The sequence below is a fragment of the Macaca nemestrina genome, chromosome 2, assembly GCF_043159975.1.
Source record: "Macaca nemestrina isolate mMacNem1 chromosome 2, mMacNem.hap1, whole genome shotgun sequence".
Classification (NCBI taxonomy): domain Eukaryota; kingdom Metazoa; phylum Chordata; class Mammalia; order Primates; family Cercopithecidae; genus Macaca; species Macaca nemestrina.
In genome coordinates, this window is record NC_092126.1 from 145,005,231 (window position 1) to 145,077,319 (window position 72,089).

Below are 72,089 nucleotides of genomic sequence, written 5' to 3' on the forward strand. Positions count from 1 at the left end.
TGAGTGAGTGAACTAACCTACTTCTAAATTTATGGTTTTTTATTATTAATAAGTGTGAATTTCAATTCTAGAGGAAAAACGTATGCCTAAAGGAAAGAAATGGCTACTGATCCTCAGTCAAGGTGGGAAACAGAGAGTACAGTTTTTTGGAATTCCAGTCTCAACTCCTGCATTCAGTCACTTCTGAGCACCACTATATCCCCACTTTCTCATCGATATTGAGTGAAGTAAAAAATAGTTGATGAATTGGTGGGTGTTGAGTGCAGGCCTTGGAGAGTTTTCAGCCCCTAGGGATGTCATATGGGAGATGGTTCATATAATCTTACAGCCTTGAATCTTACAGTTCAATCTTAGAGCCTTGAACTCCACCAGTTGTTCCCAGGGAAGACCATGGAAGCTGCTAATAAAGCTTCCCTTGTTGGGCTGAAATAACAAAGGGTGATAACAACTGCTGTGTGAGAGTCACTGAACTCCCTTGTGCTCCTCTTCCCATTCCCTGGATGGAAAGAAAAGCCTTAATCTGAGGGGAATGGCAACATAAACCATCTTCCTTAAGGTAATGGGGAAAAGGGACTAAGAAACAGAAACAAACCCTTGTATTACCAGGGAAAGGTAGGGATATGTGCAGGAGTAACCACCATGGTAGAAAAAGCTGGAAAACTGAATAGGCTACACCATGATACCAGGAACACAGTGCTTTCCTAAGACAGAAGATTAATCACAATCACTACTGTACACTCCCCACTGATCCCCGTCACCAGGCTGAGGGGCATTAAATAGCAAGTAACAATGAAATATTGCCAGAAGAGTTGGAAGAGACAGACTCCCACTGAGGCACAGCATGAATGGAGGACCTAAAACTGAAATTCAGGGTGATCTTGATGAAAGCCCTCTGGAAAAACTGCTATTACCCTAAACGTAAGATGTCTCTAAAGGAGTTTGAAGCCTGTGGTATACTCAGGATGACTAAAGCAACAATGAACCAGGAGTTAAGAAAAACAACCCACACCAAATGCCTCGCAGAAGAACAGGAATGCTTTTTTCCAAGCATAAAAGCTGCTTCCCCCAGTCTCTGTGGCCTTACCTGCAATAACAGCAACAACAACAAAAACTACCCAGCATAAAAAGACCAAACGGAAGTTTTAAAAAACTGAGAAAGCATTCCCCCAAAGGACAAATCAATTAGCAGAACCAAACTCAAATTTGACACAGGTTTGGGGACTGAAGGCAATTTAAACTATTTGTAATAAATATCTTAAGGTTACTAATGGAAAAGGTTGACAACATCCAAGAACAAATGTTGTTTTAGAAGAAAGATGGAAACTATTAGAAAAAAAATTACTTGAGAATGTTACAAAGGAAAAACACACTAGCAGTAACAAAGATCACCTCCAAAGGGCTAATCAATAGAGATGTCACAAGTAAAGAAAGATTCACTGAACGTGAAGATAGATCAGTAGAAATTACCACAACTGAATCACAAAGCGAATAAAGAGTGAAAAATAACAGAACATCCAAAAGCTGTGGGATAATATCAGACAATCCACTACATATGTAATCAAAATAATAGACAAAAAGAGAAGGAGCAGAATTATTAGAGATTTAACAGAATTTTCCAAAGTTAATGACTAGCAAAAATCACAGACACAATAATCTCAGAGAATACCAAGCAGGGTTAAAAATAACATTCACATCTATGCATATAATCTTCAAACTGTTGAAAATAAAAGGCAACAGGAATGTCTTTAACATATCCAGGTAGAAATGATAAAAATGAAAAAAAAAAAAAAAGATGAGCAAAGCTTAAGGATTATAGCAGACTTCTTATCAGAAACTATTCAATCCATAAGGTAATGGAGTGGCAGCTTTAAAATGTTGAAAGAAATAAAAGTGAACACAGAACTCTATATCCAGTGAAAATATCTTTTAAGAACACAGGAAAAATACTTCGTGAGTAACAAAGATGGAGAGAATTTATTGCCAGCAGACCTACACTACAATGAACATTAAAGAAAGTTCTTTAGGGAGAAGGAATAGGATACTAGATGAAACAGGAATCTAAAATGCTCTAAATCAAATACACGAGGGTAAAATAATATATTTCTTTTTCTTATTTTTAATTGCTCTAAAAGATAACTGATACTCTAAGAAATAGTAGCAATATTGGGAATTTATAACATAGTATAAGTAAAATACATGGCAACAATAGTGCCAAGTGTGGAGGAAGAAACAGACTATACTGTTGTAAGGTCCTTAAACTATACATTTGAAGAAAGATTCTGATTCATTTCAGAGGTGTATTGTTAATCCCAGACAACCACTAAAAAAAAAAGATAATAATGGATATAGAATAATAAAAAATGTGCATCCAACTTGAGGCAGAAAAAGAGGGAAAAAGATGAAATAAACTGAAAATAGCTTGAAGATTTATTTTATTTAATTTTTATTTTTGAGACGGAGTTTTGCTCTTGTTGCCCAGGCTGGAGTGCGGCTCACGGCAACGTCCGCCTCCCAAGTTGAAGCAATTCTCCTGCCTCAGCCTCCCGAGTAGCTGTGATTACAGGCATGTGCCACCACACCGGGCTAATTTTGTATTTTTAGTAGAGATGGGGTTTCTCCATGTTTGTCAGGCTGGTCTGGAACTCCCAACCTCAGGTGATCCACCCCCCTCGGTCTCCCAAAGTGCTGGGATTACAGGCATGAGCCACCACGCCCAGTGAAGATTTATTTTAATTCAACTGTATCAATAATCTTATTAATTATGTGAGGCCTAAATACTGTAATTACAAAATCAGATGCTGTCAAATTGATAAAAAAGCTAAACCCAACTATATTCTATCTGTAGGAAAATTGCTTTGAATATAAGACATTGATAAGTTAAATGTAAAAGGATGAAACAAGATGTATTAAGCAAACACTAATAAAAAAAAAAAAACAAGCTGAAGTAGCAATGTCATATCAGACAAAGTACACCTCAGAACAAGAAATAGTATCAAATATTTAGAGACATGTTAGGCAGTGATAAAGTCAATTCTCCAAGAAAACATGCAATCCTGTTTAAGTTATTAGGTACATGCATCTAATGCTAATAACAGCTTCAAGTTACATGACACAAAAACTGATAGAACTGAAAAGAGAAATAGATGAGCCCACAACTGTAGTTAGAGCTATTAATATTCTCATCTAAGTATATAATAAGAAGGCAGAAAACCAAAAAGAGTAGAAATGACCTGGACAATGCTATAAATGAACTTGGTATAAACAATTTAGCATTTACAGAGCATTCCATGCAATGATAAACATTTTTCTCAAGTTAAAATGGATCATTCACCAAGATAGATATATCCAGTGGTACAAAACAACCATAGTATATTTTAAAGAAAAAATGATACAAAATATGTCTTCAGGCCATAATAAAATTAAACTAGAAATCAATAAAATAAGAAGAACTGGAAATTCCTCAAACTTAGAAAATTAAACAACACACATCTAAATAACCCTTTGATCAAATGAGTCTCAAGGCAAATAAAAAAATATTTTGAACTTCTTAAAAATGAAACTACTACATTTGGAATTTAGGGGATGCAGACAAAGCCATGTCCTTACAAGAAAAGTCTAGCATTAAATATATTTATTAGGATAAAAGGAAAGTCTCAAATCAGCAACCTAAATCTTTATCGTAAAAAACAAAAACAAAAAAATGAGTTAAAGAAGAGCAAGTTAAACCCCAAGTAAACAAAATGAAAAAAAAAAGATAAAAGTTAGGGCCGGGTGTGGTGGCTTATGCCTGTAATCCCAGCACTTTGGGAGGCCAAGGCGGGTGGATCACCTGAGGTCAGGAGTTCCACACCAGCCTGGCCAACATGGTGAAACCCTGTGTCTACTAAAAACATGAAAATTAGCCAGGCGTGGTGGCACACACCTATAATCCTAGCTACTTGGGTGGCTGAGACAGAAGAATTGCTTCAGCCCAGGAGGCGAGATCATGACACTGCACTCCAGCCTGGCTGACAGAGCAAGACTCTGTCTCAAAAAAAAAAAGTTAACATTAAAAAATTAAAAATAGAAAAGCAGGAAAGAAAACCTATAAAAGCAAAACTGCCTCTTTCAAAAAATCCTTAATGGTTATCATTTTTTAATCTTTTAGGAGATGAGCAAATAATATTTTCATGATTAAGTGTGTATTAAAATATACGATGTGCAGTTGTTTTACATAGGGTGGTTAGAGCCAGCTTCTCTAGGAACCTAATATTTGAGATGAGCTCTGGATAGTAAAAAGAACCGTCCATTCAAATGTCTAGAGGAAAAGTGTCCCTGGTAGGGTGACATCTTTACAATGTAAAAAAAGTCATAAGCTTACTTCTAATATCTGTCTAAAACAAATAACCTTGCTAGCATAATTTGCATATTAGTGATCTCTGTTTTGTTTTGGTTTATTTTATTAATAAACTATATTTCTTAGAGCAGTTTTGGATTCACAGTAAAATTCAGTGAAAGGTACAGAATTCCCACATATCTCCTTCCTCTACACATGCACTACTTCCCTGCTCTTGACATCCCACACGAGTGATCCCACACGATTGTTCCAGTGGAAGAACCTACGTTGACACATTATTATCACCTGAAATTCATAGTTTACAGTAGGGTTTACTCTTGGTGTTGCACATGTTGCGGGTTTGGAAAAACGTATAATGATATGTATCTGCCATTATAGTATCTTACAGGGTATTTTCACTGCCCTAAAAGTCGTCTGTACTCCACCTGTTCATCCCTCTCTCCCCCAACCGGTGACAACCTAATCTTTTTACTGATTCCATCGTTTTACCTTTTCCAGAAAGTCGGAAATCCTTTTCAAATTGGCGTCTCTCATTTAGTAATATCTAAGTGTCTTTTCAGGGTTTAATAGCTCATTTCTTTTTGGCACAAAATCATATTCCACTGTTTGGCTGTACAACAGTTTATCCACTCACACACTGAAGGACATCTTCGTTGTTTCCAAGTTTTGGTGATTATGAATCAAGTTGCTATATACATCTGTGTCCAAGTTATTATGTGGACATAAGCTTTCAACTCCCCTGGGTAAATACTAAGGAGTATGATTGCTATGTCATAGGAAAAAAGTATGCTTAGTTTTCTAGGAAATTGCTGAACTGTTTTGCAAAGTATCTGTATCATTTTGCATTTCCACCAGCAATGAATGAGAGTTACTGCTATTTCACATCCTTGCCACATTTGGTGTTGTCAGTGTTTTGGATACTGGCCATTCTAATGAGTGTTGTTCTATCTCATTGTTGTTTTAATTTGCAATACTCTAAATATATATGGTGTTGAACATCTTTTCATGTGCTTAATTGCCATCTGTGTATCTTCTTCTGTCAGATGTCTCTGCAGATCATTGGATTTTTAATACAATAATTATGTATCTTTAATATAGATGATGTTTATATTTCTTAAAGTAAGTGAAATATATATATTTTTTAATGCAGATCCAAAAGTTTTGGAACCTATAAAAAATTCACAGAAATCCATAGAAAGAGTTTTAAAAACACAGAGCTAGAAAATCTCTGTTATTTCCAATTTTCATCTTCTAGGATTCAAAGACATGGATAGATAGAGGGAAGCAGGTTTTCTTGACATGTTTATATTATGGCCAAATTTGATAAAAATAAATCCATCCCAGAAAGCAAAAGGAATGCAAAGCAATCTAATTGCAAAGTATACATTTAGCCCTCCAAATATTCTGACTTTGAATTTGGTAAGAATTTCTTCTTATTAGTAAGAAAAGTATTCACAGCTCTATTCTCAATCAAATTTTGCTGCAGTCACTCTTCAAAGTTTTTATTCTTGTCTTTGTCTGTGGAGCCTGAAAGAATTACCCCTATAAATAAGGTAGAAAGTTCTGCTGGTTAGAAGTAGATAAAGAGATTACATGCTTATCTCTGTGGTATGTCATCACCCTACAAATTGGGGAATTGGATATATCCATGTTCAAACAAGAAGTTTGCTCTACATTTCTACCCTATTCTGTTCTCAGAAATTAAATTGGAATAGACATTTAAAAAGTAATGGTTGTACAGATCAGTATTTTACTGATTCTTACAGAGTAGATTTTAATCAAATATGCCCTTTTTTGATTTTAAAAAGGAGAGACCAAAAGCCCATTGAAAAAAATAATTCCATCTTCTACTATTACTATAGTTATAAAGTTGGATAATAATTAATAAAGAGCCCTTGGGGAAATTTTTTGCATTGCATTAATATAATTTTTCTCAAACTATGCATGCAGTGACTCACAATGAGAGTCACATGTCTCTGGTGAATTATGATACCTCAAACATGTTGATTGGGGAAAACTTCCCTAGTGATTCCAACATATATTTAATTATATATGTCTATGGCCTTTTTAAAAAAATGTTGTCTTTTGGAATCACATGATAGTTTTTCAGTAAAAAAATCCTCCTGATTACTTGACCATCTAGTTTTTCCTATTTGTATTAGAAGTACAAACAGTAGGGATTATATAACTGTGCTTTGGGATAAGACTTTAGCAAGGACATTGTACCTGATCTTTTCAACGTTATTTTTGACTGCATAACAAATTGCTTCAAAACTTAATGGATTGAAATAACTATTCTATTTCTCTCATACTTTAAGGGCTCAGGAATCTGGAGAGTTCCTGAGCCTATCATCATCTACGCAAGATTTGCCTGGGCTACAACATTCAAGCTGTCTCACTCCCATAGCTGGTAATGAATTGCTGGCTGTTGGCTGGGACACCTTCGTGGGGCCTCTCCATGGGTAATGGGAGTCTCACAGCATGACAACTTTGTTCCAAGACAGTTGTCCCAAGAGGGAGCTGCTAAAAGGCAAATATTCAAGGAAATCAAAGAAGCTATCAGGTGTCTTCTAACTTCACCTCAGATGTCTCACTGTGTGGTTATAAGTGAGTCACATTCAAAAGAAGAAGAAATCGTCCCTCTCTACTAATGGGAAAAATGCCAAAGAGTTTAAAGTCATCTTTATTGCATTACATACACTGTTTCTTAAATGGCAACTTGGGCATTCAGTATTGACCGATTTCGCTGGGGGAATTATCAATGTTCCATCCACATCTTGTTATAGCAGTGTCAAAAATATTTCCTATGTCAACCTCCCCTCTAGTTTCCCAGCTCACTTTATATACCTTAAAATACCTAAAAATGTAACCAATAAAGCTTATTGTAGAAAGTACGAACACAGAAAAACAGATTAAAAATATACGTTGCTTCTAATCTCATTATTTAGTGATATCCTTATTTTGCAATTTTAGCATAAACATTCACATTTATATAATTTTGTTAAATTGCTTTTTCATCTAAGAGTTAAACAGTGTTTCATGCTATTAAATTTTTTATATTATTTACATATTTTAAATACTTTCATTATTTTAGACAAATTTTATATTGTCCTACTAATTTTTTTTTTTTTTTTTTTTTTTTTTTGAGACAGAGTCTCGCTCTGTCATCCAGGCTGGAGTGCAGTGGTGAAATCTCAGCTCACTGCAAGCTCCACCTCCAGATTCCTGCCATTTTCCTGCCTCAGCCTCCCAAGTAGCTGGGACTACAGGTGCCCGCCACCACGCCCGGCTAATTTTTTTTTGTATCTTTTTTAATAGAGATGGGGTTTCACCGTGTTAGCCAGGATGGTCTCAATCTCCTGAACTTGTGATCTGCCTGCCTCGAATTTTTTTAAGGTGTTTACAAAATAAAATTTATTTTCATTTTCCTTTCAGTTCATATCCATTATTGATATGGTAGTGATATTGGTGTGGTAGAGATTCACAAGAAGATGGTTGAAAACATTCAATTGAATCATATCATGTCACAAAAATAATACCATGGCTTAAGTCCAGGTTCAATATTCTTAATCTGTAATTATAAAATTGAAAAATAATCTGAAAAACAATTTTTGGTTTTGTTTTATAGCTCATCTGGCAATAAGAACTGATCTCATCTAATGAGAGACTATTTATAATACTTATTTTAAACAATATTGTGTATATTCATAACTTCTGCTGCAGAAATATTAATATTCAACTATGGATTGCTGCCTGAGACCCCCCCGGTGGTTTATGTACTATATTAATTTTCTAAACTAAAAAATCTAAATTCTGAATGAATGAGGTCACAGCATCTTCTAAAAAAAGTAATAATAGGATCTAACATCTATTGAGCTAGTGTTAGATACTGTTCTACATTAATATGCATATTTGTTCATTTTATCCTCTAAACAAACAAATATGAATGATTATCCATTTCTGATGAGAACACAAACTCTCAAAGCGAGTGAATAACAACTAGCAAGTGGAAGATGTATAATTCAATTTGACCCCCAAGTCTGTTGATATTTTTTAGATTATTTTGCTTGACTTACTCATTGGCAGATAACTTTCTAAATATGCTGAACTGTCTTCAGTTCAGCATAATAAAATAAAGGTTTCAGTATTTTCTTCTTTTATTTTCAACCAAAATAAAGGTTTCAGTATTTTCTTCTTTTTCTCCCACTCTATTTTCTAATTTCCTATAAATTCAAAGAATTGTGTGATTGTTTACAGGGGCTACCTGCTCTGTCCTCATAAGATGGTGAAATCTCATTTTCTTTGCATTTTTTTCTTTTCCTCTGTTGTCAATTTGTTAACTTCTAACCTCCCCTACTTTTATTCTCTGCTATGGGCATTGCCTACTTCTATCTTCTTCACTGAGTTTTCAGTTTGATGTAAATATGACAAGCCACCTTAAGGTAAAATGTTGCATTGGAAAATAAATTCAAATGGTAATTTATGAGGCCTTGGTAAGTAATGTGGATCTGTACAAAAGAGTTCTGCAAGAGATAACAATTGAGAAATTTCACCATGCAATACACAGAAAATCTTCCTAAAAATATTCTTCTGTAATTACATTTCTCATAGTAATTGTTATCTTCTTTTCTTTACATCTCTTTGTTTATAGTCATCTACCTCCATCTTTTTGATAGCTTCCTAAATCCCTTTATAATTTATTCTCTCTTTTTCTAGACCTATCGTTTTCTTCTCTGGGAGCTTCTTGTTACTTTTTATATAAAGCCACTCACCCCTTCTTTCAAACAAAAATTTTCTTAGAAGATTGAAGTTGGTATTAAGGCCACTTTGCTTACCTGTTTTTGTTTCAGGCATGCATGCTTCTCCTGTGATATTGTCTATGCATTTTTGTATGAAACAGCCAGAATTAATATACATTATTAAGCAATTGAAGCATTCAAGCTCCAGTCTAACTCCTGTTGGTTTACTTTTTCTCCAAAATACTCTATCTTTGTATTTGATAGAGCTCTATTGTGCAGCAAAAGTATTTTTCCTTGTTTTATATATAATTATTCTAGTTGTACTTTGATTAGAATCTCATTGAAGATAAAGTGGAGAAATTAGTTATCAACTGGGGTACAAATAAAGGTGACTTATATAGAGAGATGTGATCATTCCCAAATCTTTCCTGACACATTGAACTATTGTCATCATTCTTGGAATTTCCATCATACATTTTCCAGGGCAAATGCTCAGCAAATATTTGAATGAATATCCTAGAATATTAGTACTCTAATAAAAGGACGTGGGCCCATGAGATTTGCTTGTCACTCAGCTTCTAATCCTTTCCTATTATTCATTCACAATTTTACTACTGCTCCAAAAAAAAAAATTTTTTTTAAGCTTAGAAGGCAAGCTCTGGTGCAGGGCCTACCATGGGCATCCCCAAAACTATGGTTTATATGGGACAACGATTGACATATGCTTTTTTCTGAATATGATATTTATATCTACGGAAATCTGCCAAAATCTACATTCCCAACCATCTGACATAATGCTGATCATAAGCTAATCTACCAAGATGATCCACTCCACCTTTCCTGGAACATTTTGTTTCCTGACAAAGGGAAGAGACAATAAAATGTCTATCAGGAGCTGAGTTTGGCCGTCATTTAAAACTCTTAAGTCATCCCCCTAAAAACAAACCAATGCAGCATTTTTCTTGACCTTGATTAAATAATATTGAAAGCTAGTTTTAGTAACATATAGAGATCTTAGAATAAGACGAGGACAGAATAAGGCCAATTTATGTACTGTGCAGAGCACAGTTTTGAAGGAGGAGCAAGATTATATAAGTTCCTTTTTTTTTTCCCTAAATCATCTACTTTATAGTTAATATATTCCTCTTGGATCCACAAAACACAACTCTTTCTGGGAATAGTATTTTGTTCTAATAGCTAAAATGATTCCCCTTCATTCAGGACCATCTGGGTAGTGTATCATTTCTTGTGCAAAATGAAAGTTCAGATCCTCACCTTAAAAAACAAAAAACAGGTAAAGGTGCCATTAAAGCTACTAAAATCTACAGCTTTTTCTTTAGTTTGCAGACTATTACTCGCATTTGTCATTATTATTCATTAGTTAAAGCCTTTTTAAGTAAAAAATTTAAATTTTAACATTATTAGCATGGCTTTTATTCATCTTTACATTGTACAATGCCAGTTTTAAATGCAAATATAGAATAAATTAACTTATAGATGGAATAATGAAAATTACACAATTACTATTTTCCAGCTTATATGCATATGTATTTCATTCTTAGCTGAAGAGTTGAATAGACTGTTCGTAAACTAACTCAACTGTTTTTATTTAATTTGATAGGCACACCTTCTATCAATGCTATCTTTGGCTTAGAAATGAGGAAGAAGGAACTGAAAAAAAGGAAACTATGTGTTTCCCTGTATTTCCCTTTTCTTATGTGTCAGGAGTTTCCCATAAGTGGCTATTAATAAAGGAAAACAAAGTAAGGAAATATGTGACGGATTTCTTCGCCGCTCATGTCTCCTAGAATGCTGTTGCCTTCTTTCTGTGTTCAAAGCAAGTTCTAGTTTGAACAGAAGGTGTGGTTTCTCAGAAATGAGAACACCCCACTTACTCAATCATAAAATATTATGCTTTACCTTGCATTTACTTTTAGTCTTGTTGCACTGTCGCATATTGTGGATTCATTGGAATTCTGTACTTATGGGCCATTAATGGCACTCTATGCAAATAGGGTGGCATGGAACAGCGGCAGAGATGCACATTGCATGTACATCCTTTGCTCATGCACATGCTCTCTTGCCTCATCAGACTTCACAGGCAAAGCACAAGTTTAACGATAAAATGAATAACAATTTTAAGAGGGCAGTTTCCCAGCTTGTCCACCTATGAAGTTGTGCCTGCCTACATTTCACTCTTGTTTTCTTGAAAAATTCTAACCCAGGAGTGAACAGTGGGAGAAAGAAGGGAAACAACCCAACCACAGGCTTAAGTTCATGTCAGGATTGTTTAATGATCTGGACACACGAATCCACTATTAGAGATAATTTCATAATCAACCAAACCCTATTTTAGTGAAAATCTGTCTTATTCTGGAACAGATTAGATAAATAGAAAGAGGTACTTGGAAAATATGTGCTGTGTAAACAGACATTGCCCAAGTGGGAAGCTTAAAGAAATTACAGAACATGCAGCTGTTTCTAAATTGTAAACTCAAATTCAGATGATATTTAAGTAGTTTTATTTTCTCTCTGTATATTAGATTTCTAGTTTCTCAAAAATTACAATCATGCACCATATATCCTAAATCACAAAGCCCCTCCTACTCCTAGATGTGAAATATGTTTTCTTTAAAAGGATTTACCCACTGTAAAAGAAAAGATGGCAGGGAAGATGTTAGAGCCATGTGTGTTTTGCCAGATTGTGCCTTCTCATTTTGGGTGTCTCTGAGCCATCATTCTGAAGACACATAGTAATCTAGAAATGGATTTGTACCTTTTACACATCATTAGCTTACAGTTTCCCTGCCTGTCAAGCAGGCCAAAGATTAATGATTCAGGAATTCTCTACCTCACTGATTCTCTTTCCTATCTGAGGATTGTATATTTATTTTCACCTTCCACCTTTGACCATTGAATAGGACTCAGGAAAGTATGTACGGCAATGTGTCTCAACACTACCCTTGTGTAACATTCTATCTATGTATGATCCTTAAGAGAGCAAGGTGGCAATACTGAAATCAAATGGCATATGACATAACTAGTCCAATAAATTTGAGAATATTTTGTTCTGTGGAGATATATGGATATGTTTTGGAGAATTTATCTTGCCTATGAAATCAAAGATAGTGAAATACAGGGACCTACATGGTAAGGTCTTACATTTCAAACATTCAGGCAAATTTTGCATATTTCATTTCAGGAAAAGCCAGTTTTCTTAGCTTACTGAACATGATAATCTATTCAGAATAACTTTACTTCTTCAATTTTTAAGTAAAACTTGAGGTAGGAGAATTTCTATCAAACTTGTGATGTTATGGACTTATTAAATGCAGTAAAACTCCTTCTTTTTGGCACTGGTAGAATAGTAAAAAAGCCTTAACCCTGTTTATTTAGCTATTATGTAATTGCGTGGGAACAGAGAAGGAAGTGAAGAGATAATGTTTTAGACCCAGAAAGCCTTTAATACTATTCTAGCCTTTCAAAGCTATAATGACTTTTTCTGTGAAAGTTCTATATTCAGACCTTGCCTGTTGACACTGAAGAAAGGTTATTGGATGTTGAACATTGAAAGAGATAATCTGAGGCTCTGACACATACCTGGTGTGTCAAGGTGTGGATAGAGGTCACATAAAAGGGCTAGTTGTTGTAGAATGTGAATGTGGATGCATCAATAGGTGTTTATTAAGTACCTACTAACTGTGAGCACTTTGAATGTGTGGGAGATGTAAAGAATACATCTCTGCTGTCAATGAATAAAGATAAAACAATAGTAAGCAAGAGGATATCGCCATATTTCATGTGCCCAGCACTCAGTTGTCCTCATACTGAGTGTGGTCCATGTACAAACACATTTGGCACTCACAACCATCCTATGACCTAGGTTCAGTGTAGATCATCTCTGCTTTAAAAGGAGATTAAATCACCAGGAAGTTTAGTTAGTTTTTCAAGCTCCCATAAATAGGAAATGGTGAGATTGGGTCTGAAAAGCAGAAGTTTGAATCCAAAGTCTGCAATCATACTTTCTTTATTATAAAAAATTAAATCATAAATTTTGTCATTAAATCTTCAGCAGTAATTTTGTGCTCATTTTAGGGAAAGAGTAATTCTGTGTTTTGTGTGTATTTGCTAGCCACTTCCCCTAATAAAGCATTACATAAAATAATTTATTTGTCGGAAAAACACAGGCAGGAGATCAGAAAAAATGCAAGAAATTAGAATTTCAAATATAATAGCATATTAATTACAAATAAATATCTGGTTATTTATGCACACTTAATGATTCAGTATAATTTTAAGAATATGATTTGTATTTGTTCAAATATGTGGTGACATTTTACATTGGCTCTCTCACTTAGTAAAGACAGCGCTGAAAATAGCCAAATACAATATTGATTTCCAATTACGTTTCTGAAACTGAAGCCACTTATTTACATAGGTACAAACTCCTCTGAAGACTACAAAAGTAAATTGTGGCTATTTTTTAAGAGCTGGTGTTAAACGCTTAGAAAAGACCCATTTAATGGAAATGCATTTTAAATTTCTGCAAACAGGGGTAATATGTCACTTAAACTAATGTCAAATATAATGATATGAGATATGACTTGCATAACTAAAATTTAAAAATCTCCAGGAGAATTTCTGAGAAGTTTTTTTATGAAAGTAAAAGTGTTAACTCATGTTTTGGCATATTTATTCTAGGGTATAATAGAGTATAATAGAGACTTTAAAAACAGAAGGGTCACTTGATTTCTCCTGCTTTTTTCTACCACTGTGAATTAAAGATCATTCATTTAGCAAGTTGATAAGTATTTATTGAGCCAAGGATGTGCCAGACACCACACTAGACAGTGGACAAATAAAAATAAACCAAGCAGATATGGTGCCAGTCAGTGATGTTCTAAAACAGAGGATGTGGTGGGCAGTGGAAACAGCTTATCCTAAGTACAAGCAACAAGCTGTTGCATTGTATGTAGAGAGTTTAAGAACAAGAATAAAAATGAATAAAATCAGCCTGCTTTTTATCGCTGTGCTCTGTCAATTCTAAACAATGTTAGTGTTAAAATAGCTCTCCTGTGTTGGAGAAGACTTTTCTATGTGCACTGTAAAATAATTTTGATAGCTTTATTCAAAAACCTGGAACACCCTAGGTATAAAAATTACAGTCAAATGTATAACAAACTGTGATATGTTCATACAATGGAATATTACAGAGTAGTTGAAAAAAATTACTGTCACATTCAACACCATGGATGAACCTGAAAAATATGAGGTTAACTAGGAGATGCTTTACATAAGAATATGCTGTGTGTGATTCCACTTATACAAAAATTCAAGAAAAGAAAACTCATACTGTGGTGCCAAATAATCAGAACAATGGTCATCTCCAAAGGAGCATGAAAAGATTTGATTGAGCATGGGTAGGAATACTTTCTTGGATGCTGGTCATGTTCAATATCTTGATAAGGTTTGTGATGCAGAGATGTACACACTTGTCAAAATGTAGACAATATATATTTAAGGTTTGTGTATTTTATTGTATGTAAATTTAAATTTTTATTTCTTTTACATTTTATTCCACAGGAAAATGTCTGCAAATATATAGTATGTAAATTGTATATCTGAAGATGGAAACATTTATAATCAAATACTTAATTCAATTAAATGTGTATTATTTATGGTGAAGGTCATTGACTTCAAACATTTATGTTGAAATGCATAAAAAATAAGGGATAGAATTTTTCAGCTGTGTGGGATGTTTGATAATTTTCATAATACAACGATTGAATAGAAATATGTGGTGGATTGACAGATATCGATCGATCGATAGATAGATAAAAATATCTGGCATTCTGGCTAGGCAAGTGCCATGTCCTGATTGTTTAAGGACCTGAACAAATTACTATTTGTAACAGGATGGCTTACACTGATTGACCTAGGCCAACTATCACCCACTCCAGGAACTGAAGACTATGTTCCACCAGTGCCCACTATAGTTCATTTTATTTCTTTATTTCTTTTTTCTTTCTTTCTTTCTTTTTTTTTTTTTTTTTTTTTTTTTTTTTGAGACAGAGTCTCGCTCTGTCACGAGGCTGGAGTACAATGACGTGATCTCAGCTCCCTGCAACCTCTGCCTCCCAGGTTCAAGCAATTCTCCTGCCTCAGCCTTCTGGGACTATAGGCACACGCTGCCACACCCAGCTAATTTTTGTATTTTTAGCAGAGAAGGAGTTTTACCATGTTGGCCAGGATGGATGGTCTCCATCTCTTGACCTTGTAATCTGCCCACCTCGGCCTCCCAAAGCGCTGGGATTACAGGCGTGAGCCACCGCGCCCAGCCTAGTTCATTTTATTTCGAAAAATATTTTTCATCCACTGCTTGTAATAGGTTTTTGTCTGCCTTTAGAGGTAACTCCCATTCACCTCCTAACCCAGGAGACAAAAGAATGGTTAGCTTGGTTACATCCATTTTCAAGCTGAGGGAACCTCTGGTCTTCAGACCCAGATCTTGTGATAAGCCAAATCAGTCCTCCAGAGCTGCTGGTTTTCTCACTTGCCTTTCAACTCACTGAGTCAGGGAGCCTCTGGAGGACGAAGAAGGAAGACTTCGATATTTTTTCCCTGAGTTATGAGAACGTCTTCACAAAGGTACCAATCAATGATTCTTGATCTTTGCATCTTTTCCCTTTCACCATTTATTGTATGCAGCTCAAGGTCTGGAATGGAAATTCAGCAATCTCTGGCTCCCTAATGACCCCTTTCTGGCTTTTGTTAGTTCATAGAAATAAGTTCTGTCATTCAGCAAATCACGTCTTGCAGGCTGAAGCAGGCAGGCCTCAGGATAAATAGATCTCTTTGTTTCTTCGGGATGTTCTTTTGGTAGCACAGACTCTGTAATATATGCTTCAGTACATTTCTAGTACCTGAAACCCAGAACTGCCTTTTGCTGATTCACAGTAATATTTTAGAGTCTTCATGACATATTTGTTCCTTATTTGAAAGCCTTAACTTTAAATGCAAACTATTTACTGAGTAATATAGTTTTCAGCAAGTGAATAAGTATACTAAAAAAAAAAAAAAAAAGCTGGTAAGACGAAAAAGAAAAGAAGAAAGAAATGTCAAAATCCAGCTTCTCCATCCCTTTCTTTTTTCTTTTCTTTTTTTTTTTTTTTTTTTTTTTTTTTGTGTGTGTGTGAGACAGAGTCTTGCTCTGTTGCCCAGGTTGGAGTGCAATGGCATGATCTTGGCTCACTGCAACCTCCGCCTCCTGGGTTCAAGCAATTCTCCTGCCTAAGCTGCCCAAGTAGCTGGGATTACAGGCACCCACCACCAACACGGCTAATTTTTGTATTTTTTAGTAGAGATGGGGTTTCACCGTGTTGGTCAGGCTGGTCTCGAACTCCTGACCTCATGTGATCCACCCACCTCAACCTTCCAAACTGCTGGAACTACAGGCATGAGCCACCAATCAAGTGTAGTATCTGTTCTTATCAGTCTGCATCTCTTTCTTAGGAAGAAAGTTTTCTCTTATAATTGAAGCATAGTTTTCTAATATAATGAAAAGGGCGAAATAATTAAGCCGGCATATTTCTGTTGGGCCATATATGTATGTATGCAAACTAGAATCCTAACACTCTGCCAAGTTCTGCAGTGGGTAGAAACGTGGAAATAAGGACCAATGGAAAATCCAGTCTGCTGTTCTGCTTGTGGCACCAAAAGAGTTTTAGGGCTGCAAACTTTTATTTTTTTCAATTATTTTTTAATTGAGTAAAACCTGTGGGCATTTGTCACTTCACTAGAGACTAACTGGCCAATCCTGCACTAGGGTTCATGGAACAAGAGCTAGGCAGAGAGTGCCCTGGGGTGAGACCCAGTGGATCCACTAGGTCCACAAGGCAGACCCTAAGCTTTAATAGAGTTTTTCTTGTAAAACTTTAATCTTGGGAACCATCACCACTTTTTTTCTTCTCCCTTTTGAAATTTACATACCCATCCTATCCCTGTCCCACCATTGTATTTTGCAAGCACATGACTTATCTGGTCTCACAAGTAGGAGGAATTTTACCTTGCCTCTTACGCGTATCTGAATTAAATAACATTTTGATTGCACTTTGGACTTCAGACTAGAGAGCTGAGGCTGGAACTAGGTGAGACTTTTGGAGCTGTTGTGCTAGGTGAGACTTTTGGGGCTGTTGCAATGGAATAATGTGTTTTTCATGTGGGAAGCACATAAATTTGGAGAAGCCAGGAGCAGAATGCTATGGACTGAATATTTGTGTTTTCTCAAAATGTGTATGTTGAGATGGCATGGTGTTTGAAGATACATTTGGATATATGTTGAGATGGGATGGTATTTGGAGATATGGGATGGTATTTGGAGACAAAGTCTTTGGGAGGTAACTGTGTTTGGATAACATCCTGGGAGTGGAGCCCCCATGTTGAAATTGGTGTTTTCGTAAGTGGCTGGAGGACACAGAGCACTAGCTCTCTCATTCACTCTCTTTCTCTCTCTCTCTCTTGCTCCCTCTCTCTCTGTCTTTTCCCCAACCCATGGGAAGATACAATGAGAAGATGGCAAGCCAAAATGAGGGCCCTCACCAGTGAAGGAATTTCCTGGAATCCTTCTAGAAGTTCTCAGTCTCCAAAACTGTGTGTAATAAATGTTTGTTCTTTAAGCCACCCAGTCTATGGTATTTTTATTATAGCAGCCCAAGATAACTAAGACAGACATCAGCAATAGACTACAATAAAGACTTTGACAATTTATTTAGCAGAAGAAACATCTGGACAACTTACTAAAAGTGCAAAATTTGAGGTCCCAAAGCCGCATAGATTTTGCTTTAGTAGGGTTGGAGACAGTCCCTGAATCTGAATTTTTGATAAGTATCACAATTGATTTTGATGCAGGTGATTTCAAGGGCTCTACTTTAAAGAATACTGCTTGGAGCCCAATTCTTATGTTACTACTCAGTAACATAACTTAATATACAATTAAGGAAGGAGTTTGAGGCAGAGAAAGCTAAGTTTGCATTCTAACTTTTTCACTTATTTGCTGGGAGACAGAAGGCAAATGATTAACCCTTATGAGCTTCAGCTTTTATACCTTTATAAAAGAAATAATGTTGATATCTGCCTCACAAGGCTTCTGAGAGTATTGAATGGGATTAAACATGTAAAATGTAATACCAAGAAGTATATACTCTTACTATTATTTTTGGACACAGGCCATTGTTTTAATCAGAAACATTGTTTTTCAATTTGTAAAGATCTACCTCTCCAGAATCTAGCCTGATTAAATTTCTGGGAGTGTTGTGTTATGAACCAGCATGGAAAAGAAAGAGAAAGAAAACTATTGGTTATTTGGCACATCATTACATCCTAGACATTGTGCTGGACTCTCTGGAATGCTTACTTCATTTCATCATCAGAACAATATTATCCCAAGTAAGGAATAAAAGACACAAGCTAAGAAATTTGCTCAAGTTCTCATGTCTAGTAAACAGCAGGATCTCTTTTATTCCACATTCATTTGATTCTCAAGTTACGTGAAATAATGGGAAGCATTAATTTTTTCAGGCAAGTTAGTGATTTTGGAGATATTCTCCTGAGATAGCCCCATAAACTTGAGACAGCAATACAGTGTAGTAGAATAGAGGAGCCCCAAAATAGAGTAAGAAATGCTGAAAGAATTATAATGAAGCTCTGTAGAGTATTATAACATTGTCTTTATAACAATGGTTTGTCCCATTATTTCTTCCCTGGGCAATGCCATTTCATCTAGCCACAGTCTGGGAGAGCTGGTGTACCAGTAGACTCCATTCTCCAACATGGAACAATGACAGTGCTTCAAAGGGGCACTTGTCATCTCCTGCAAAGCCATTACAAATCATAAGACTATATTTGTCAGAACTTACATGGACCAGAGTGCTGTATTAAGTATGTTTTCTTTAAGGCTATTTCCAATCCATGTTCCTATGATTTATTTGGGAGTAAAGGGCTGAACAGGTATAAGGGGAGAGGTATTATGATTCACTTCAGAAATAAAATGTAAAATCATCATGATTTTGAGCTCTTTTGTGGAGTCAATACATTTTGTATTTTAGTATTATTTCCAGCAGCAAGCCCAGGTTTTCTATGGTAATTCTTTCTTGGTTGAACTAGATTCCATTAGGTAAAATACCTGATTGATTTTAGTTATGTGATTCAAGCCATTAAATGGATTCATATGTGAAATAAGGTCATCTTACTGTCAGAAGGAAACTGATTTGCCAAATTCTCCTTCCATTTTAACTTTTGTGTTCTAACTTTCAATACTGAGGGCACAAACCAAAATGTTTGGGTTCTTGGCTGCAAGGTGTTTACTTAACCTGTGCTTGATACTTCTATTCTCATAATTATAAAAATCTATAGGACAGTCACAGCTTCTTTTTCTGAAATGTCCATTTGGCTTGATGATTTGGAATAAATATACCTTTAGAATTCAACAGATAGAGACATATTATGAAGGCAAATATAACATCAACCTGTATTGTGATAGTACTATAGGCTAACTTAGGGCTGTGTACCTGGATGCTTAGGTCTAGGTGAGTTTATTTTGATAGCAAAGGCCTATTGAGGACTAACCTGTGCCAGGCATTGTGACAAATGCTCTGCCTGCTCTATCTCATTTTGCCTTCACAACATTATGAGGTGGCTATTATTATCCCTGTTTTATGGATGAAACTGAGACTTTCAGATTCAAAGAACATTTCAACATTTGTGTAGCAGATATCAAATCTTGACCATATGTTCAGATCTGAGATTGGTAAAGTCTGTGCTATTAACTACTGAGTTGTAGTGAATATTGTTCTTATCAGCTACCCTCTAGCTGTTAATAGGACACACTTAACACTTAGTAACTTAAGTAAGAACGAAGGAGTAGCTAGCTACACATGATGTTTCATTTCTGGAAAGTCTGTGTGAAACTGATTTTTTAATTTCCAGAGACTCAACTGCTACACATACTTGTTTAGTCATTAGTAGATCTTTTTTGGTGAGAATTAAAGAGCCACCAGGCACATTTATTTCTGTCTTAATTAACCACCTATTCTTTAAAAGAAAGACAAATAGCGGTTGTCCCACACAGTAGTTTTCTTTTTCAGAAACTGGAAGTCACAGTGGTTTCTGGTCTATAATCAATGCATTATTTGTGCAAAGAGAATATCCTGAAATTTCCCATAGTGGGGGATTTCAGAATTAAAATGAGTTTGCTTTTCACAGCTGTGGACTGGGATTTTTTGCATGTTTCACAAGGTAATTCTTTGTCTTTTTGGTTTCAAATTTCATCCCAAATCCTTGAAAGTCAAAGACAAGTAATTACCTCCTGTTTCATAACTGACCATGCACTATAATTTTCCAAATTATACATACGAGATCAAAGTGTGAAAACTTTCGATTGTCTCTCAAAAGTGACTTTAGTCTCAGTTATCTCCGGGCAACAAAAACACCTCATTGGGTCTGCCCAGTGCTTGAACATTCATCAGCAGGCTTCAGGTATATTATTTGATTCTGTACTTACCACAGCCCTAGGAGGTCCGTTACGATTATGCACATTTTATAGGTTCAGGTAAGCTAACAGACAGTAGGGAGGTGGTGGAGGTATTCCCAAACCCAATTCTTCTGTTTCCAAGCCTGATCCTCCTCCTATATCATTCCTGACATCCATTGCTCCTTTTCACCTAATGAAATCGACAGGATGCATTGTGTGATGAGCATGTCGCTTCCAAGCCCAAAGTTCATAAGCTGGCACATAGGAGGAAGAGTTATCAGTAATTTTTTCCTCTAGCCTCTCAACTCTCCTACCCAGTTTTTGACATTCATCCTTGTGGCTGGAATCTTATGGTGGCCTTAGTTGTACAAAAGTTCTTGGACTGTAGCCTCCTGGTCATACCTGCCCTCTGTCATGCTCTAGTTTCTATTATTGACAGCTTTACTTACTGGTATCCATCTTACTGAGGAAGTTATCACTACTATAAAATCAGGTAAATAATTCCCTATCAATGTCTTTGCAACTAATGATATAATCACTATTACTTCTCAGAATTTATTTTTATTTTGATCAGAAGTTATCTAGAGACTAAAATGACATGAACCAAAGGCATAAATCATTTTGGCTCTCTCCCTCCCTCCCTCCTTCTCTTCTTCCCTCTCCTTCTCTCTATTCTGTCTTCCCTCTTATCCATAAATGAACACATTTTTGCTAAGAATGGCTAAACATCTTAAAGTGCCAGGCAGTGTGCCAAGGACTGTGGATAAAATGGTGAAATGGCACAGGCCGGCCTAGGAATCTCTTCGGCAGGCCAACATGGTGACAAACATAACACAAATAAATGTTCTGTGGGAAGAGCCCTTTGTAAACTTTCATTGAGAGAAAATAATGCAAGGATTGAAAATGTGAAATAATTCAGGTTATAAAATGTGCAAAATTAAGTGAGATACTGTACTAGTCTGTTATCACACTGCTATAAAGAAATACCCAAGACTCAGTAATTTATAAAGAAAAGGGGTTTAATTGATTCAGTTGCACATGGCTGGGGAGGCCTCAGGAAACATTCAATCAAGGCAGAAGGGGAAGCAGGCACATCTTACAAGGCAGCAGGAGAGAGAGAGGGAGACTGAGTGTGAAGGAGGAACTGTCAAATACATAAAACCATTAGATCTCGTGAGAACTCACTCACCATCATGAGAACAGCACAGGGAGACTGCTTCCATGATCCAATTACCTCTCTCCCTGGACACGTGAGGATTACAGGTTCTGCTTTTGACACATGGGGATTGCAATTCGATATGAAATTTGGGTAGGGACACAGAGCCAAACCATATCAGATATAAATAAATATATAAATAGCCTCAATTAATAAAGCACCATTAAGTCACAGGAGGTTTATGAGAGATATTTTAAATGCAGGGAGATTTTATTTCACTGAAATAATACTGGGTGCATGGTAGAAAATTACCTTCATTGGTATTAAATTTGTTGTTTTTTTTTTCTTTGTCTTTTTTCTAAGTAAGAGTAGTAACAGAAAAATTACCTTGGAATCACTTGAAAGAAGTTTTTCTTAGACTAGATCACGTATAAATTACTCAAAGGCAGTCTTTTTTGAGAAAGTGGATTTACCATCCAGGGAAATGAATGTGACCAGCCCTATTAATTTTTAACTATGGAGAAAAAACATCTGCTTGACTTTTGGGTTTTTGTTGTTGTTGTTGTTTGAGGTTTTTCTTGTTTGTTTGATTGTTTTTGAGACAGTGTCTTGCTCTGTCACCCAGGCTGGAATATAGCAGTGCAATCTCAGCTCACTGCAACATCCGTCTCCTGGGTTCAACCGATTCTCCTGCCTCAGTCTCCCAGGTAGCTGGGACTACAGGTGTGCACTACCACACCTGGCTAATTTTTGTGTTTTTAGTAGAGATGGGGTTTTATCATGTTGGTCAGGCTGATCTCAAGCTCCTGGCCTCAAGAGATCCACCCACCATGGCCTCCCAATGTGCTGAGATTACAGGCGTGAGCCACTGCACCAGGCCTGATTGACTTTTATAGCCAAATCTCTGCAGAGAGAAGAGTTAGGAATTCTAGGTCCATGAGGTGCAGAGCACAAACACTAGTTCTGTCCTTTTTGCTCCTGTGCTTTAAGGATGCAAATGTGAATTGGAAGGATGAAATGACTTTGGATGAAACTCCAGGAACCCTACGGCAGGGTATTTAGGTTTGAGTTTGGCATTGAGGTGCAGAGATTGTCTCCTCTTGAAAAATCAAGGATTATCTATGTGGGTTTCAGTTCTCTGAACTGTTATCTCAGTAGTGTACCCTCCTTCTCTTTGGGGCTGGATAGAGCCCACAGATGACACACAACCTGGGTAGCAACACAAAGGAAGACAATAGAGTACTGATGAAATATCAAGATGCCAATTTTTTTTTCCTGTGGCAGGAAAAAAAATTTTTTTCCAACTGGCCAGGCGCCGTGGCTCACGCCTTTAATCCCAATACTTTGGGAGGCTGAGGCGGGTGGATCACAAGGTTAGGAGGTCAAGACCAGCCTGGCCAAGATGGCGAAACCCCGTCTCTACTAAAAATACAAAAATTAGCCGGGTGTAGTGGTAGTTGCCTGTAATCCCAGCTACTTGGGAGGCTGAGGCAGGGAATTACTTGAACCCGGGAGGCAGAGGTTGCAGTGAGCCAAAATCGTGCCACTGCACTCCAGCCTGGGCAACAGAGCAGGACTCTCTCCCCTCCACAAAAAAAAAAAAAAAAGAAGAAGAAGCCCAACTGCCCCCACCCCTAATACAAAGCCTATTGGAGCTTATGTAATTTGAGAAGGTGAAACCCTTAGAGGGATATAATGAACTCCCTACTGATATGGAGACTTGTGATTCCTAAGATTAATAAAATAATGTTACTGGATTTTTGTTAAAGTAACTTATGCAATCGCCCAATCACATTAGACGGATTTGGAACCAAGTCTATAATTTGTATCTCCACATCAATTACACCCATCCTGGTAACCAATGACTGCTACCATGCAAGGCAATGACTACCCTTGGGAGGATATGGAGTAGGTGATAACATTTTCTAACTTGATATTTTATAAGGGACAAATTACACTTCTTTTTACACAAATTGGTCCTCTGAAAGCCTGGCATGTATCATATAGTTAAGGCTTGAAAAGGGCCTAAAGAGTTGAAAACACCTAATCAACCAATTATGTTCTATAGCAATTACTTTTAAATGTAAATTCCTATATAAGTGGCTGTGACTAGAGATATTCATCTCTGTCATTAGCCTCATAATATGCAGTAATGAGAAGAAATATGCTGTGCATATTTTGTTTTCTGACGGGCATTATTCGATTGCCTCATTTCTCTCTTTCATCGATTTAGGGCATTCTTTTTTAAGATGGATGAAAATGTGCAGTGCCAAAGGGTTTAAAGTGAGGGTTGGACTTGTAATATGCAAGAAGGAATTTAGGGTGTCATCATTCATAATAAACACAAAATGCCCGCCATGGCTAAATTTGTTGGATTCACAGAGAGCAGATTTTATACAAAAACAAATACAAAACAGACCAAAAAAACTTCCTTACCCTCTTGTAACAAAATTAAATGTGGAATTAGTTATCCTCCAATCCAAGTGTGTCATAAGAATTTTCCTGATGCATTTAGTGTATAGCACAGAACTGTTAAAACAGTAATCTATGAATGGGTTACCTGTCCGAGAGGCATCCTTAAATAGGGGGCTATGATCCACTTAAACCAGTTATGATTTTAAGAGGCATCACAACAATTACTTGCTATGGTTTGAGTGTATGTGTCCCCCCAGAATTTATGTATTGAAATTCTAATGCCCAAGTTGATGGTATTAAGAAGTAGGGTCTTTTGGGAGGGCTCTTTTCTCATGAACGGAGTTGGTGCACTTGTAAAAGAGGCCAGGGAGCTTGTTTGCTCCTTCTGCCATGTAAGAACACTGCAAGAAGCTTACAGTCTGCAATTTGAAAGAGGACCCTTACAAGAACCCAACCCTGCTGGTATCTGATCTTGGACTTCCAGACTTCAGAAGTGTGAGGAAAAGAAATGCTGTTGTTTATAAGCCACCCAGACTATGATATTTTATTATAGCAACTTGAACAGACTGATATGGTTAATGCACGGATTTTTGCCAATTTTTACCTTACCCTTCACCATTAAGGAGACTTGTTACTTTGATATTTTATTTTCTTCCCCTCACCCATTCTTTAAAGATGGGTCTTTCTGGACAGATTCATTCTTTTGGGCTAATGAAAAATTGATGGTTATGGGTGGAGAACAGGACCAGATGGGTAACAGAGAAAGGGGGTGACTTAGCAAAATAATTTGCCAATCTGTTTATTAAGACTGGGGAGAAAGACATAGAAAGAGTTAAAACCATGAGAGCAGGAGATTAAAGAAGGAATTTTTCAAGAATTTAGAATTGGAGAAGTGAAAAAGCACCTACAATGTGCAAGAAAAATGTAAAGAAGAGAAATGGAGAATTTGCTGTAGTATATAAATGTTCTTTTGTAGTGTTATAAATTCAAGTGAAGCATTCATTCTTCATATTTATCTTCTGGCTGCTGAACTGTCTCTTTGAATGCAACATGACTAGAATTGGACCAGGTATATGATATTTTTTAAAGGTTACATATAATCCTCTTTCTAGGAGTTGTTTAATTGAGGACCGTCATCTACAAACTATAGGCCGTGGAGCAAATCTTATTGCTACCTGTCTAGGTGAAAAATGTTTTATTGAAACACAGCATGTTTATCCACTTACTCTTATCAATCACTCCTTTCACACTGCACGAATAGAGATGAGTAGTTGCAACAGAAACTGTATGGCCTGCGAAACTGAAAATACTTAAAGCCCTTTTTTTCTTTAAATTTTTAAAGTAGACATCATTTTAGATTCATATGTAGTTGTAAGAAATGATACAAAGATATCTCATGTAGTCTATATCTAATTTTCCCTGGTAACATTTTTTAATACTATAATATAGTAGCACAACCAGAATATTGACATTGATACAGTTAAGATAAAGAACAGTTCCATTACCCAGCTCCTATACCCTCCTTCATCCCTGGCAACCACTAATCTTCTCCATTTCTGTAATTTTGTCATTTTCAGGATATTTTGCAAATGGAATCATACAGTATGTTACTGATATGGTTTGGCTGTATCCCACTCAAATCTTATTTCGAAATGTAGCTCCCATAATTCCCACATGTCATGGGAGGGACCCAGTGGGAGGTAATTGAGTCACGGGAATGGGTTTTCACATGCTGTTCTCATGATAGTGAATAAGTCTCACAAGATTGGATGGTTTTATAAGGGGGAATTTCCTTCTACATGCTCCTTTGTCTGCCTCCATGTAAGACATGCCTTTCTTTTGCCATGATTGTGAGGCCTCCCCAGCCATGTGAAACTGTGAGTCCATCAAACCTCTTTTTTTATATAAATTACCCAGTCTTGATTATGTCTTTATTAACGTGAGAATGAACTAATAGAGTCACCTTTTAGAACTGGCTTTCTTCTCTTAGCATAATTCTCTAGAGATTCATCCAATTTGTTGTGTGTGTCAAAATTTCATTCTGTTTTTCCTGGAAATATACTATTCCATTATATGTAAATATCACAGTTTAACTCTGTACCCACTGAAGTAAATTGGGTTGTTTCCAATATTTTGCTATTATAAATAAAGCCTCTTTGAAAACTTGTGTGGAAGTTTTTGTGTAAACATAAGTTTTCATTTATCTGGTATAAAAGCCTAGGAATACAATTGCTGGGTAATGTGATAGCGATATGTTTAGTTTTTAAACAAACTGCCAAATCATTTTTCAGAGTTGAGTTGCATTTGCAGGAACATATGAGTGATCCAGTTTCTCTGTATCCTTGACAGGCTTTGGTGTTGTCACTATTTTTTATTTTAGCCCTTCTGACACATGCACTATCTGTCATTGTTATCTCAGTGTGGTTTTAGTTTGCATTTCTATAATGGTTAAATATGTTTAATTTATTTTCATGTACTCATTTCAAATCAGTGTATTTGCTTCGAGGAAATGGCTGGTCATGTCTTATGCATATTTTTATTTCAATAATTTTACCATCTTCACTTTTTTGGCATCTTGTTGCTGTCTTTTTCTGGCACTCCGATATGTTGTTTCTATCTTATTGTAGCAACGGTAGAAAAAACCTTGAAATAATTACAACTGGATAAAATATAATTTGTCCATTAAAGTCTCCCTATGAATAAAGTTGATGACATTAGAAGAGTTTAATGTTATTGCTGTGGTTTGAATGTGTCCTCTAAGATTGTGTGTTGGAAACTTAATTTCCAATGCAATAGTACTGCAAGGTGGGACCTTTAGGAGGTTATTAGGTCATGAGGTCTCTTCCCTCATGAATGTATTAATGTTGTTATTGTGGGAGCGGGTTTGTTATAAAAGTGAGTTTAACACTCTCTTCCTCTCTTGCTTTCATCCTCTCTTACCCTTCTCCCTTTCATCATGAAACACTATAGCACAAAGGCCTTCTCCAGAGTCTGGTGCGATGCTCTTGGACTTCCCAGCCTCCAGAACTATGAGCCAAATAAATTCTTGTACTTTATGAATTACTCAGTCTTTGGTCTTCTTTCATAGTATCATAAAACAGACTAAGAAAGAAAACTAGTAATAAGCAGGACCATTACTATAACAAATACTTTAAAGTGTGAATGTGGCTTTGGATTGGGTAATGGTTGGAGGCTGAATTAATTTGGAGGGGCAGACTAAGAAAAGCCTAGATTGCTGTGAATGGAGTATTAAGTGAAATTGTAGTGAAGGCTCAGAAGAACACAAGAGCTGCAGAAAGCCTAAATTTTTGTAGTGATTACTTCAGTGGTTGTTACCTGCATGTTGTTAGAAATATGCACAGTAAAGGCCATTATGGTGAGGTCTCGGATAGAAGTGAGGAATATCTTATTAATAACTGGAGTAAAGGCCTTCCTTGTTATAAATTGCCAAAGAAGTTAGCTGAATCATGTTCATGCCCTATCACTTTATGGAAGGTGGACTTTAATTGCAATAAACGAGTACATCTGGTGAAATAAATTTCTAAACAAAATATTGAAGGAGCTGCATGGCTACTTTTAACTACATATAGTAAGATACCATAGGAAATGAATAATTTAAAACAAAATGTGTAATTAAATAAGAAGCAGAGTGAAAAGATTTGGAAAATTTGCAGCCTGGTCATGTAAATAATGAAAAGGAGTCTTTAGGAGAGCAAACCAAAGGTGTGAACAAGTGATCATTTGCTAAAGAGATTAATATAGGTAAAAGGAAGCCAAGTTCTGTTCATCAAGACAATAGAAGAATAACCATGAAAACATTTCAGTGATCTTCAAGGCAAACTAGGACCTTCAGGGCAAGGTTTCCAGAGAAGTGCCTGTGGGATCTTAGCATCTGCTGCCTTGTGCTGTTGCAGGACAATGCTTTTCACATTCCAGTACAGCCTCCTTGGCCGCACCAGCCATGGCTCAAGTAAATCCAGGTGCGGCTCAACCCACCACTCCAGAAAGCACAAACTGTAAACCTTGGCAACATCCAAGTGGTTCTAATTATGCAGGTATGTGGGATGCAAGAGCTGTGGGTTCATTGTGGCCTCCACCTAGATTTCAAAGGATGCTGCAAACAGTTGTTGCATGACAAAGCCACTGCCAAAAGCCCCCACTAAAGCAATGTCCAGCATAGCTGTGGGAATGGGACCTCTGCAGAGAGTCTCCACTAGGATAATGCCCTAGTGAGAGTGGACACTGTGGCCACTCAATGAAAGAGAGGTCACCCCTGAGACCCCAAAACTGCAGCACTGCCAGCTTGCAATGCCAACAAATAAGAGCAGCTGGGTGGGCTGAGCCCAGCAAAGCTATAGGGGTGGGACTGCCTGAGGCCTGAGAGGCACAACTCCTACCATAGTATGCCCAGAAGGCAGGACACGGAGTCAAAAAAAGTGTATACTGAAGTCTTAAAATATAATTTTGTAAACTTTGTTGAATTTTAGACTTATTTGTAATCAGTACCCCATTTTCCTGCCTATTTTTCTGTTTCCTATGCCTGTCCCATCATTGCATAGCTAGAGATAATTTGTTTCAGGATAAATTGTGCCCTTTCACCCATATCTGATTTAAATGAAACTTTGAGCTGTGTATTTTTAAATTGATGTTGGGAAGAGTTAAGACTTTGGGGACTATTGGGATGGTATGGATGTATTTTGCATTGTGGGAAGGACATGGATTTTGCTGGTCAGGAGCATAATGCCATGGTTTGAATGCATCCCCCAAAGTTCATGGGTTGAACACTTAATCTCCATTGCAACAATTTTGATAAGTGAGGCTTTTAAGAAGTGATTAGGTCATGAGGGCTCTGCCTTTATGAGTACATTAATGTCATTATCCCAGAAGTAGGTGTGTTATTACCAGATTGGGTTTGTTATGAAAGTGAGTTTAGCCTCCTCTTGCTCCCTTGCTCTTACGCTTTCTGCCATGGGATGATGCATCATGAAGCCAGTGCCATGCTTTTGGACTTTCCAGCCTTCAGAATCATGAATCAAACAAATTCATGTTCATTATGAATTACCCAGTGTGTGGCATTCTCATACCATATAAAATGGACTAAGACAGTCATCCTTCAGAACCCACCAAGTAGAAAAAAAATAAAAACTTACATTCTGTAAAACATGATGGCTGTATAAAAAATAGATAGAATGCCTACTCTCAAGGAAATTCTAATTTAGTAAGAAAGATAACTATGACATGCCACTAATTTTCCTTCTTTATTCCTATCATTGTGTTTCACTCTCCTCTTGAGGCTTGTCCCTTGTATTATGAGTTAGTGCATATAGAACTCAAGGATAGATGCACAAGTTTCTTCACAAGCCAAAAGAAGCTCATGCCGCTTGCTTTTACTGAGATAGATAAGAATCTTAAAAAAAAAAAAAAAAAAAAAAGCCAAAATAGGGTTACCAGAGCTGATATAATTTAAAAGTTTTCTTTAAAAATAATTTTAACACAAAGTATAATGCAGTTTGACTATACAATTTACATAATGGTTATATAATTCTTAAAAATAGTTGTTAATACATTACAGTGGAATGGAATGCATGTTTAAAGATGTATGATAAGTATATTACGCTCCAGTCCTGCAAATGTATCAGTCCTGCAAGTGTGTCTCCACTCTTTGCAGATAATGTCAGAATTGTACATTTGAAATCTTCTGTGAATATGAAATTCAAATGAAACGGCTCTCCCTTGACCTGTTGAATAAGATTACCTGGGGTCAGTTAAGCCTCTATAGAGCTGAGGGTCCAAGATGCAGTATAAAGTCCACAAGCAATGAAACCCACCAGGTTCCCAGGAGCTCAGGAATAATCCAGCCCAGTTATAGGCAGAATACAAGCACAGTTATAACATACTTAGGATAATAGCCTTGAACCTTTTGGATATACAAGTTAAGCAAAACAGCAAGATGACACCCAAGCAGTTGGGGAGATTGGACGCCTCAGATACAATTCTCCCTGATGCTGTGTATGGCTATGGGGGCATGTAGACACTCCCTCCAGGCTGAGTTAGGCTTTCTAGGATTTTAACTCAAATAAGTGACTCCTGAGGGATAATTCCTAACAGGTACCTCCATACCAGTTTACTCAGTAAGTACAAATTCAAATTGAGATAGTATGACTGATACCTGCAGACTACAACATAGTGGTTTGGAGGATAAGTTTTATTTTCAGATAGACATGGGTTCATATCTAGTTGTGAACCAACTCAATGTTTTTGACATTTGTGAACAAATGAATGTTTTCTTGTCTATAAAAGGGGAACATTTATTTTGCATCCTATACCATAGGAGTTTTGTGCAAATTAAATGTGATTTGTCCCATAAAGCACTTAACACTGTGCCTGGCAAAAAATAAACTTTTAACATGTAAATTATTTATGACTATTACTAACATTTCATTTTAGGTCTTGACCTTTTAATAAGATAGATCTTCACTAAACCATGGATAGGTGTCACAGTGACTAGTTGTAATTTGACAGAAATTTAAAAATCATTGATTAATGGTTAGAGTTATTGACAGATACACATTTAACATTTGTTATAGTCAAAAACTTTACTTAGGAGTGTTTATTAAGGACAACTTGAATCTTCTACCAGGTGACCATCCTCAGGCATTGGGCTCATATAAACTCATACTTAGTCATTTAAAAAAGGAACTTTTCTCATGTAAAATACTAAGTTAAAGTCTTTAAAAGTATTTCTCAGTTTTAAACTTTCTGTGATTTTTTCTATGATTTTTATTTTTATATAAATCTTCACCTTTGCATTTGTATTGGTTTACAAAAAGTTCAAGAATTTAAAATAGTTTAATTTTCCTCAAAGATAAAGAAGATCTCATAAAGATTATTTTTTCTCGTGTTCTATAGATGGATCTATTGAAGGTAGTAAGCCACTTTTCCATATTGTAAATGCTTCAATTATGATAATAGAATCATGATACAGGTGCTAAAATCAGTTTGTGCCTACCCACATCTTAGGCATACAGCCAAGCCATAGCTTTGTGTCAAAGGCAGGTTTCTGCCTGTCAGGGAAGCCTTGTTGATGCCTTCAAATCTCTCTCATTTTCCTCTGCCAGCCACATGCAGCTTGGAGCTGGAGTCTCAGTGGAGGAGGTGGAAATTCAAGGGGAAATGTCTTTCCCTAATGAAGCCTATGGGGCCCTTTCATGGAAAATGCAGGGCTGCCTTCTGCTCCTGCTTCTAAAATAGCAGAACCACAATGGTGGGCAATTTCCAAGATGCAATGCAGCAGGAAAAAAACAGAATGCCTGGAGTTTTCCAGTGACTTGTAACATGCATTTACATGGGGAATTACTTTTCTCAGAACAGTGGTGCAAATAGAGCAAGCAATCCCTAAAAGGAACTGAAGTCCAGGTTTATCTACTGAGTAGAAAATACCAAGACATTTGAGAAACTGAATGAGACAGTATATTACATGGAAAGCATTCCATATAGCCTGATATATAAATTTCTCTCTTTTTCTCTGTTCATATGTGTGTGTGTGTGTGTGTGTGTGTGTATTTGTATGAGTATATAAGTATACACCCTTGTGTTTCAGTCCATTTCTCTGTATTGGAATTCTAGTATTTAAGAAAGCCATTTGTTTGATTCAAAATCTGCCACCCTTTAAGTTCACCCACTGATTCATGTTTTGACTTTTTAAGCAGCCTAGAGTGTCTATTCACCCTTAACTATGATAGTTTGTAAAATTCCAGAAGATAATTCTTATATGATTGCTGAATTTGCTTTTATTGCAAGTTTCTCAAAACTTTCAACTGCTAAAAAATTATATCTTATATAAATTTGAGTAAATGCAGTTACATTATTCTTTTTTCTGAGTATGACCCATATTCTCCTGAGGGATGGCTACAAACATGGCTCCTAATACAGTACTGATAATAGTAGTAGTAGTAGTAGAAATAGTAATGACTGACCCTTTCAGTCACTGAGAAGAGCACTTTTGTTTATCAGCTGCTGCTTTCTTCACAGTGACCTTCTGAGAGAGGTGTACATTATCCTCATTTTTCTATTTATGTGTTAGGAAACTGAAGCTCAGGATGGTTATAAAATTCTTCCAAAAATTACCTAAAGTAGCCTAGGCAAGTTATGAAACTAGTTTGATCGGGCGCCAAAGCTTAGACTTGCAAGCATTCTGTTATCTTTTCCTGTCTGGTAATCCTCCCTGAAGAAGAGGGTGCTAGCAATGCCAGAAGTTGAAGATCTGAAGAAAGTGCTTTCTTGGTGAAAGTCACAGGAACAGGACGTAGTGTGAAAGAAAAAAAAAAAATCGCATAACTGGACAACACTAGCTTTCCAAACAGGCTGGATTTTAGTCTCCTAAGCAGGTATAGGCGGCTCTGCATTTTCGTTGCTTTGAGGATGGTTCAGTTCTCTCTTAATCCTTAGCAAAGGTGGTTTGTAAATTAAATGTAAAGGTCCTTTCTCTTAAGGAATGGATTAATGGTATTTTAGTTCATTTGGTTGCTTAGGTTTTCCATGACTAACTTAGATCTAAGAATGAATAAAAGTACTCCAGGGAGCACTGAGAAACAACAGCCCCTCCTTAAAGTCAAATTTACATGTGTGTGAGTGCACACACACACACACACACATCCCCTAAGGGAACAATTCTTTCTGTTTTTCTGATTTTTAGAGTAGTGCTTATCAATCTGTTCAAAAACCCTTCATTATTATTATTAATTTTCAACCTGTTGCAGACAGATGCCTCTGTAAAATGTAATAAACATAACAGAACAATGAAATTAAAAGATGATATGTAAAACACAAGCCTACACTTTGTATTGTTATGACAAGGGACATAAAATTACTCTGTCAAATTGCTATGGAAGTTTCTAAACATGCCCAGTTTCTGTCCTTTACTGGCCACGAAGCAACACTGCTTCACGGCACACACTTGCTGTGGGGCTTCCTCAGAGGATTTTGTTTCAGACAATAACATGTGAACACATGTGTGTATACGATAAGGTTGTAAAAATTGCTTGGTTTTAAGTATGTTGCATATTTTTAAGTCCTATGAAAAAGGACCTGGGGAAAATGGAAAAAGGATGTAAGAAAGGGGGGAAATTGAGACCCAACCAAGAGATAGTGCTTGAGACTTCCTGCTACAGTATCTTTTTGTTCTCGTTCTCTTCTATTTCTTTTTCTTTCCCACCCCTCCCACCCCCACACTCCAGCCCTTCTGTTGTTGTTGTTGAGACAGGGTCTCACTCTGTCACTCAGGCTGGAGTGCAGTGGCACAGTCTCAGCTCACTGCAGCCTTGGCTTCCTGGGCTCAAGGGATCCTCCCACCTCAGCCTCCCAAGTAGCTGGGACTACAAACTTGCACCACCACACCTGGCTACTTTTTGTATTTTTGTAGAGATGGGGTCTCACTGTGTTGCCCAGTTTGGTCTCAAACTCCTGAGCTCAAAGGACCCGCCCACCTCAGCCTCCCAAAGTACTAGAATTGCAGATGTGAGCCGCCGTGCCCTGCCTTTCTTGTTTGTTTGTTTGTTGTTGTTTTAATCTCTATTCCTTCTTTCCTAGTCATTATCTTTCTCTTGACTATTTACTTTGTCTCACACTATAACCCTCTTTTTTTTCTTTCATTTTTCTTTACTCTTCCCTTCTAATTATGAATAATTTCAAATACTTCATTTGGAAAGTATCAGGATAAATACAAGGAAACACAAACCTATCTTGGTTTTAAAAATAATGGTTTGGTATAAACTTTTCATATTTTTGGAGGAAATAAAATATTTTGAATACAGGGAAAAATAGTTATGTCCTATTCATACTCCTCCTGGTAATTACTATGCTGAAGTTGCATTGCTTCCTTCTTGCCTAGGTTCTTGGCTTTATTCCACAAGAGCCTCTGAAAGACCAATATGTACTACTGTTTTACTATGTTTGAAAATTGTTCAAAATAGTGCATGGTTTATATATCATCATTAGGTTTTTTAAGTTTAATAATGTGTTTGTGAATCATCCCAGTTAATGCAGGTAGCCTGAGTTCTTTATGGTAGCCGCTATATCGTCTTCTATTGGGTGATATGCCACAATTTGGTTATTTGGATAGTCTTTCTTCTTTTCAAATGTTTACTGCCATAAATATTGTTTCAACAATATATTTGTATATGTCTTTATATGTACTTTTAGAAGAGTGCTTCTGACATAGCAAAGAATGAAAGTGAATTTTGCCAAGATAGTCTCTAAAGTATTTGTTTTTTATACAAACTGCATGCTAGCGATTCCCTTATCTTATGCAACACTTAATGTCAGTTTCCTTAAAATTTCTCTAATCTAGTGGGAGATAAATATTACCTTTTTAAAATTTGTGTGTACCAAATAACTACTGGTATTAATGTTCTGCATGTATTTATTGTCTAAACAGGATTCCTCCTCTGGGAATTGTTCATTCATTGTTTGCTCATGTCTCTATCAGATTACTAGCCTTTTAAAATTAATTTGGAGGAGTTCTCTAACCATAACAGACATTAATCAGTTTCCTTTGATATGGGTTGCAAATCCACTCTCTAAGGCGTTTGCTTTTTTGAGGACTCGGTAAGGGTTGTCCTTTGTTCCACAGAGAAATATTTAATTTCTGTAGTTAAATTTACTTATCTTTTCCTTTATAGTCATGCTTTCTATGGCTGCTTTAGAGAACTTTTCCTTGTGGTAATATGATAAGCATATTTTTCAATATTTTGTCTTAAAGGGTGTAGAAGATTTTAAAAACATTTCAATGTCTCATCCACTTGGAATTACTTTTTGCTATCTTGCCTTCTCCATCTTTTGTCTTGTCATCTGTTACTGTTCTGCAACACTCCATTCTATTTCTTCTCTCTGTATTTGTTAGTGAATATCCTTCAAAACCTTCTATGAACATATTCAGACATTTGTTAAAGAATCAGGTTGTGACATGTTTGCATACATTTTTAAAAACTTCCTAAAATGATGGGTTTTTTTTTTGTTTCTGCTTCAAATATGTTAGTGTTCATTCTTATATTTATAGTGCTGGCTTCTTGGCATTGCCAGGCCTGGCCTTCCCTGCACAGAGTAGAAATATGAAATATGATAAATTTAATGCAAAGTTCTTATTGAAGCAATTTCTCCTTGCTTTTCTGATATAAGAATACATAGATGATATTTCTCTATGGGCAGATGAAGAAATGAATGCCTAATTGTATACTTATTGTTCTCTAATTACTATGAACTTTAAGATAACTTGCCTGGCTTGATTCTCCAACAATCCCTTAAAATAATTATGACTATTCTTACTGTTTCACACAAATACCTCAAGTCTCAATTCCCATGCATTAGTTGTTAACTCTTCCTTTTTCTCCCACTCAAGAAAGCAAAATTATTAAACGAGAAAAGTAAAAAACACAGTGGATTTAATTGAAAATGAATTAGAAAAGAGATACCTGCCCTACTTACCATTGATAAAATCTTTGACACATGGAACAATGCACAGCACTTAAAATCTAAATTCAAAAGAAGCTCATTCCCCTCAAATTGTACAAAGAATATTCCAAAGACTGATTTTAGAACATATTAGCAACACAAATTGCTCTACTCCTTAGAAGTTAGTGAATAGAAACAAATTTCTGTTGAACCAGTAATCTGGTAAATGATTACTGAGTACATTTATTATGTGAGATAATCTTTGGAGAAGTGGTCATTTCTGTTCATTGATATTTTCACAAGCTGACCTTGGCTAATTACTTCCAATACATTGATTATCTGATGTATTGGTCAGGTTTCCTCTCCATGAGAACAGTATACCCCAGTTTATCCCAATCTCTACAAAGTCGATTGTACTCAATTATCTTACCTGCCTCTTCCCCACCAGCCCTTGAGCTTGCAATCCTTGATTCACACTATTTTAGATATAATTGACCAATTTTGATTTTTAAAATGTACTTTGTTATTGTTCAAGAATGTAATACATCATTATAATTTCAAAGAGTCTTACAGGTGAAAACCAGAGATCCTACTCTGTTAACCCCATTTTACAGTATAACTAGTTCAGAACTTAGCAACACTGTTTTTCTCTATATGGAAGTTACTCTACTCTTTCATTAAATGATCCTTAAGTACTCTTGGCTTGTATTGTTCAATAATATTGACTTTGTGGTCAAATAAACCCGGGATTTTTATTTACCTGTTTTCTCAACATAAATTGTTCCCAAACTATGATGTCTCCTTTATCTTGCACTTATTAGTGATTTTGATGTGCTAGGATAAACTTTGTTTTGTTCTACTTCCTTCTAACTTAAATCACTTATTAAGTTTTTGTCAGTTTACTTAAGCTTATGTGTGATTCAGTGGAACAAGCTGTTTACAATCCATAATGAATAAAATATTTTATTCATGTGTTGATAAAATATTAGAACATTAGAATTATAAAGAATCTTTTGAGACCATTTTGCTCAAATGTCTCCTATATAAATACTGCCTGTAAATCTCTGACCAGTGGTTAATACATCTCATCTCACTTAATTCTCATATCCAGAAGGCCTAGGTACCTGTAGAGGAATTTGTGGGTTTGAAAGTGAGGTATCTAGGCCTGAATTGACTTTCCCATTATTTCCATTACTAGTTCCATTACTGGTTCCATTAAGCTTGCTGGCTTTCTTTATATTTGAAAATGGAAGTAGCTAAACATACCTAGAGTATTACTATGAAGGTTACATCAGGTAAAGATGTAGGTGTTGTTTACCTAATTAGAAATTGATCAATATTAGTTCCTACCTTTATTTTTGGCAACTTCAGTCAGCACTATGCAAAAAATCAACACATGTAGGAGTTGGTGAGCACGTTCAGATGAAATGATTTTCCTTAAAAATAATGCAAGCATGGAAGCCAGCATCTCAAATGTTAAAATGCCACAGCAAAAAAGCAGCATATGAGTTAGCTCAAGGATAAATGTGGGCCAGGTGTGGTGGCTCACACCTGTAATCCAGCACTTTGGGAGGCTGAGGCAGGCGGATCACTTGAGGTAAGGAGTTGGAGACCCGCCCTGCCAACATGGTGAAACCCTGTTTCCACTAAAAATACAAAAATCAGCCAGGTGTGGTGGCGGGCGCCTGTAGTCCCAACTACTTGGGAGGCTGAGGCAGGACGATCACTTGAATCTGGGAGGCGGAGGTTGCAATAAGCCCTGGTAGGTGGAGGTTGCAGTGAGCCAAGATCACGCTACTGCACTCCAGCCCGGGGGACAGAGCCAGACTCCATCTGAAAAAAAAAAAAAAAAAAAAAAAAAGGGAATAAATGCTGATATTGCAGGTACCTCTTGCCCTCCCCAGCCATGTTAACATAAAAGGCTGTTTTAAGACTGAATTTACCTTGCTAAGGGGCAATCAGTGATAAAAAGCTGAGAATCAGTGTTGAGAAGCTCAATTTTCCTTCATCAAAGACTAGAAAGGCTGACTGACAGTTTGTTCCACTTTGCGGTGATAGCAACAAAGGTGATACAGACAATGCTGGATGACAATTGCTCAGGAAATAAATTGGACAGGTGGATGAAACCTCACTGAGCCTTTCTATGCTTGATGTGTTAAGAAGGTAAATTGCATAGGCATTTTCAAATTGTAAAAATGATCATAATGTTTTTTAAACCATTTCTAATGAGCCGTATTATCCGAAGCATTCTCCAGTATGTATTGCTTCTCAGGCCTTCAGCAGTGAGTCAGTCACCTTTGAAATGAAGCTGGCAAGAGGAATCTGCTAATGACAGGACACCAGTATTAGACTACACATTAGTGCCCAAACTTGAGTGCCTTATTCCTTAGAGTGTGGTCCACAGACCACCAGCATGTCATCACGTGGGAGCTTTGAGAAAAGCATCATCTCCCGCCCCATCCCAGGCCTCCTGGGTCCGAATCTGTGTTTCTAACAAGATCCCCAGATGAGTCACGTACACATACAACATTGAGAAACTTTGTACCTTGTCCCTGCCTCCTGAGATTCTGCATCAGCCATTCTGCCATAGGGCTCAGGAATCAACAGTTTTAATAAAGCACATTGTCTTCAGATCACACGTTGAAGGGATCTGTTCTTAATTCACTCTTTCTACTTTTGCCTTGGGGGCATTTCCTCTGGGAAAAGCTGGAAGACTGGAAACTTGAAGTGTTTATGTTCTCTGGTCAGCTCCTCTCTGAGCCTGGGCTACTTCCATAGCACCAATATGTGCTTTATCAATGCACTTTAATATCTAGCCTTGAAAGCAACAATGGCATAAACTTGCTTATATGTGTGTGTGTACACATACATCCACTTTGGTTTTAGTTTGTACATTTTCTACGTACCTAGAAAGAATACACTAGAGTAATTGAAGCAGGATTTTTTTGGAGAAAATAAAACTCCGTTAAATAAATAGACACATTTCCTTAAATGTTGAAAACTCCCCCCAGAGTCTGTGAGTGCCAGTAGAAGCAGAGTCTGTCTTTGCAAGGTAAATTGAATGTGTTTAATCAAATTACTCCAGGGAGATTCACCAGCAGTGGAAAGCAGTGGGAGGTGACCTTATGTCAGGGTTCCAGTTTGCTTGCTAGTGTTTTCTTTCTGTGTTACTTTTTTAAGGTGGGTGGTAAAAGCCAATTGATTTTGGACTATCTATGCCAATCTTCATTCCCAGAAAGGCTAAAAGGAGTAGATTCAGAATTAAAGGGGAATGAGAAGAAATGCATTACGACAGAGAGAAACCTGGAGGAATTACACTGAGAAAATGTGCAGAAGGATAAGTTTACTTGTTGAGATAAATGTTTTATTTACTCCTTTAAAGGGACTGATGTGCATGAAGGAACAGGCCGCAATATGCATATGAACCAAGTGCTTAGAGAAATGCAATTATAATAGTAAAATGCCAAAGGTGGTAGGATGCTTGGATATCATATGGTTCATCTTCTGTTCATAGATGTGATAACTGAGTCCCAAAGGAAAGTGATCTCACTAAAAATATCTAAGAATTAAGAAAGAGAGCTAGAAATTGAATCCTTATCTCTTGAGTTTATTCTAAAAACTCGGGAGTCATCCTGTCTCCTTTCTCTCCCTTATGACTTTTTAAATCTATCAATGAGTTCTGCCATTTGTATTTCCAAATCTCCTCATGGCACCCACTGTCCACCTTGAGATCACCTAAGTTCAAGCCACCATCCTCGACTCCCTTCCCTCCACATCCAGTCATGCTGGCTGCTTTTCAGTTCCTCTAACCTGCCAGACTGTTTCTCACCACAGGGCTTTTGCACAGGCAATTTTCTCTGTTTCCTTTTCCATTGACAACAACTTTTTTGCCCGTTCCCTCTTATGGTTCAGTTTAAATGTCTTCTTCATGGAGCTAGTGCTGAAATGTTTTACATGTGTCTTTCTTATTAGTCCTATCAACACATGCTTAATATTATCACTGTATTTATCACAACCTATTATCCAGAATTTTCAGTCTTCCTTGCTACAATAGATTGTTAAATATCAAAATAATTAGTATGACCATTTAATTTGTTGTGCAAAGTCAGATACTTTTGAGAATGAAAGGGGTGCTATTAATAACCATGCCAGCACCATGGACTTGAGGCAAAACAAAGTAGACATATGGACAGGGGAGTTATACTGATATTCCGGTAGGGAAGGAGTATTTGTTTATTTGTGATTTTTTTTTCTAGACAAGGAGAGACACAATAACTACAGCAGAGTTTAAAACTTTACCAAGAAGGAAAAAATGCTCCAAGCTTGAGTGCTGCATAGAAATGCTTTAGTTCTATTTTAGGGCTGAAGAGCTTTAGGGAAGAAAGGCACATTTAAAAATAATATTGTGGTTTATATTTTCAAAATAGATAGTGGAAAGATTTTAAATGTCCACAAAACAAAGAAATGATAAATGATGGATATGCTAATTACCCAGATTTGATCACTACATATTGTATACATACATTGGAATATCACTGTATATCATGTAAATATGGACAATTATTATGTGTCAACTACAAATAAAAGGCATTTATTTATAAAATAATAATAAATATAAAATAAAAATAAATGTGTGTGCTCAGTCTCCTTCCCCACAGAGGTATGAACCCTAGCCTGTGTGACTCTCTGCTAAAGACAGGTTTCACTTCCTCCTCTGTTCACCTTAACAGCAACCCTGCTGATTCAGAGCGCCATTTGTATCTGCTTTTATTCAGTACCTGCAAGCCAGCTCTCCAAGGCTATTATTTTATGTGAACTTTTATAATTTGCAGAAGTAGCTTGTCTAGGATATCCAAGTTATCAGGTGGCATATAAATTGTTTTTCTTATTGCTTTGATTAAAATATTGTATTGATTTTGAGTGATCTACTCTGATCTGTATTAGTCATATAAGCCCTGCTATTTTCATGTTCAATTTTGTACAACAGAAGATTTTTCAGAAAGACATATATTAGGCCACAGCAGAAACATCTACATCATGTATAAACATACAATACCTGTCAAGTTATTTTGGCCGTGTTTGCTTGTTTCCTGTTTCTTTTCCTGATGAGAAGGCACCTGGGAAAGGGTGCCTTCTCAACGGCCCAACCCTGGGAAAAGGTGCCTTCTCATCAGGAAAAACACAGTGAACAAGCACATCACCAGTGATCCCAGCACTTAGCACAGCAGAATACATGGTAGAACGGCTATCAATTTTGCTATAATAATTGAATTCTTGTGAGTTTAAGGTATATTAACATATCATGTTTTTAAGTTCTTAGAATTTGGAGCTCATATACTCCTTTGGCTTTCAAATATTTTTGGCCACAGCTCATAGTAGAAAATATATTTTGTTCATCCATCATATACGAGCGTACACACACACATATACATATATACACACATATGTTTATATACATACACAAACTGAAATTCTTTATGTGAAATTCTTTAAGCCAGAAATTTACCTCCACTATTTATGAGTAGTCTCAAGGGGAGAGGAGATGAGCTTTCATTAGATATGTTGAGTCCAAAGTTACGGGTGGGTGTCCTAATTGACATTTCCAGCAGACAATTGATGAAGCATTTGAATTGGGACAATATGCATTACAGTCTAATCTGTAAGAATTGATGAGATCTCACTGTGTGAGAGCAGAGAAAGGAAAGAGCAGAGGCATGACAAGTGAAACTTGAGAAATATTTATGTCTAGGAATGGAGGTAGAAAGAGGAGCCACCAAGGATCCCCAGAGAAACCATCAAGAGGTAGAAGAAGGCAAGGCAATGTGGCTTGTAGGGAAATATTTTAGAGAAAAGGAGAAATTGGCAGTATCAGGTATTTATTAATTCAACACTTATTGAGCGTATAAACTCCATCAAAGCAGGGCATTTGTTTTGTTCACTGTTCAATCACCGAAAGAAAATGTCCAGCACATAGTACCTACTCCCTCTTGTCTCTGCCAGCCTGTCTCTGTCTCTTTCTCATATACACAGTTTAATATTTCTTTATTTTAAATGAAAGAAAAAATTGAATGCTCCTTTCAATTTGACACCAGGCTAGATACATAGGAAGTAGAAGTGAATAAAAATGTTGCTGCCTTTAAGGTCTTCTCAATCAAGTGGAAAATGGAAATGTCAAGGAGGATGTGCACGTATTAAGCTATGGTCTCTCAGCTCCAAATTCATGTTTCTATCCTCTACTTGATGATGCCTGGGTTTGAAGTCTGAAAACCACTTTTCTGCCTTTCCATCTGGCTCCCTATTAGGCCATGACTATTGGGGATTCTAGAGGAAGACTCAAGGCTGGAAGAGAGGAAAGGACATCCTCCTTCTTTTCTGCTTCTTGTTGCCTTCCACCAGGATTCATATCTGATCCCTGCTCCTAACATGCTCTTTTCAGCATTGCCCCAGCCTTGCTTCTCCACCCAGCAGTGGTAAATAAGTTCATTATGGCAGCTCAGGAATCAAGCTCACACTGTTTTTAATACTTGCAGTCTCAGCCTTATTGTGGGTCTCTCAGAGATATCAGCATTAGTCAGTGTTCCATCCTCAGGGATCTGGGTCACAATCCCATGGGCTCATTTTCTGAGCTCAGAAAACCAGCACAAGCTGAACGATGTTGTCCCCTGAGAAGTCTAAGTTGCAGCTCCAGTTTCAGACCTCTGCTGCAAGCTACTAATTTTTAAAATTTCCAACCTCTTTTTTTGTTGTTTCCTCAGCTCTACAGGTCATAGCCATTTCCTATGGTTGCAGCCTTCACAATATTTTAATGCTCTCTTTTTGCCTTTTTAGTTACCTAGCAAACAAATGCATCCTTAAGTTATTTCCGTTAAAATAACTGCAGTGCTTTCTGTGTCTTGATTGGGCCCTGACTAATAAAAAATTGGTAACACGAACAATCCTGCAAAATAGATACTCACAGATGAGTCAAAAGATAGGTTCCTGGAAAGACAGGAAGTAAGATGTTTCCAAAGTCAAATGTCAAATTTATACCAAAAAAAAAAGTGCAGTGAGTTTTGAATTTCTTGATGTGTCTCTTTAAATTATGTGTCTGCAAGTAAACAGACAACCCACAGAGTGGGAGAAAGTCTTTGCCATCTATAAATCTGATAAAAGACTAATATCCAGAATCTACAAGGACTCAAACAAATTGCAAGAAAAAAGCAAAAGATCCCATCAAAAAGTAGGCTAAGGACATGAATAAACAATTCTCAAAAGGTATTGTCACACATTTTGATATGCAAATGAGAATCAAATAAAAAAATGCTCACTATCACTAATGATCAGAGAAATGCAAATCAAAACCACAATGCGATACCACCTTACTCCTGCAAGAATGGCCATAATCAAAAAATCAAAAAAGTAATAGATGTTGGTGGGGATGCAGTGAACAGGGAACACTTTTACACTGCTGGTGGGAATATAAACTATTACAACCACTATTGGAAACCAGTGTGGAGATTCCTTAAAGAAGTAAAAGTAGAACTACCATTTGATCCAGCAATCCCACAACTGAATATTTACCCAGAGGGAAAGAAGTCATTATACGAACAAGATACATGCATATACATGTTTATAACTTAAAGCACAATTCACAATTGCAAAAATATGGAACCAGCCCAAATGTCCATTAATCAAAGTGGATAAAAAAGTCCATCAATTTGAAAAACTTACAACATAGTCAGATAAAGAAAATAGCTACCCATAAAAAATAAAACTGAACTTAGAAAAATCAAAAATAAATAAATAAATAAAAAGTGTTTGCAACAGCAGTGTTAACATTCAGTGTTGAAGAAGCTATCTTGAAGAACGAATTAATTATAAAGCAATCAAAGTGACACAATTGTATTATTAGCAATAAGTAAAACCTGTATGTGACTTTTGATTAATTAATGCATGATACCATTTCCACTGCCTAAGCAGAATCTAATTGTTGAGTTTAATTAGAATGTAACAATTGTTCTAGCTATGTAATGTTATTTATAATGCTGTCTAATTATTTTCAGCATCATTATTTGCAGAATCATTATTTTAGAACAAGAATTGTGTAATTATTTACACTATTGCACTAGTATGTGACATGAAATGATCTGACATAGATAGTAATTAGTGATTCCCTAAGAAGGTGAAATCAAAATGTATCCCTTTGTGTAAATATCCAATACCTGCAAATCTCTTCTTACTTATCACCTCTCCCAATGAGAGTTTCTCTGTCTCCTCGATTATACATAAATGGAATGTCTTATTGTATGAATTTGCCCATATGTTTTCAGCTATTCATCAAAATTTTTCTCTATCTGTGCATGACATTCTATCCTGGCTTTTATTATAAGTGCCCAGTAAACATGATTAGAGTATTTAGCTGCTTTTTTACTTTGTCTATGAGAAAGCAGATAGTAATATTTCATTGGTAGATTACAGAAGCAAATATTAGAGAATGAATTTTGTAGTCAGAATTTGTATTCTGTCATACCCATGAATGATTATATGATCTTGGGTATATAATTTAACCTCCAGTTCTCAGAGTTGTTGTTGTTGTTGTTGTTGTTATTATTATTATTATTTGAGACAGAGTCTCTCTCTGTTGCCCATGCTGGAGTGCAGTGACATGATCTCGGCTCACTGCAACCTCTGCCTCCTGGGTTTAAGCAATTCTCCTGCCTCAGCCTCCCGAGTAGGTGGGATTAGAGGCATGTGCCACCATGCCCAGCTAATTTTTGTATTTTCAGTAGAGATGGGGTTTTGCCATGTTGGCCTGGCTGGTCTCGAACTCCTGACATCAGGTGATCTGCCCGTCTCAGCCTTCTAAAGTGCTAGGAATACAAGCGTGAGTTACCACGCATGGCAATATTAACCTTCTCTCATGGTTTTCTCGATGAATTTATTTAGAAGATGCATGTGAATAGTATGCACAAAGCCTTAACCAGAATAGATATTCAATTATTATGGGAAAATACTATATTATTTTGTCACCCAAGCTCTTAATAGTTCGTTTTCTTATAATAACCAAGATCATCCAGTAAGTGAAGGCTTAATTTACACGACACAAATCATGGTAATTTATTTATTTGCACATACATTTTTTTCCTTGCATTCAGCATGATCTTTAACACTTAGGAGACCCAAACTGAGATGAAGATGAGAGCAGAAATAAATGAAATGAAAATGAGAAATACATTTTAAAAGTCAACAAAACTAACAGTTGACTTTTTGAAAAGGTAAACAAAATTAACAAACCTTTAACTAGACTAAGAAGAAGGACAGGAGACTCAAATGAATAAAAGAAAAATAAAAACGAAATCATAAAACTCTTTCAAGAAAGCAATAGGTCAAAGAATTTCTGATACCCACATGGGGCTGGGAAGAGTTTTCTATTCCCGGTGACCAAAAGAGAGACATCTTGTAATACATGGAACATTGGTAGTATATCAGTTATCTTGCGCTCCTGAAACAAAGTATCACTAAAACAACAGAAATGTATTGCCCTACAGTTCTGAAGGCTCAAAGTCAAAAATCAAAATGTTAGAAGGGTCCTGCTCCCTCTGTAATCCCTAACAGAGAAATCTTCCCAATCACACCTAGATTCTCGTGTTTGCTGATAGTCTGTGGTATTCCTTATCGTGTGGATAAACCACTCTAATCTCTGAAATTGTTGTCATATGGCCATCTCCCTGTATGTTTCTTCTCTTCTTCAAGTACAACAGCCATACTTGATTAAGGGCCCATCTATTCTAGTATGACCTCACCTTAGCTTAACTAACTATATGCAACGATACTGTTTCCAAATAAGGTCACATTCTAAGATACCAAGGATTAGGACTTCAATTTATCTTTTTCATGGAACACAGTTCAATTCATAACAAGTAAGTTTCCTTAGAAGGGTCATTCCTTAGTAGTCCAAGTTATATTAGTCCAAGAATAAAGGCTTCTCTGGATCAATCACAACAAAACATAAAAGCAAATATCAAAAAGATAAAGTGACTTCAAGTTACTTAGTTGAGAACAAAAAACAAAATCCAATACTCTTTAGAGAAATAGAATAAAAATCAGAAGCGAAACACAAAAAGGTACAACATCTGGCACCTAATTAAAAACTTACCTGCTATGCTAAGAGGCAAGAAAATACTACCCATCTCTAGGGGAAAAAAGAAATCAATAGAAACAGACAGCTAATAGATATCATTTAATTAGCAGACAAGGTCCTTAGAGAATGTATTATAAATATTGTTAATATGCCCACTGATATAAACTAAAACATTAACATAATAATGATTAAAAAGAAAAAGGAACAAAAATGAAAATTCTGGAAAGAAAAAATCTGTAATAGAAAGTACACTGAATGAAATTAACAGTAGATTAGACACTGTAGATGAAACAATGAGATTGAAAACATAGAACTATTAACTTTCCAAAATGAAGTGTAAAATATTTTAAATGTCTGAAAAATAACAGCAGAAACGAGCTATATCAAGTGATCTAACATATATGAAATTGGAGTCCTCAAAGTGGAGTTAAGGAATGGTAGAAAAATATAGTTAAAGAAATAATGGGTAACATTTTTCCAAATTTGATAAAAACTAAAATAAACACACATGTCCAAGAAACTCAATGAACCTCAAGTAAAAACAAAGAAAAGCACAAAACAATTAAAATGCAAAAAAACTACTAATAACTAAAAATTATTTTTAAAAAGTCCAAGTAAAAAGACACATGTGCACAAGAATAAATAGAATACTTATGATGAGCTTCTAATCTGAATCTATGGAGCCTAGAGTAAAGTGAAATGGCATTTTAAATGTGCTAAACGAAAAAAATTAACTTAGAATTCTCTATCATACGCAAAGGAAAAGTAAAGACTTTGTAAGCAAATGAAGCTGAGTGATTTCACCATCATAAGACCTGCACTATAAGAAATACTAAAGTAAAAAAAAGTTTAAGTAGCAGGGAAATAAACAGAATGAAAATTTGGATCTATGTAAAGAAGTAAAAACCTTCCAAATGGGAAATATGTGAGTAAATGCAAAAGATATTTTCTCTCATTTCTAGCCTGTTTAAATAATCTTACACTTAAAGAAAAATTGAAACCATAATTTATTGTAGTATTTATAACATGAAAATAAATGATATAAATTAAAATATATGACAATAGCACAAAAGATGGGAGAGAAATAATAAAAGTATACTATTGTAAAGCTTTTATAATATTCATGAAGATATATATGGTAGACAAATATGGACTATAATACGTTGATGTGTACTATGGAATCTAAAGGAACACTCCCCACTGAAAAACAGAAATATTATTAATTGCCAATCATGAAAATAAAATAGAATCATTAAAATAATAATTCAAAAGAAAATGGGAAAAGAAGAAAATAATACAGTTAGGGGAAACAAAACATAGAGCAAGATGGTAGAGTTAAACCCAACCATATAAACAATCAAATTAACTATGCATTCTAATTAAAGGTCTGTATTAGTCAGGCTTCCCTGACTAATATAGGACATATATATCCTATTATATATCCTATATACATATTATCTATACATATCCTATATATATCCTATTAGTTCTGCTATATTAGATAAATAGATAGTTAGATAGACAGATAGATAGATAGATAGATATTAGTTCTGTCCCTCTAGGGGCAGTTAATATATATACATATGTAATATAATATATGTATATATACATATGTAATATAATATATATATGTGTGTGTTATATATATTATAAAGGGGAGTTTATTAAATATTAACTTACATGATCACGAGGCCCCACAATAGGCTGTCTGCAAGCTTGAGGAGCAAGGAGAGCCAATCTGAGTTCCAAAATTGAACAACTTGGAGTCTGATGTTTGAGGGCAGGAAGCATCCAGCACAGGAGAAAGATGTAGGCTGGGAGGCTAGGCCAGTCTTGATTTTTCACGTTTTTCTGCCTGCTTTATATTTGCTGGCAGCTGATTGGATTGCACCCACCAGATTAAGGGTGGGTCTGCCTTCCTCAGCCCATTGGGTCAAATGTTAATCTCCTTTGGCAACACTCTCACAGACACACTCAGGAACAATGTTTTGCATCCTTCAATCCAATCAAGTTGACACTCAGTATTAACCATCACAAGGTCTGAACATTCTAATTAAAAGGCAGAAATTGTCAGACTTGTTGCCAAAGAAAAGCCATTTATATTCTGTCTACAAAAAAGACACTGATCAATTAAAATAAAATGATGAGAAAATATATAGCATTAGAATACCCATCAAAGGAAAACTGAAGTGGCTATGTTAATGTCAGACTAAGCAGACTTTAGAATTTAAAATATTTCCGGGAATAAAGAAGAATAATAATAAAGTGTCATTTTCTAAAGAAGATATAGCAAACTCAAATGAACATGTACTTAAAAGCAGAGCTTGAGCATACATGAAGCAGAAATTAATAAAGCCTAAAAGGAAAAGATAGACAAATCTGTAATTATAGCTGAAGAGTTCAAGACTGTTTTTTTCAGAAGTTAGTAGAACAAATTGAATTTAAAATGTTTTATACTTCATTTTGGATAGTTAATATCGTTGTGCTTTCCAAAAATTGACAAGTGGTAACTAATTAAATTTAAGATACTCTGTATAGCAAAAGAAAAAATCAGTGGCATAAACACACAACATACTGAGTAAGAGAAAATATTTGTGAACTATACATCCAATAAAAGCCTAGTGTCCAGAATCTATTAGGAACTTAATTCATCAAGCAAAAAACCCAAATAATCCCATTAAGAAATAGGCAAAAAACATGAGCAGACACTTCTCAAAAGAATACATACAAGTGGCCAACAAGCACATTAAAAAATGCTCAACATCACTAATCATCAGAGAAATGCAAATAAAAATCACAATGAGATACCATCTTACAATTATAATGGCTTTTGTTTAAAAGTCAAAACATAACGGACATTAGCAGGGCTGTGGAGAAAAAGGAATGCATATCACTGTTGCTAGAAATGTAAATTAGTTCATCCACTGTGGAGAGCAGTTTGAAGATATCTCAAAGAGCTAAGAGTCGAACTACCATTCAACCCAGCAATCTCACTACTGGCTATATACCCAAAGGAAAATCATTTCACAAAAAGGACATATGCAAGCTTATGTTCATCGTAGTACTATTCACAATAGCAAAGACATAGAATCAAGCCAGGTGCCTATCAGTGGTGAATTGGATAATGAAAATGTGGTACAGATACACCATGTAATGCTATGCAGTCATAAAGACAAATGAAATTATATCTTTTGCAGCAACATAGTTGCAACTGCAGGCCATTATCCTAAGTGAGGTAACAGAAACAGAAAACAAATATCATATGTCCTTATTTATAAATGAGAACTAAACATTGGGTACACATGACATAAAGATGCAAACAATAGATACTGGGGAATAAAAGATGGGGGAGAGAAGGAGTGGAACAAGGGTTGAAAAACTGCCTGTTGGGTACTGTGCTCACTTCCTGGATGAGGGATCAATCATACTCCAAACATCAGGCAATATACCTTTGTAACAAACCTGCACATGGACCCCTGCTACCAGGAAGTGGGAGAATCCTTGGTCTTTAGTCATCTTGGGTGAAAGATTTCAGCCAAGAGACAATTTAGCCAAAACGAATTTATTGAAGAGAAAAGGAGAGCAGAAAGGTTATTTAGAGAGACATTACCCTCTGAAAGATGAGGCAGAGCAGGCTACTGAAACAGAATAACCCAGCAGCCCCCGAGGGTTCTGCATTGGGTTTTCATGATGGTGGATTTTTTCTTGAAGTTCCCAACTCTGTCTTAAGTCTTCAACTTTGTTTTTGGTCTAGTTTTCGCACTCCTGCCTTAAGTCCCCTCCTTTTTCTCACCTAGTTCCCACGCCAAGCTTGTGCGATCCTCCCTTACTATTAGTTGGTACACATGCATGGTTCCAGTGTTAGATGTGAATTCTACCTAATGGCTGCATTGCTCATTACCGCCACCACAGGATGGTTGTATAGAGGTCAAATCTATACTTATTTCACCTGTGTATCTCTTAGGAATTTCTCCTTTGTCCTCTTTCTTCTTTATCAGCATGCAGCTACATTCTGACAGATCGACTACAGAGTGAGCAATTACTGGGCATCTTAAGGGGTGTTCCTTCCTGCATAGGTATTTCGTCTGCTCTCTGCTCAAAGCTAGCATGCATGTTTCTGGTGATCTCTGAGGCGTGAGATTTTCCAGACCCCGTTTTTCTCAGGGGCTCATGTCTAGGTATCCAATCCACCTACTCTAACACCCCCAGAATTTAAAATGAAAGTTGAAAAAGAAAAAAGAATTAACTTACAAATTACAAAACAATTATGGTTATAGAAAATAAATGATATTACCCTTGAAAATGTGAAAGTAAAAATGACAAAAACTGAAGGTGAAAGGAGAAGAGGAGAAACTGTGGGTCACTAGCTATCCGACTGCATTTGCCATTACCCCTTCATTTATGCCCCATGTTTCATTCATACTGAATTCTCTGAATGGCCTCTTTGCACAAGCACTGATTGGAATGTACTCTCTCATTAGTCTTCATTCTCTTCAGAAGCAAATAAAGACAGTGCCCATCCAAACACTAACAAATGGGAAAATCTATAGATAAAGGATTTCAAGTATACCAGGACCATTAAACATGATTAAATCCTTCATTGTGAGATAGAGAATCAAGGTATGTTTACCTAAAACCATTAAATATTTACAAAACTTCCCTTGTTCAAATTCCTTGTCTAGTATTTCAAAATTTGGGCCGGGCGCGGTGGCTCACGCCTGTAATCCCAGCACTTTGGGAGGCCGAGATGGGCGGATCACGAGGTCAGGAGATCGAGACCATCCTGGCTAACACGGTGAAACCCCGTCTCTACTAAAAAATGCAAAAAAAAATCTAGCCAGGCGAGGTGGTGGGCACCTGTAGTCCCAGTTACTCGAGAGACTGAGGCAGGAGAATGGCGTGAACCCGGGAGGCGGAGCTTGCAGTGAGCTGAGATCCGGCCACTGCACTCCAGCCTGGGTGACAGAGCGAGACTCCGTCTCAAAAAAATAAAAAATAAAAACCACACACACACATAAAATTTGTCCCCAAGGCGGAGCTTGCAGTGAGCTGAGATCTGGCCACTGCACTCCAGCCTGGGAGACAGAGCGAGACTCCGTCTCAAAAAAAAAAAAAAAAAAAAAAAAATTTGTCCCCAAATTATTTGATACTTCTCTCTTCAAAGTTGAATCTACTTCTTCTGTGAATGTAGGCTGGACTTGGTGGCTAGTCAACAAAGTATTTTGGAAGTAATGCTAAGTAACTTCCAAGGATAGTCATAGGATGTGACTTCCAAAATCAATTCTTCATAGAAAGACCCAAAGTCACAAAAGGCTTCAAAGTATACCTCAGTGTGATGGTTAATATTGAGTGTCAGCTTGATTGGATTGAAGAATGCAAAGTATTGTTCCTGGGTGTGTCTGTGACCGTGTTACCAAAGGTGGTTAACATTTGAGTCAGTGGACTGGGAAAGGTAGACCCACTCTCAATTTGGGTGGAAACAATCTAATCAACTGCCAGCGTGGCCACAATAAAAGCAGGCAGAAGAACGTGAAAAGACTAGAGTGCTTTAGTTTTCCAGCCTACATCTTTCTCCTACGCTAGATGCTTCCTGCCCTCAAACATTGGACTTCAAGTTCTTCAGCTCTAGGACTCGGATTGGCTTGCAGACAGCCTATTGTGGGAGGTTGCCTTGTGATTCTGAGAATCAATACTCCTTAATAAACTCCCGTTCATATATACAACTATCCTATTAGTTCTGTGCCTCTAGAGAACCCTGACTAATACACTCGGCGATATTGTGGGTCTGGCTCCAGACTACTGCAATGAAACAAATTACTGCAATCAAGTGAGTCACATGAATTGTTTGGTTTCCCAGTGCATAAAGTTATATTTACACTATACTGTAGTATATTAAAAGTGCAATAGCATTATGTCTAAAACAGCAATGTACATACCCTAAATGAAAACACTTTATTGCTAAAAAAAAAAGCTAAAAATAATCTAAAAATATTAGTTTTCAATTTCACTTGAATTCTTACTACACAGTAAGAATATTAAAGACTTGAACAATACTATCAACTAGCTGTACCCAATTAATATTTATAGGATATTTCACTCAACTATAAGATAATTCACATTTTTAAAAATCGGCTTTTCTTAGTTCCACTTTGATGTTAACAGAATCACCCAGCTTTCTTATGCTTACTGTTCAAATGGCTTAACTTTTTTTATCCTTTGACTTTCAGCTATCTAGTTCTTTATATTTAAAGTGCAACTATTTTAGACGGCACATAGCTCTCACTTTTTAATATAATCTTATGATCTTCACCTCTTTGAAGGTGTGTGTATCTTATTTTTGTTTAATATAATTAATATTATGATTGGCATTTGCCTAATTTTTTTCTCTTTGTTTCCTATTTGTCCCATCTGTTCTTAATTCATCTTTCTATTTTCCTTCTTTCTTTTTGAGTTAACTATTTTTAAGTATTCTACTTAATCCATTTATTAGCATTTTAGCTCTAGAAGTTTGTATTTTGTTAGAGGTTTCTGCTGTGATTACAATATAAATCTATAACATTTAACAGTTCACTTAAATGTAACATATATGTATACACTTAAATGTAATACATATACACACACACATATACATAGGTGAGTACATAGGTTCTATCTTTTTTGTACATATGGGGATGGGTCTTATGGGAGAACAAACATTGAGTTAACTCTTTTCTCACCCAAGTTTTCTTTGAGAAACCAAACTTAAAAGTATTAAGCCATACAAATAATTACTTGGCTCTCATAACTGAAGAGTTCATTCAGTCATGGCTGGATTCAAGCGCTTGTATGATGTCATCACATCCTGAACTTGGTCACTCCTTCTGTGTCTTAGCTTTGATTTTCATTTGTCTGCTTCAGACTCAGGCATATGTACAGCTGCATCACCATCATATATATATGATAAATAATAAAACCTATGTACTCACCCAATAGGTTCATCTTGGTCGCTACCCAGAAAAGTTGATGCACTGATAGCAGCAGGTTTTTGCAATAAGAAATTTAAAAAATGCAGAGCCAGCTAAGTGGAAGAACAGGAGTTTTATTATTACTCAAATCAGCCTCCCTGAAAATTCAGAGGCTAGAGTTTTTGAAGGATAGTTTGGCAAGCAGGGGGCTAGGGAATGGAGAATGCGGATTGTTTGTGCTAGAGAAGAAATCATGGGAAGTCAGAGCCTGTTTTCTTGTGCTGAGTCACTTCCTGAGTGGGTGCTACAAGACCAGATGAGCCAGTTCAACTGTCTGGGTGCTGTCAGCTGGTCCATCAGAAAGTAGGGTCTGAAAAATACTTCAAATACCAATCTTAGGTTATACAATTGTGATATTATCTATAGGAGCAATTGGGGAGTTTAGGAATCTTGTGACCTCTGGCTGCATGACTCCCTGTGCCATTTATAATCTTGTGGCTAATTTGCTAGTTTTACAAAGGTGGTCATGTCTACAAGCAAGGAAGGGGTTTGTTTCAGAAAGGGGCTGTTATCATCTTTGTTTCTTTTGCTTGTTTAAAATAATGTCAACTTTTATTTTACATTCGTGGGTACATGTGGAGGCTTGTTACATAGGTATATTGTATGATGCTGAAGTTTGGGATACAATTGCACCTGTCATCCAGGAAGTGAACATAGTACCTAACAGTTAGCTTTTCAATCCTTCCGCACTTCCTCTTCTAGTTGTCTTCAGTGTCTGTTGTTGCCATCTTTATGTACATGAGTACCTAGTGTTTAGCTCCCACTTATAAGTGAGAACATGCAGTATTTTGTTTTCTGTTCCTGTGTTAATTAACAGGATAATGGCCTTCAGCTACATCCATATTGCTGCTAAGGACATTATTTCTTTCTGTTTATGGCTGTTTAGTATTCCACCATGTATATGTACAACATTTTATTTTTCTTATCTACCATTGATGGGCACCTAGATTGATTCCATGCCTTTGCTATTGTGAATAGTGCTATGATGAACATACAAGTGCTAGTGTCTTTTGGGTAGAGTGATTTATTTTCTTTTGGATATGCACTCAGAAATGGGATTGGTAAGTCAAATGGTATTTCTGTTTTAAGTTCTTTGAGAAATTTCCAAACTGCTCTCCACAGTGGCTGAACTAATTTATATTCCCACCAACAGTGTTTAAGCATTCCTTTTTCTCCACATCCTCATCAGCATCTGTTGTTTTTTCTACTTTTTAATGGTAGCCATTCTGACAGGTACGAGATGGTATTTCATTTTGGTTTTGACTTGCATTTGTCTGGTGATTAGAGATGTTGAGCATTTTCTCATGTTTGTTGGTCACTTGTATGTCTTCTTTTGAGAAGTGTCTGTTCTTGTCCTTTGCCCACTTTTTAATGCGGTTGTTTTTTGCTTTTTCAATTGATTAAGATTCTTATAGATTCTGGATATTATGCATTTATCAGATGCTTAGTTTGTGAATATTTACTCTCTTTCTGTAGCTTGTCTATTTATTCTGTTGATCTTTTCTTTTGTTCTGCAGAAATTATTTAGTTTAATTAGTTCCCATTTGTCAATTTTGGGGTTTATTACCATTTTTTTGAAGACTTACCATAAATTCTTTCCCAAGGCTGACATCCAGAATGGTATTTCCTGTGTTTTCTTTCAGGATTCTTACAGTTTGAGGTTTTACGTTTAAATCTTTAATTCATCATGAGTTAATTTTAGCTAGCAAAGATGGTCTTATGTAGATGAAATCTCACAAGTAGCAGCCCTTAGAGAGAATGGATGGTAAATTTTCTTTCAGACTTTTAAAGGCGTCAGACTCTTATTTAATGTTTCCTAGATCTGGACAAGAGGACTGGCTGCATTAAGGCAAATTCTCTACAGATGCAAATCTCCTCCACAAAAGACAGCTTTGCAAGGCAACTTCTGTTTGCTGGCCCCTTGATAGCCATCTCAAAATATGTCAAAGAATTATATTTTGGAGTGAAATATGTTTATTTCCTTCACATCTACTTATTAATTTTGTGGTACTATTCTCCAAGTTTCTCTTTTACTATTAGGAAGCAGGTTTTTCTCATTTTACAGAGAGGGGCAGGACCTAGTCACCCTTAGATGCATGGGTAAATCATGATACAATCCTGTTTGGTCAATATGTTCTATTTCTATTGTTTTTGGTTCAGGGTTGGGGATGTGACACAAATCAGACAAAGCGGAGGTCATCTCCGTACATTTTTGACATGCCTGTGAAACAGAAGCTCTTCTGTGACTGGCAATGCAGCTGTACATGTACCTGAGCCTGAAGCAGAAAAATGAAAATCAAAGCCAGGACTTAGAAGGGGTGACCAAGTTCAGATCCCAATGACATCATACAAGGTCTTGAATCCAGCCACGACTTAATGAATTTTTCAGTTACAAAAGCCAAGAAATTAGTTGTATGGCTTCATAATTTTAAGTTCAGTTTCTCAAAGAAAACTTGGTGAGAAAAAACTAGCACAATGCCTGTTCTCCCATACCACCTGTCCCCAACCCTGTTATTTCTAGTTCATAAGCTCTGGCCCTTTGAGAGCTTAGCATGGCCATTGCTGAATGATGGCTCAGTCAGCAGCAGGAGAGACAGTTCTCCAAAGAGTACTTGGCCTGTGGGCAACAGATTAAAATAAAAAATAAATTGTGATGTGAACAGTTCTCATGAGAACTCTTCAGAAATAGCAGGAAAGATGCTGAGAGGGGGCTGATATCTAATGGTCACATAGGCAGAGCTAAATACTCTGGTATTCTGAGCATTGGTGTTATATGACCTCATTTGTATTGAATAACAGCTCACCTGGAATATTTGAGTTACCTAAGCCATAGAGTGTAGTCAACAAGATGCAAAGATAGAATCGTCATTCTAAAGAGTGAGAATAGTGTTGACAGACAAAAGCATGAGAAAACATGGTGTATGCGGGTAATAGCGTATAGTTGGGTATGAACAGAGCAATGAGATTATACTTTTAGGGGAAGAGGGCATAACATTAGAGATAGATGGAGCTAGCTCATTTTTTGTTTATTAAATATTAATGCGTACACTGCACTCTTTAGCCTGACCTCCAAGATCCATTTTCATATCAAGTCTCCCGTCTGAACTTTTTAATATCCAAACTCTTCTCCTTTCTCCACTGAGCTGATGTATTTCTTCCTTCCAGTTTTTGCTCAAAACTGTTCTGCCCACCTGGACTATCCTCCTCTGGCAGTTGCACCCATTCCATTTGCCAGATGCTGATGATGAATTGCTTTGCATAATGATTTATCTATTTAAAGTGCATCCACATTATCTTACCAAATTAAGCTGTTAAGTTCACTGAAGGGCAAAAGAGAGAACATTATGCTCCTCACTTTCTACCTCCCAATGGAGATGATGTAGTCCAGAGCATGTAGTTTCCAATGAGCAAAAGTTTGAGGATTTGTGGATAAGATCCAAGCATATCAGCTTGTGGCTTTCCTTCAGCTTTTTATGTTCTTAGGGAATCCTGGGATCAGGCCATACACCTGGATATCATACCTTCTTAAAAGGGATTTGGAAGGTATCTCTCTGATCACCTTCTGGAAACAGACATCTTTGCTCTCAACACCTCAGTAGGTCCTGGAAAGATCTCAAAGCCTCCCTGTCTCTGTTAAGTGGCACCAGCTGCAAGCCTTTCAGAGACTAGCAGCTGTGGAAAGGGAATGTTCCATGGTGGGAAGTTTGTGGCACCTGGTACTGATTATATTGGGTCATAGGATATCCCAGGAGTAGTTGTTTTGTTTATTTTCTTCCCCAACCTACAAAAGCGTTACATTCCTCCTAGCAGCTTTGCAGTTGACTCAGCTGTGTGACCTGCTAACAATCCCCAGAGCTATCTTCCCCTGGGGAAGTTGAACCTTAGCGCACAACTGAACACCCAGAGAAAGAGCAGTTAGTGAGATGAAGTGCCGCTGACTGGACACTCATAAGCTCTCATCACAAAGAGCGGGGGTCTTGCTTTTCTAGCTTCTGAAATTTATAGATCCATTTTAGAAATTGCATGTTTTCTTTTTATGAAAGAGTTTACCCCCTCATATTTAAATACTAGAAAGACTATCTAATAGCCCCCCTCATATTTAAATACTAGAAAGACTAATAGCCTAATCACATGAAGTATCAAAAGGGAACGGACTGGCACCTTGATGGATAAGAATTATGTAGAAGATTGTTGCCCAAATTATGTACTTTGGATAACTAGTTCTGCAGAAGGCTAATAGGTGTTACAGGAGAATGGGCTTCTGTGATCCAATAGGTTAGAGGATTTCTGAGTTTTCATTTTTTTTTAACCATACAATTTCTCGGAGCCTGTAATTTACTTATGTGCCTGGCAAATCTCTAAAAGATGGCTATAGAGTACAGCATTTGCCAACTTACTTGACCACACAAAACTTTCCATAAAGAAATACAAGTTCTCACCTTCCTGGAATGGACATTTCTGGGAAAAGCTATTTTAGATCTTCTCATGGGCAGGAAAAGGGGAGATAATTATAGTTCCCTTCTAATAAAGTCATCCTAATTGTTCTTAGGCTGGTTCCACCGACTTTAAACAAACTGACCATTTCCATTTCAATGTATGTATCTACATATGTATTCATTTATTCATTCAATAAAAATTCATGATGGTAGACACTTACTATATTGGGCCTCACCTTTCTTCTAGGTCCATTATAAGTCCTGTATATGATATATACTGTGACTCTGTTCCCTCTAGTTATGTAGTTCTCCTCCATGTCTTAGAGGAAGATCTATAGCAGAGCCTTCTAACTTTCTTTAAATAACAAATTTCATTGATCTCTCTACATGATGAGTTTTATTTTTATGATATGTTAGTTGAGTACTATATAAGAACAAGATTTTATAAATTTATTAAAATACTACATTTGTATTTATTCTTAACAGCATGCTAAAATTCTGCTTCATATCTGTATGAAACATAGCAGCACTTCAGTTTGCAGACAGCACTTTCTGCACATGTAGATTAAACAGCCGGTCGTAATAACTCCAGTGTCCCTAAAAGCTCTTCAACCCACCTAATGAAAAACATTACTCTAGAGAATCATTTTCTAAATGAGAGAGAACTGGGTTTGAATCTGACCTCGGCCACTGACAAGCTGTGTGACTCTAAATAAGTTAATTTCTCTAAGCCTCATTTATGAAGATGATTTGAGGATTAGACAAGTTCACACAAACAGGGGCACTGCCTGATAGGTGGCAGATCCCCTAGCCTTCCCTTTCATTAAACTAAGACATAAAGCTGTAGTTGGAAAATACATTTTGAGAGAAAAAATGCCATTATTGTGTAGTTGTCTATTCATGTTGTAGTTCCAAAACAAATGTAAAAAGGGGTAATCTCATAATTATATTCTGAATTTTAAAATGACATGAAGTTAGATAAATTATATTAAGGGCTGTGTGTCAGACATTGTTCTAAGTGCTTTACATTGCTTAATTCATTCGGTCCTCACAAGCATCTTATGGAAAATTAAGGCAAATGGCTTGCAAAATTTGCCCAAGGTTCTACATCTGGAAGCTGGTGGAGTTAGCTTTCAAAAGCAAAGTTTGATTCCAGCAGCCATGTTCTTCTTTTTTTGGACACAAAGAAACAGAACCATGTGAAGGGTTTCTGTGCTTTCAGGCCCTGTGGCAAGTGAACATTTAAAAACCCTGTTATTTACTTAAGAATAATTATCCTATCATTAGGAAATTAATATATGTATTTAATTTTGCCAACCCATTGCTGTACCAACATATGAAAACTGCTGAGTCATGCTGAGAAATGGTCATTTTCAGCTATATTAAAGCTGACTAATTAACTTTCCTAAACATCTGAATGTATTACTCTAACAAGACATTTCAGTGTTTTAAATAGCTGTTAGGAACAGTAAGTTTTCTCTGAAGACCTGTGTTAAGAAATAACAAAGTTGGGAGATACTCAAAGGCCATCTTGTTTATTCTTCTGAGTGTAAGTAGCAAAATTTATTCAGCAACAATTATTTCACTGCATTTAAGACTTTAGGATTATGCTTCCAAGACTGTGACAATTACTGGAGACACAAGAAGAAAAATTTATTTGACCTTGCATAGTTCAAGATCGAGAAGGAACAGGTCACCAGGCCTTGCTAATGGAAACATGTGCAAGGAGCCTATCAAGATTGGGGAAGACAGGTATATCATAAAGTAGTTCAAAATATAATAGACTTCACAATTTCATTTGATAACTGGTAAAGGCATATGATGACTGTACAGGTTGAGAATCCCTAACCCAAAAATCTGAAACCTGAAATGCTCTAAAATCTGAAACTTTTTGAATCCTGGCATGATGCCACAAATGGAAAGTTCTACACCTGACCTCACAGTCAAAATGCAGGCAACACACAGTTTATTCGGTATCCCCAAGAGAAAGAAATATTCCTTCATCTGTAATATCTCTATGCCACATCAGCCCAGAATTCCCCATGGAAATACATCCACAAAGGATATTAAAATGGCATGTGTATAGGCCAGACACACTAGTGGTAGGTTCCCCATAATGCCCTACATGGAGCCATGATCTGTGTGTATTACTCATTTTGTTTTGCTTGTTCTTTGTGGTAAAAGATATTATTGAAAATATCAACAAGCCTGAAGACACCCCTATGAGTAACAGTGATTTTGAAAAGCGGAAGTATTTATGTCTATCTATAGAACAGAAAGTGAAGCTGTTGGAGAACAACTGGACAGCAGAGTCAATGTGAAATGCCTTACAGTAGAGTATGGTGTTGGAGTGGCTATTGTACATGACCTAAAGAAAGAGAAGAACAAACTGTTGAAATTTTACGCTGAAAGTGATGAATGTAAGTTAAAAAACATTTTTTAAAACACTGTATATGGCTAAAAATGAAGATTTCAATTGTGTATTGAAATGTGGATCTTTCAGAGTCACAGTGAACACATGTCACTTAAGAGTACGCTGATCATGAAACAGGCAAAGATATATTACAATAAACTGAAAATTGAAAGAAACGAAATATTCAACAGGCTGATTGCAGAAATTTAGGAAAATACATGGCATTATTTTTTAAAGATTTTTGCTGATAAAGCATCTGCTAATCATGAATCAGTAAAGAATTTCATTGACAAGTTTACCAAAGTCATTGTTGATGAAATTTGATGCCAGAACAACTCTATAATGCTGATGAAACATCACTGTTTTGTCGTATTGCTTCAGAAAGATACCAAGTTTAGCTGATGAGAGAGTCCCAATAAGAATTATGGATATCAAGGAGAGAATAACTATGCTGGGATGTGCTAATGCAGCAGACAGACATAAACATAAACTTGCTGTGATAGACAAAAGCTTGCATCCTCACTGTTTTCAAATAGTGAGCATCTTGCCAGTCCACATTTTATGCAAACAAATAGACAAATATTATCAGGGATATCTTTTCTGATTGGTTTCACAAACATTTTGTAGCAGTGGCTCATGTTCATTGCAGGGAAGGTGGACTGAATGATGACTGCAATATTTTGTTCTCCCTTGACAACTATTCTCCTCTTCCAGCTGAAATTCTCATTAAAAGAAATATTTACATCATATACATTTCCTCAAACATGACTATTAAGTCCTGTGACCAGGATCTCCTTAGATCAATGAAAAGTAAATATAAAAGTATTTTCTTGAATACCATAGAGAGGCATGGGTCTGGAAGATTTTCAAAAGGACTTTAGCATGATGGATGCCACATATATCATTGCCAATGCCTGGAACACAGTGACTGAGGACACAGTTGTGTATGCCTGGCACAACCTCTGCCTTGTGACTATGTTCAGTGATGATGATGAACAAGGTAGTAACTTTGAAGAATTGTATATATCACGTGTGGAAAAGAAATGATGTCTAACCTCCTTACAAAAGCACAAAATACACCTTCAGCATCCATCAGTAAGCTGAAAGAAGTGAATATTGAAGAACTTGTTTAACATTGATAATGATGCTCCAGTTGTTCATTCATTGACTGATGGTGAAATAGCCAAAATGCTTTTGAATCTAGGTGATCATAATAATAGCAATGATAAAAATGACTTTATTAACACTGCAGAAAAAGTGCCTATAGACAACGTAGGAAAAATGTGTGATGGACCTGTTGAAGGATTAGAGCAGCACAGAGTTGTAACAGAACAAGAAGTCATGTCAGTTTATAAAATCAGAGAGTCTTCTAAGACAAAACTGTTGTTACTAAGGCAGATGACTCTGGAAGAAGCATTTTAAAAAACGATTCAGCAGAACGCCTCCTCATCCCTATGGGATTCACGTTATGGTCCCTCGGCTGTTTCTGATATTCCTTCCTAGCTAAAAAATAAAATAAAATAATAAAGTGTACAGTAAGCTTTTGAATTAAAAAAAACACCATAAGTCTGTAAGTGGAGACAAAAGCCTGCCATCATTTACTGTTGCTATTGTTTAACAGCTGATACAGGTATTCTGGTGATGCTAATGTGCTGCTTAGTTACCTTGAACACATTTTTTTACCATAATAACAATATGTTATATTTTTACTGTTAAGTACTTATATGTGAATAAATGTAGGAAAGTGATTGCTCATCAGTAGCATACAAATTGAAAGCCAGAAATGATGGTGATGCTAAACAACCAATTGTCCACGTTGGCGGCTTAGCAACACCTTTGCTTTCTGATGATTTAATGTATACAATCTTTGTTTCATGCACAAAATTACTTAAAATATTGTATAAAATTACCTTCATGTTGTGGGTATAAGGTAGATATGAAACATAAATGAATTCACGTTTGAGTTTCATCCCCAAGATACCTCATTATGTACATGAAAATATTCCAAAACCAGAAAACGTCCAAAATCTAAAACACTTCTAGTCCCAAGCTTTTTGGATAATGAATGCTTAACCTGTAATTATTTAATATAAATTAATAAAATTTATTCTTGAGCATAGTCACACTCCTTTTTGATATTATTATTGGTGTTTTCAGGTCTCTATTCTCATGAACCTACTAATACAGCAGTTAAGCACACTTGCTGTGGAGCTGGATGACATGAACTTGAATTCAGTTGCATCAGTTAGTAGCTCTCTAACCTTGCACAAGTTACTTAGCCCCTCCAAGCCTAGGTACCCTTTTCTAAAAAATGAAGGTAACAGGAGGGATAAACCATGTAAACATTCAATACATATTACTTGCAGCTCCTGGTATTACTGTTGTCGAGAGTGAAATAATGAAGTGTGAAACTGACAAAAACATATTTTTACATTCAAATTTAAGCTTTTAAAAAAATGCTGTAACAAAGGAAGCAGAGATTTTTGATGATCAGTTCAAGCATGCATTTGAGAATGTCTGGGCACTTCTCCCACTGATACTGGTCAGATCAATGTGGTTAATACTTCATGTAATTGCAAATTGCATTGTTCAGTGTTCACTAGTCAGAATCACTATGTGAAATAAGGCATACAATGGGCAGAGAAAGAGATTCATTCTTCTGATGTACTGTGTGAGCTGGCCTGGGATTAAAGCAATCATGAAGCAAGCCTGTTGCCTAGGTCGCTCTCCTCGCCCTTACCATGATCCAGTCCATCTGCTTTGAGAGATCAGAACAGAGTCAACAATTTTTAGCAACATGTTTTCTTGTCCTTGTTGGCTTTGTTTTAGTTTGAAGTACACAAATTTGGGGTACCATTTCTATTTAGATAATTGAACTTGAATACTTATGCTGGTTACTAAGTCTACCAAACATTCTCACCAAAAGAGGAAAGGGAGTAATTCAAACCATTTAGGAATTTGGGGCCGTAATGATGCAAGTGTGGCTATCAGTTTTCTTTCTTTAAAATAAAATTGGCAGCTTAAATAATAGAGTCAAATTGACCAGATGTTTTGCACTTGGTTAAATGCATTCTAATTAACCAATCAGTATGAACAACTGATTAGATCTTTTGCTAAAGAATTTCCATTAAACAAATAACAACAATGGCAACAACAGCAACAAAAAACAGTTCAAACAAGTTTCTTTTGCTTTCTACTTGCTGAAATGAGAGAACTTGCAAAGGGAGAAACCATGTTAGATGAATCTCTACCCTGAGTTTTATGTAGCTTCCAGCTGACCTAAACATTATCCTAGAATAACTTTGAAATTTTTGTTTCAAAAAAAATTTCAAATGGATGAACACAATATTCTAATAGCTTTGGTAATAATGGCATGTGCATTTTTTATATTATACGCTATAGATATGAAAATTAGAGGCACTACATCTTAAATATGCATATAATGTTTTCATTTTTGTACAAATTCTCATTTATATAAGGGAGTTTATTAAGAAGAATTGGCTCACCTGATTACAAGGCAAAGTCCCACAATAAGCCATCTGCAAGCTTGGGAAAGAAAGAAGCTGATAGCATAGCTCAGTCCGAGTCCAAAAGTTTCAGAACTAGGGAAGCTGACAGTGCAGTTCTTACTCTGAAACTGAAGACCTGAGAGCCCCTGGGAGGTCGCTGATGCTAGTCCAGCGTCCCAGAGTCCCAGAGTCCAAAGGCCGAAGAACTTGGAGTCTAATGTCCAAGGGCAGGAGGAAAGGGAGCCAAGCATCTGGCATGGCACGGGAAGAGAGAAAGCAAGTGGACTCAACAGGCAATTTACTTACTCTCCTTCTTCGGCCTGCTTTGTTCCAGTCATACTGGCAATTTACTTACTCTCCTTCTTCTGCCTGCTTTGTTCCAGTCACACTGGAAGCTGATTGGATGGTGTCCACCCACATTGAGGGTGGGTCTTTCTCTTCTAGTCCATTGTTTCAAAAGTCAGTGTCCACTGGGAATGTCCTCAGAGACACCCCCAGAAACTACTTCACCAGTCATCCAGGCATCCCTTAATCCAGTCAGATTGGACACCTAATATTAATCATCACATATAGTTATGACTTTTGCGTAAGGTAAGTGTTTAACATGAACAAAAATAAAATTAAATCAAAATTGAAAAATGTTGCCACAATTGTAGGATACAAGTTGGTAGACCACTGCCAGAATTCCAGAATTACTGGCTAAGTCTGTCATAATCATAAACACCAAACTTGGAATCTGGTTCATGGGAGTTTTCCTCTTAGAGAATCCATATATTATGGCCAGGCACAGTGACTCATGCCTGTAATCCCAGCACTTCAGGAGACCAAGGGGGATGGATCGCTTGAGTCCAGGAGTTCAAGACCAGGCTGGATAACATTTGAGACCAGGCTGGGCTACATAGTGAGAACCCCTATCTACAATAATAAAAATATAAAATTAGCCAGGCTTGGTGGCGCATGCCTGCAGTCCCAGCTACTCAGGAGGAACTCACTCTTTTGTATTCTGCTAGTAGATTATGTATAAGAAAAACTTAAAATTGGCCACTGGGTTTAACAGATAGAGGTCCTGAGTAATCCCGATAAGAAAACTTTCAATTTTCATTCTCACTCAGTTGAGTTCCCATTGAATGAGAATGGGAAAAGCCTGAGACAAATAAGCTCAAGAAGAGAATATAGAGATAGTGACAGCGCTTTTGAGAAGGTTTTCTGTAACGAGGACTGGAAAGCAGGTTACTAGCTGAAAGTCAGATGAAGACATTTTGAACATGAAATAATTTGCAGCGTGTTTGTATGCTAAAGAGAATAATCCAGTAAAGATGGGAAAATGGATAACTCAGTAGAGTAAATAATTTGCTAGAGTGACAATCTTGAGTACACTACAGTAAAGTGGATTTAGAGCAAATGCCAGCATGCATGTTTCTCTGTAATAACAAACAGAAAATTGTCAATTGAAACAAAAAGTGTCCATTAAACTAACATACATAGCAGTAGGCAGAAAGAGAAATGGTGGTAAGGTAGATCTTCCATGTTTACTGCTTCTTTTTTACTGAATAAAATTGAATCAAAAGCATCAGTTGAAAGTGAGAATTCAGAAAGTATTGTTGGAAAGTTAAGAAGATAAACAAGGCTAAAAATGGTCCATCAGGAGAATGAGAGAGTGAATAAGTAAGAAAAGAGGTCAGCAAACTTTCTATGAAGGATCAGATAATAAATATAGATATTTTATGTTTTATGGCCCATCTGGTTTTTTTCACAACTACTCAGCCCTGCATAACAGCAAAAGCAGCCATAGATACATATATAAATGGGTGTGACTATATTTTAACAAAACTTTAAAAGAAAATCAGACAATGGATTAGATTTGGCTCTTGGGGCCATAGTGTGCTTACTTTGGGAAAGCAGTAAGGGACTATCTGAGACTATTTGTTGCTATGGTCTAAAGGCTTATGTCTCCCCAAACTTATATGTTGCAATTCTAAACCCCAAGGTAATGGTATTAAGACAAAGGGCAGTAATTCGGTTATGAAGGTAGAGCCTTCACAAATCGAATGAGTGTCTGAGGTAAAAGATACCCCAGAGAGCTAGCTAGACCCATCCACCATGTGAGGACACAGCAAGGAAGCATTGTCTATGAGCCAGAAAGGAGTTCCTCATCAGACTCTGAGTTGGCCTTGATCTTGGACTTTCCAGTCTTCAGAGCTGTAAGACATATATTTTTGTTGATTTTAAGCCACCCAGTTTGTAGTATTTTGTTAGAACAGCTTAACCAGACTAAGATAGTGGTCATGAAAATGTAAGACCATGTAATACATTGTGTGTTCTTCTTCAAACAATTTCTCTATGCCAAATAAGTACAAAATCTGATTTATCAGGATTGAGGCTGTACAAGCTAAGAGTAACAAGTAGAGTGAGGTAGAAGGAAATTGAGCATGTATACAAAGGAAATATTGTAATAATTAACCACAGAATGTAATGAAGCTCATTAAAGGAGGGAGAAGGACATGAAGAGAATGAAAAAGAGTAAAAAAGTTGGTAGGCTCAAAGGACTGCAGTTGTAGTTAAAGAAATCCTGTGTTAGGCATATTACAAAGATAGATGTTACTTGTTGAATGGGGTGGCTAAATTATATTATGGAGGGATACAATTATTAGTATTAAGACCCCAGAAACATCAGTGAGAGTGAATTACTATGTATTGGAAGAAGATCTTGGAACAAGATTTCTGGAGCAAAGCAAGTAAAAAAATTGAGAGGCCGAGGAATTAGAAGAGTCATTCACAGATATATTTAATTTACCAAGAATTTAGATAAGTAATTTTAGAGAATTTAGAAGTAATTTTAATTTTATCAGGTGATAAAATCTCCAGGGAGTTAAAATATGAAATAACCCAGAAAAGGTTGGGTAATGTTTAATGTAGTCTAATGGTTAAAACTTCCAATCTGAGGAATTTTTAGGAAAAAAGGAAGGAGATATCTGAAAACAATCATAAATACAAGGGAGAAACCTCACACACCTCTAGGTATACATAAGAATATGGGGAAAAAAGTCACCAACTGAGAGAACTGTAAGGAAGCAGCATTCTCAAAGGGAAATCAAGTGCCAGCAAGAAGGTAAAATTACCACTCAGCACAGAGACTGAGAATGTAGGAGGTTTTGCTCATACGTGACCCTCAGTTCCAGCACGCTGATAAAGATTTTGGGAGTTGGACATTGGCAGTAGAAGTACATAGAAAAGAGAATGCATGGAAACAAATTGAAAATGAAACTGAAGGATTATATGGGATTCCCAGTGCTCGATGAAAACAAGAATAAAAGGCACAAGGTTAGTCATTATGGCACAAGGCAGGTGGTGGTGAGGTGTTGCTTGTTGGAGAGAAAGGAGGAATGGTAGTCCTGCCCACATGTTCCTAAGGAAGAACAGGACCACGATCCTTAATCTTTTTCAGCATTTATCTCCAGTTCTGATTTGCAGCCTTGTGTCATATGATTTTTGCCTTCCACCCAAGATCTTCAAGAAATGTTTAAAGTGCTAAGTTACTTGAATTCTCAAATGCAATCTAATACTTAAAAGTCCTACCTTTCTCCAAGACCATGGCTGGTCTCATTTCTTGCTCTTGGGCTAGGATCTTGCTGTCCCCATGGAGTCACTGGATTTTCTTAATTTTTAGTAGGCAGGTAATCTTCAATTTGAAAGCCACTGCAACTCTAAGATGACAGTGTAACTCTGAAAGCCATGTTTTTCAAGAATAAAGATTGTGCTGAGCTGCTTTATTGTCCTGTCTTTATTTTCAAAGGCTTTGTAGAGTTTGTCTGAATTCACTTTCAAAACATAAAAAGACATGACTCTCTGCCCTTCAGGGTGTTCACATGTGGGAATGCTTCTTATAACAAATAGCATAGTTGAATAATAATGCTTATGGAGCAAAATATTTCTCAAAGTTGGAGAATGAGTGTATGATATAGTAATAACCACTTGTGTGTTTACAGCTATAGTGATTTTGTCATTTGTTGTCTAATCCAGGACACTTTCAAGCATGAAATGGGGGACTGATAATAATTAATCTGGGGAAGCAGGTATTGTGTTAGTGTGCTGCAAATCTGCTTTAACAAAGACATTTCCAAAGACAGACACTTAAATAAGATGGAAGTTTATTTGTCTCACATGATGCAGAGGTGAGAGGTTGGTGGATGCCAAGTGGCCCTGAATCTTGTTATCTCTTTAGGTCTAAGGACTGCTCCATCTATAACCATTTTGAAAAAGGAGGAAAAGAAAAGAGAGTGGGTTGGAGGTGAGCAGCAGGATTTTAGGAACTCAGTGCAAAAATTGCTCACATGTCACTCATGTGCCACTGGACAAAGCATTGCCACCTGGCACACCTAGTTGCAAAGGAAACTGGTCTCTAACTGTTCGCCACAGACCCTGGCAAAATTCAGGAAGTAGATATCCAGGAATAATTAGCAATATCTGCCAAATGAATGTTAATGGTATCATAAATGTGTAAGATTAATAAATGCCAGAATTAGAAATACTTTGAATTTCCTGAACAGCTCAGTTCCTAATTTTCTTACGTTTGTTCTTTTATTGCTTTATATTTTTATTGCTCTTTCAACATTTAATGTATCAGGTGTTTTATATATTTGTTGTAGTTTCTCTTTCTTGCAGCTGAAGCCTCCATGAAGGTAGTGAATCTCATCTGCTTGGTTTAGTGACAGAACTTTGGTTTCTAGAGAAGATCCAGTGTTGAGTTGATGCTCAAAATATTTTTTTGTTGCCAATGCAATAATAACCAAAAGCATATTTTCAGTGGTCTGTGTGTTTACAGAGATTCATGTGTTAGGTTTTTTACCTATGGTAATAAATACCAATGTAAAACATAAGATAAAAATAAGTCCTTTTGCAGTGATATTGTTATGATCATTAGTTGTTTATATGACATTAAAAGTCCAATCATATTCTCCCCTTGGAATACACATATGTGACTGGAGAATGCATTAATACATCAATTACTTATTTTGCCCTATATCTTTTCTTCTTTTTTCCACAAAGGCATTCATGCCTTCTTGACTCTTGAAACCTCAGAGATTTGAATTACAGGCCAGATTCAGGACAAGATGGCTGACTAGATGCAGACAGGAAGCACCTCTTCCACTGAGAGAGACAAAAATATTGAGTAAACTAATACATCGTGAACAGATGTTTTAAGAGAACATACTGAGAGCCAACAGAGAAGTGACAGAGACTCTGAGGCTGAAGATGGAGGAAGCTGGGAGCGCTGCACAGGGTTGCTGAGCACCAGAACTGACTCCCGATCCTGAATAGCTCTTAAGGAAGAATGAGTGAAACAACTGCAGGGCAACTTACTCTCTTCTTAGACCTCTGGGATCTTCACTGCAGGAGATCCCATGACCTCCATAGAAATTTGAATTGGCAGCAGGATCTACCCAGATAGTAGGCAGAGATCGAGCTGGAGCCTGCATGTAGCCCAGGGGGTTTTGCACCTGGGGCTGCTGTAGCAAAATGTGGCCATGAGTGCCCATCACCTAAGGCTCTCCATCTTCTTCGGACTGACTCTAACCACTACAAACTCTCGGCCAGGAGAGAGCAGGGCTCTCTTTCCTGCAGGACTGGGACACATTGGCTCTGTGTACCCACCTGTCTATCAACCCCTCCCAAGGCTCCTGCCTGAACACTCCTGCAAGAACATATTTACAGCACAGCATCTCCTGCTTAGCCTGAGTACTTTGCTGGTATCCTGGGAGCACATCAGCCCCCATAGCACAGATTGACTCTGAGGATCCAGGGGACAAAAGCTGACAGCCCAGTCCTAATAACAAGGGTTAGAGTTCAGGAGTGCTGAGCTGAGATCTGTGTCTGGCACTTGAGAGGAGGAAGAGTCCCTACTCTCAGAACACTGAGAAGAGTGAGATGCAAGTTTATGGGATGGTGAGGGAGCTGGGTATGCCTCCCTCTACAAGGCCAATCTAGGAAGAATGTGACCTGTCTGCTAGCCACAACCTCTGCCTAAGGGAGCACCAGAGCCTGGAACACCAAATAACTCAACAATCTGGATACAGAAGGCTTGGAAAAAACTAGCGGGTCAGACGAGATTCTAGGGCAGCCACCAGAAGGAGACCTGGTCAAGGGGGAGCGAGCTAAGTAGTCCCCACAGCTGTTTGCTCAGAAAAAAAAAAAAAATGGGATGTGGGTGCCACACCAGGTACATGCCCATGGCAACACCATCCCTCCTGGAGATTCTCTCCCCTTGAATTACTGCATCAACAAACGGCCTGCAGACATACCACAATCTGCTCTGACTCTGCTAAGCACAGACGACCAGCAGACCTCTGTAGTGCTGCAGGTCTCCTGGCAGCCTACATTTCAGCTTGGGCTGGTCTCAGGAAGGGGAACACAGATGGCTAGTGTACCCTTGGGGCTAAGGAAACACAGAGGTAGTGCCAGCAATTGGAGGGGGATCCCATAAGGCCTGGGAATGGACCTGGCAAAGGGGTCATTGCACCCTATTATCTCCCCAAATACAGAGCAATGATGAGTATGCACTGAAATGCAGAACTTTGGAGCTGAGTGAGAATCTATCTGCCAACCATTACTTTCAAGCACCATCCACTGGATCACAGCCTGAATCACATCACCAACAAGATCTTTCCTGTATATATTGCCTGAGAAACCTAATGCAGGAATATAGCCACAAATGAAGATTCCAAACAGCCTTAGCTCACTGACAACACTCAGAAATGAAGCCAATCAACTATACTCAATTTAATATAAAAACAAAAATTTGCATCCAAATAACAGCAAATTCAAAAAGATAAACACCCCAGCCCTTTCAGATGAGAAAGAGTCAGCGCAAGAGAACTCTGGCAATTCAAAAACTGGGGTGTCTCCTTACTTTCAAATGATCACACTAGCTCCCAGCAATGATTCTTAAATAAATTGGAACAGCTCAAATGACTGACATAGTATACAGAACCTGGATGGCAACGAAGCTCAGTAAGATCCCGGAGACAGTTGAAACCCAATTCAAGGAAGCCTGTAAAACAACCCAAGAGTTGAAAAATGACACAGCCATGTTAAGAAAGAACTGAACTGAACTTTTTTTTTTTTTTTTTTTTTGAGACGGAGTCTCGCTCTGTTGCGCAGGCTGGAGTGGTGCAGTGGCGGGATCTTGGCTCACTGCAAGCTCCGCCTCCTGGGTTCACGCCATTCTCCTGCCTCAGTCTCCCGAGTAGCTGGGACTACAGGCGCCCACCACCATGCCTGGCTAATTTTTTGTATTTTTAGTAGAGACGGGGTTTCACCATGTTAGCCAGGATGGTCTCAATCTCCTGACCTCATGATCCGCCTGCCTAGGCCTCCCAAAGTGCTGGGATTACAGGCATGAGCCACCACGCCCAACTTAAACTTCTTACATTGAAAAATCCACTATAGAAATTTCAAGTCATAGTTGGAAACATTAACAACAGAATAGATCAAGCCGAGCAAAGAATCTTGGAGCTCAAAGACAAGTCCTTCTAATCAACTCAGTCAGGCAAAAATAAATAAATAAAAATTTTTATTGAACAAAACCTCTGAGAGATACAGAATTATGTAGAGGCCAAACCTATGACTCTTTGGCAGACCTGAGAGAGAAGGAGAGAGTAAGCACTTTGCAAAATATATTTGAGGATATAGTCCACAAAAATTTTCTCAATCTCACTAGAGAGGTAGACATGTAAATTTAATAAATTTAGAGAACCTCTGCTGGATACTATACAATACAACCATTCCCAAGATTTATAATCATCAGATTTTCCCAAGGTCAACATGAAAAAAAAAGCAAAGGCAAGTAAAGAGAAGGGTCAGGTCACTTACAAAGGGAATCCCATCAGGCTAGCAGTAGACCTCTCAGCAGAAACTTTACAAGCCAGAGAGATAGGACCTATTTTCAGCCTACTTTAAAAATTCCAACCAGGAATTTCATATCTGACCAATATTTCTCATAGGTTTCATAAGCAAAGAAGAAATAAAATCCTTTTTGGAGAAGGAATGACTAAGAGAACTCATTACCACTAGAACACCATTGCAAGAGACCCTTAAGGGAGTGCTTAAACATGGAAATGAAAGAACAATACCTACCACCACAAAAACACACGTAAGTACATAGCCCACAGACACTATAAAGTAACTACACAATCAAGTCTACAAGATAACCAGAAAGCAACATGACAACAAGATCAGAATTTCACATGTCAACGTTAACCTTCAACATAAATGGTCTAAATGCCCCACTAAAAAGGCATAGAGTGGCAAGTTGAAAGAAAATTTCAGACCCAACTGTCAGCTGTCTTAAAAAGACCCAGCTCATATGTAACAAAACACACAGGCACAAAGTTAAAGGATGAAGAAAGATCCATCTTGCAAATGGAAAACAAAAAAGAGAAGGGGTGGCTATTCTTATATCAGATAAAATAGACATTAAAGCAATAAAAGTAAAAAAGGACAAATAAGGACATTACATAATGTTAATGGGTTCAATTCAACAAGACAATTTAATTCTCCTAAATATGTACACACCCAACCCTGGAGCACCTAGATTCAAAAACAAATTCTAGACCTGCAAAAAGATTTAGCTACACAATAATAATGGGAGAGCTCAGTACCCCACTAACAGTGTTAGACAGATCATTAAGGCAGAAAACTAACAAAAAAAAATTCTGAACTTAAACTTGATACTTGATCCAATTGGACCTAATAAACATCTACAGAATACTTCAACTAACAACCACAGAATATACATTCTTCTCATCTGCACATAGAAAATAATCTAAATTGACCACATGCTTGGCTATAAACAAGTCATAATAAATTTTTAAAAATCAAAATCATACCAAGCACCTTCTTGGACCAGAGTTCAATAAAATAGAAATCAATACCAGGAATACCTCCAGGGTTCACATAGTTACATGGAAATTAAATGACACACTTCTGA